Genomic DNA, 72,089 nt, shown 5'->3' with positions numbered 1-72,089 from the left:
TTGGGGAGCATGGTCACTTAGGCCGTAGGCCTGTGAGGTGTTCAAGCTCTTCAGGATCAGTCAGAGTAGTTCTCAGTTTTTTACATATCAGGGTCACTATGCTGTACCAGCTCGCCGTCATGGCACTTGTTAAAATGTTTACCATCCTGCTTTTAAGCACAACTGCTTCCCAATCAGGGATGCTTGCAATGTTGCTGTGCCATCGTTGCTGTGCTGATCCTGAGGCGGCAATGCCGGCCCTGCGCAGCAGTGGGCGTCAGCATCACAACTTAAGCACCTAACACAGCGCTTGGTCCTACCTCTGGCCGCGTTGGGGACGGCCAGCTTTGGACCGCCACCGTCGTCATAGGTTCTGTGCGTCAGGCACAGTAATGGTATGCACCACAGCCACAGGCTGTTGTCTGTAGCCTGGCGGCTACATAACACTTGTGAGGTAGACATCATGGATACAAAAAGATCTCATGTGTATTTTTTGCAATAACTCGCGGCATGTCAGCACAACAGCTGCATCTTCAGGTTACACATTATATATATATATATATATATAATATATATATATATATATATATATATATATACATATAACCAGAAAATCTTTGCACTCAATAATTCTATGCCAGCCGGTGTCCGTATTCACTGTGTGCTCCATCCCAATTCTGCTGAAAAAGTTGGCGGCAACATGATCCGATCCCATGCCTGGACATTGTGGCACGTGCATGTGTCTACACCCTGCCTGATAGCTTAAAAAGTAGTGCCAGGACGCACACTTTTGATCCCGGAAATTTAAAGAGAATTGCTCTAGCTTTATTTCTATGCACTTTTTGTGCATATATACATTCCAGATTTGGAAAGCCGGGGCCAGAAGACGAGCATTTTAACACGGGAACCCTATGGCTAGTCGTAAAATGTGCGCCGTTGCCGCCATATTTTATACTAGACTTTGGACCCCCCCCCCCCGGCCCGACTAATCCGTTGACGAACGAGAATCAAGGGATTCGCGTGCATAATCTGGTCGTTGAAGCGCGCTGCTCATCTGACGGCGGACTCCCGATTCCCGGAGGAAATTTGCGCCGCATGCGGCATGTCGGCGAGGAAATGAACACGTGCGTTGTCGCTGCTGCGCGGTTGGCTTCGGGGACCTGGTTCTGTGCGAGCAAGCCGAGCCTGCGACGATGCATAATATTCCCTGATCCGCCCTCCACGTGAAGTGCGTCTCAGGCTGCCTCTCGGTTGATAACTTCAGCACTGGTGCGTTAGATAACTTCAACATCGTTGCGTTGGATAACTTCAGCACTGGTGCGTTGGATGACTTCAGCACTGGTGCATTGGATAACTTCAGCACTGGTGCGGTGCACAATGTGAGCACTGATGCGGTGGACAGTTTCAGCACTGATGCGGTGGATAACTTCAGCACTGGTGCATTGGATAACTTCAGCACTGGTGCGGTGGACAATTGAGCACTGATGCGGTGGACAATTGCAGCACTGATGCGGTGGATAACTTCAGCACTGGTGCATTGGATAACTTCAGCACTGGTGCGGTGGACAATGTGAGCACTGATGCGGTGGACAATGTGAGCACTGATGCGGTGGACAATTTCAGCACTGATGCGGTGGATAACTTGAGCACTGGTGCGGTGGATAATTTGAGCACTGGTGCAGTGGATGACTTGAACACTGGTGCGGTGGATAATGTCCGCACTGACGCGGTGGATGACTTAGGCATTGGGGCGGGATGTGCTCTGTTGCTCGAGACATTCACATAACCCTCGCTGGGCCACACTGCATTTTCCAGCCCGCTTATCATGGGCCACGAGGCGACGAAAAGCAGTCGACAAGAGCGCTGCCACCGGCCGGTGACTGGAAGATGGAGGGTACGTAAGGTCTGTGCTTTCCATGCATGACCGCAGCCATAATGTTACCTTTCAGACGCGGCTTTGCCACCCCCGACAATAGGATGCTTCACATTTGATGGTATTGAGGCAAGCATCAGATACCATGAAACAAGTTCACTCACAACCATTGGTATACTGATGCGTGGAAAAGGCTGTTTTACGCAACGCAAATTCTGTGCTCAGTAAATGTGCTCCCCAATGCGTCATTGCTTGACTACGTCATTGTCCCTCGCACAACATTCACTGAGAGCCATCCAAGGTGACTTGTACAGCCCATTGCGGGGAAAATATTTCAAGATCATCCAAGCATCCATGGCGCCATAATGTCATTTAAATCCTGACATTACATTGTCCATGCGGTGATCAAGGCCAACAAAAATAAAACGTTGAGTTGCTCATATTTGATATTTGTGAGTACGATTTCTTGATGTACCTGCCGTTAATTGGTTTTTAACCAATGTTGCGTAAGGTATGGTGGTGAAGTCAAACCATAATGTATTGAGAAATACATTTACGAAAAAGAGAACCAGTGTTGTCCAGAGCAGTCTTTTCCACATAAAAGCATATCAAGGTTATAAGTGAACTTATCCCACCATACCTGATGTTTCAATATCTTCAAATGGGAAACATTCCTCCTAAAGGGAGTGTTCCACATTGATAAGCGGTTTGGAACTGAGTCACCCTGAAGACCTTTCGGTGCTGTTCACATTCCTGTCCTGAAGACCTAAGCCCTTCTAGTTTGAGCCACACGTCCGCTGAAGCGGAGAAAGGTATATCGGAGAAGGTATTTGAAAGTCACCTTGGCATCCATGACGCCATAATAACGTCATTCAAATCCTGTCATTCCATAAGCCATGCGACGATCAGTGTCAAGAAAGATATAAATGTCGAGGCGTTCACTTCGGGCGTTCGTGAGCGTGATTTCAAGATATAACGGCCATCAACTGGCTCTCAGTGACTGTTGTGCAAGGTACAATGATGCGATCAAACAATGACGTATCGAGGAGCATATTTAATAAACAGAGCAGTTGCGTTGTCTAGAGCAGTCTCGTTCCACCTTTAAGTATACCGATAGTCACAAGTGAGCTGGTTTCACCACGTCTGGTGCCCGCTTCAATATCTTAAAATGTGAAACATTTACTTAAAGAAAGCAAAGCAGACTATGGGTCGCTTGTCCCTTGGATCGGCCGGTCACACGGCCGGAAATGTCCGAGTGTGCCGCAGCGATCTTCATGGGTAGAAGAGCCGCCGCAGTTTGGCGGGCGGTTCCGCGGGTCGCCGGGACTGTCCGGGTGTTCGGCCTCGACGACAGTCCGTCGAGCACCGACGCCGCCCCTGCGCCCCTCGGGCGGGGCTGACGTCGCGGCGACCATCGGGGCAGCGCTGTCACGTCGATATTGCGTCTGGGTACCGGCCGCCGTGCCGACAGTGACCGACGTGGGCTGGCCGCGCGCAGAGCCGCTGGTCATGTCGCTCAGACGATTGGGATGTGCGATGGTCTCATCGGCAGCGTCCGATCTGGTGGGGTCCAGGAATGGACGTCTGGGTGGAGGTCCAGGGATGTAGGTCAGAAAGATCTGGTCGGAGTTGGGAAACGGCTGATGGCTGTGGCTCGTATGGCTCACACGGTTGTGGCCCCCACTGCCAGGCGAGTGGCTGCATCAGGTGTGGTAGCTTGCTGGGTTATTAGAGGACGTGACGCCTCTGCCTACCGCCCAACAGTGACCAAAGCCAGGAACATTTGTCAGAGCAGAGTAGTGTCGAAACAAAATAGGGGCGACTGCCGAATAAGCAGGCATCTTATTCAGGTCGCACGTTCCCGGTACGTAAAAATGAATTAAATTATTTTGGCACAGGGACTGGTCGATATCGGATGTCGGAGCCTTTGGGGGGGGGGGGGGGGACGAATGGTTTATCTATGACGTAGCCGACTCTGGGGAGCAGCTCGAATGGCGCAATAAAATGCGCGTCGAGCGCTGGCACAGGTGGTGCGCACATGGTGCTGTTTTCGTCAAACCGCTGAGCCGCTCTGACCGGCTATGCTAGCAGGGCCAGATGAGATGTTCCCTTGTATGGTGCACCTCACGCACCGCTTGGCTTCGAACAACCGCTTCCCTCGTCCAGACGTCGGACGTATCGCAACTGGTGCGCTTTCCGGCCTTTGCAGGCAGCAGAGCGCACATCGCTTCAAGAGCACTCGACTGAGAATACAACGGGTGAGGTGCGCGGCAGGGGCGTAGAGGCGGGCGCTCCAAACCCCGGTCTTCGTATCTCTCCCCACCCGCATGCCTATTCAAGAGGTATCGCTTAACCAACCTGGGGTGTGCGGACCCTTCTGCAGAGGTGCTCCACTGAGAGAGCCATCTCCCTGGGTTTCTCGTGGCCTTTGGACCAGTTATTGGCGCTCTGGGACCGTGCATTATCTTCCTGAGCCCCTCGGCTGTCCGCGGGCGCCCACGCCACGCGGCACCACACCCGGCCAACTCTGCCTGCCATCTGTTGGCGTCCACGGGAAGGTCCTATCGGCCGTGAGGGCCTGGTCCCATGGTGGCATGGTCCCCAGCGGCATGGGAGATCAGGCGTCAGCCCTCGGATCCGCAGCTGCAAAATTCGATCCTCTCCGTAGAAGGAAATTACATTTTGGATGCAACAACGAGCTTTCACTGGTCCCGGTGCGCAGTGGGGATGGCTGCCGACGACCCGACGAGGCGCCCATGAATAGATACCCAACATAGTAGAAAAATTACTGTCAAGGCCCAAGCGCCCAGGATATTACAGCATATATGTATGCTGTAAACTGGAGATATCATAAAGAAAGGTAAGTGGGAAACGGTGGCGTCCATGCAGGCATCAGTAACAGAACCTCTCTTAGCCAAGCCACTACAGTCCCATTCATGACCTTCGTGGCCTATTCATCCCGACCTACGCAGTATGCGTGACGGCGTCTGGCTATCCCAGGGCCGACACCAACATTTCTCGCGACACTATTCGTGACATTGGTCTACCGTACACAAAGAGTGATTAGTAGCCAGAAATGTCAAGGATAGCATGATCTCGACCATGACGTCAGGAGGTATAAGTGATATGGGTGCTATCACATCGAGTCCGTCCGTCCATCCTTCAGAACATTGTAGGCTGCGTACCCCGTAAGGCTTGACATTACGAATACTGCTTAGCTCTCAATAGTCTTCATGTGAGTATTTTGGTGCCCCCATTAGCCTCTCTAGACATGATTACCTATGATCACGACAACCTATCATTTTGAAGTTGCTATGCGGGGCACCTAAGCTCATGAGTCACCTTCGGACACCGTGCTCGTGTCGCGCCGCTTGCTCCACGACGGCAGCCTCCTCACAACCGAGGCCCATATCTACGGTCGTGCTCCGGGCGTGTTGATGCGCTGCGGAGCGCGACCGCCAGTGAAACAGCGGCGGCGCGGGCTGATGCGCCGCCGCCGCCGCCGCCGCCGCAGGCCGTCGGACCGCCCCGCGCCGCGTCAACACGGGCGCCGCTGGGGCGCTGTGCCGCCGGCGCGCCTCGGTCTCCCAAACTTATTAGATCAGGCCGTCTCACTAACGACCAGGCACGCGCGTGGACTCCCCCTGTGGGCGGCCTGAGCCGCACCGGCTCGCCCGTGGCTCGAGCCACTGCAGTCGAGCCGGCGCGACAGCGACACCGCCACCATAACAGGTGCGCCAACGACTTCAAAGGCGGCGGCGAGCTGAATGCGTGGACTGCGTGGCGAAAGTACGTTCCACTGGTTTCTTAAGTGGCACCTTCGTATTGAGCGTGATGGGCGATGGCAAAATGGTCAGCTGCGATAATAATTGTTTTACTCCGTTCGCACATTGAATCCAGCGCGAAATGAGTCAGCACCATCAGGGTGGTCGATTCTTCTGGAAAACGTCGGCGAATCAGAATCGCACTTAAGGTGCACAATTTGGCGGCTGCGTACCGATGTGAAACTGTGCTGAAAAAGATGTGTCTGGCTCATAACAAACTCCGTCTGTTCTCCGACATCTCACTCGCGACCTCCATTTCCACTGATCCCCTATGCTCAATGAGGGGACCCGTCACCACTCTGACCGTGATGACAGCGCGGGACGCACGAAGCTGCCGTGCGGGCACGCTCTCAATGGTGAGGCACCCAGCAGCGGGCCGGCCCCGGCCACCGGGCCAGCCGACTGGGCGTGCGGCACCCCCAGATCAATGTGCTCGGTGGCGGCGGTCGACTCGTCATGCGCCTCCGCCAGCTAGTCGTTCGCGGGGCATGGCGGGGCGCACGCTCGCGTGCCACTTGATGGAGGGCGTCCGAGGCTGTTCCCCGGCCCGGGGGGGGGGGGGGCGGGGCGGGGAATCAGACCAGGCAAGGTCAGATTTCGGACGATGTTTGTGTAGGCCTATCGTTCCTGTTCGAGTCGCGTTGCCCAGGCTGTTTGTTATAATCCACACTGCCAACAACGGAGCTGCTCGCGCAAAGGTCCTCGCATACAGATACACCCGGGATTTTTATATAGGAGGCCTCGATACTTAAATGGCACCAGGTTTTGAAGGAATAACATTTTATTACCAATCCACCGTTCAGAGTATTCAGACTGATCTTGATGACCCAGTGACAGTGGGAAAGTGGGAGGGAGGGGACCGTACAGCTCCCTCTGTGACAATCAGTGTCACATCAAGACTGCTACTACAAAAGCCAAAAAAACCTGTACCGAGAAATTGGTTCGACAGTTCTACAGACCGTAACTTGCGTGATAAAAAATTTCAAACACCTTCTGCGTGGCCAAACACAGAAAAAAACGCAAAAAAGGAAAAACGGCATTCAGCGGTGCCTATTTGTTGGCAAAAATGCTGTCTTGACTAGTTTGCTTGTATAAACTTAAACCAGCTTTTGAAGAAAATGTAGTTTGGTCAAAATTCTAATGTCATCAAATGTCAAAAAATTATTTGGATTTTGTATTATTGGATCATTGGATACTATATATATACATATATATATATATATATATATATATATATATATATATATATATATATGTGTGTGTGTGTGTGTGTGTGTGTGTGTGTGTGTGTGTGTGTGTGTGTGTGTGTGTGTGTGTGTGTGTGTGTGTGTGGTGTGTGTGTGTGTGTGTGTGTGTGTGTGTGTGTGTTTGTGTGTAATATCCAAGATCGAGTCCACTTCTAGCGATTTCAAAAACGTTGAACCAAGTGGTGCCGATTTGCTCGGTGTGGCTGAAAAAATGAATTTGTTTGCAGGGTAAAGCCTGTACCAGTTCCTAGAACGCTGAATGGAGCGTCACCATTGCTTTTTAAGCATTCTTATTACGACATCCTTTGGCATTCAATTGTGGAGGAGCATCCTTATGTCACGCACCAGGGCCGGTCAAAGGCGAGCACAGTGTGCCACACAGTGTCGCTGACCGGCCGCGGTGTGCCAGACAGTGAGGAAGGCCTGCCCCGATGTACCGAACAGTGTCGATAACCGGTTCCGATTTACTGGACAGTGCTGCTGACCGGCCCCGGTATGCCAGTGCCGGACAGTGCTGCTGACCGGCCCCTGTATGCCATGTGCCGGACAGTGCTGCTGACCGGCCCCGGTACCGGTATGCCATGTGCCGGACAGTGCTGCTGACCGGCCTCGGTGTGCCGGACAGTGCTGCTGACCAGCCCCGGTGTGCCGGACAGTGCTGCAGACCGGCCCCGGTGTGCCGGACAGTGCCGCTGACCAGCCCCGGTGTGCCGGACAGTGCTGCAGACCGGCCCCGGTGTGCCGGACAGTGCCGCTGACCAGCCCCGGTGTGCCGGACAGTGCCGCTGACCAGCCCCGGTACCGGTATGCCATGTGCCGGACAGTGCTGCTGACCGGCCCCGGTGTGCCGGACAGTGCCGCTGACCAGCCCCGGTGTGCCATGTGCCGGACAGTGCTGCAGACCGGCCCCGGTGTGCCGGACAGCGCCGCTGACCAGCCCCGGTACCGGTATGCCATGTGCCGGACAGTGCTGCTGACCGGCCCGGTGTGCCGGACAGTGCCGCTGACCAGCCCCGGTGTGCCATGTGCCGGACAGTGCTGCAGACCGGCCCCGGTGTGCCGGACAGTGCCGCTGACCAGCCCCGGTGTGCCATGTGCCGGACAGTGCTGCTGACCGGCCCCGGTGTGCCGGACAGTGCCGCTGACCAGCCCCGGTGTGCCGGACAGTGCCGCTGACCGGCCCCGGTATGCCATGTGCCGGACAGCGCCGCCGACCGGCCCCGGTGTGCCGGACAGCGCCGCTGACCGGCCCCGGTGTGCCGGACAGTGCCGCTGACCGGCCCCGGTGTGCCGGACAGTGCCGCTGACCAGCCCCGGTGTGCTGGACAGCGCCGCTGACCAGCCCCGGTGTGCCGGACACAGCGCCGCTGACCAGCCCCGGTGTGCCGGACAGTGCCGCTGACCAGCCCCGGTGTGCCGGACAGTGCCGCTGACCAGCCCCGGTGTGCCGGACAGCGCCGCTGACCAGCCCCGGTGTGCCGGACAGCGCCGCTGACCAGCCCCGGTGTGCCGGACAGTGCCGCTGACCAGCCCCGGTGTGCCGGACAGCGCCGCTGACCAGCCCCGGTGTGCCGGACAGCGCCGCTGACCAGCCCCGGTGTGTCCGACACGCGACATCTGTCCCCGGGGCCCGTCAGATGTTCCGACACGACATAGTCAGTTGCACAGAGGCCGTAACGCTTCGTCTCTCATTACAGTAATGACGGCGAACTGGCCACGGACGGCCGCCCCGACGGCGCACCCGCGTACACAGCGTGACGTTCGGGCCGTCATTTGGGGGCCGTTCATGCCTGGGGTTGCGCTCCTGGGCGGTCGTTGAGCGCCGTTAGCGGCGGCGCAAACACCAGCGAGACGACGGGCGACGCACGCGATTGGCGCGGAGCGGTGCCGCGACGAGTCAGGCGTGGGGCGAGGCCAAGGATTCTGGAATCCAAGTCATATCCAAGACAAGGACATGAAACCGAAGTCGAAACCAGAGCATGGGTTTCAGGTTTCGCAACCGCGCAGCCGCAGCAGAAGCCAATGGCTGTGTGTTTTAAAAACATGAAGCCGAAGCCAATGGATCTGTGTTCCAAAACGCGGAGCCGAGGCCGAAGCCATTGGCTTCGTATTTAAAAGACGGGCCAAAGCAGAGGCCAATGGCTTTAATCTTCGTACTGGCAAAGTCGAAGCCCAAGTCAGCGGCTTCGAACTAGGGAAGTATTGCATGCACCGAGCGCCGCCGGACATAAACGTGCAGCGCGAGCACCCAGCTGTCCCCAGTCATCGAGCACGAATTATGGGACGTTGACCCCACATACCTCTGACAGCGACCGTAAGTCCGAAAACAATCATGACCTTGACCGCAATTGGTAACTGGTAGCCACCTTAGCTTCACTGTCAACTATCCCGTTTTGGCCGAAGTTATAGCAGGTTGTTGTTACATCGTGCTCGTACATCAGGTTATTGTTACATCGTAGGTATGTGCCTTAACGCGCCTTCCAGGCGAGAGGCCAAAGCCAAAACGCGTCAAAATTATTTCAGTGTAAGGTGAAAATTTCCACGGCAGCATCCCTTTTGTCGCGGAAAAAAAATGAATGCACGAAAATAATCCGGACAGCATACCACAATCTCTATGCAGCTATTCAATTTGTGTTCGGTGTGGCCCAATCCATTAAGAAACGTGTATGCGACACGCGCAAGCTGCCCATACCCCCGCTTCTTACAGTTGGGAATCGTTTTGCGCAAAAGCATCTTTGGACCCGGGAGACTCAAGCCCAGCCGGAATAATGATCGTTTTGATGAGTCCCTCTTCCCACATCAGCCAAGATTTATGTTTGTAATCTGCCTCTCACCATCGCAAGCTTCCCTCCGTGCCGCTTTTAACTGCCACTCATGCAGCAAGAGGGGCGAGCTCCCATTCCACTTTCCGACGTATATGTCCTAACCCCAGTGAACGAGCAGTGCCATTTTGGAGGAGTTGAATCTCACTTTGGTATGAGAGTTGGCCAAAGAACACACGCGATACCCGTACAACACAAGTGCAGGCCCATTTGCTGAGCCCGTGATCTCGTTCTTGAAGGTAATCTCGCGTAGGGCCGGGTGTAGCAATGGTGAGCCCTCCCACGCGGCCAGTCATGTTGATATTGCCACTTCACTGCCGTGCCGCGCGCTGCCGTTCTGTGACCACCGCGCTTACACATTGCATCGCTCCGCATTTCCGCTGCCTTAACATGACGCTACGCTGCGTTAATACCACAAGGACAGCTCATTGTGGCTCAGCTGCATTTGCGCTTTGGCTGCGATGCCGTTGTCATGTCCCTGCCTTGCCTCCGCGCTACCTTTCGCGCTTCTGCCCAGACGCCGCCGTCGGCGTGGGGCGCGCTCCGTGCTGGTGACCATTAAGCTGAACTGCTGTAGCCGTCGTCGCTCCGTCATGGCGCTTATCGATGGCGTGTCACGCGGCGTGCGGCCATCCAGTTTTTACGCCCGCGACGGGACCGGCGGCCGTGTTGGCTGCGGTCGACGGCGGCCATCGGTCGCGCTCGCAGCGGAGTGTGTCCTGATCAGACCAGCACCGCGCCGTCGGGCGACGCGGGAACGCAGTCCCGCAGCGGAGTGTGTCCTGATCAGACCAGCACTGCGCCGTCGGGCGACGCGGGAACGCAGCCTCGCAGCGGAGTGTGTCCTGATCAGACCAGCACCGCGCCGTCGGGCGACGCGGGAACGCAGTGACCACGATGTTGCAGCACGACTGTAGCTGCCGTTGATGCCGATGATGGTGTCGTTCTGGGTGTCATATTTCGTGCGACATGCCCGCCGGGTTCTACGGTGAACATTTGGGCTGTTCGGTATCAGTTCACGAGGAGGCGTTAGATCAGCACACACGTTGGCAAACGTAGCCATCGACTGGCTCTCCTATCTCACTCGCTGTTTTCACATTTATAGCCTCTGTGTGCTCTGTCTAGAACGTCATCACCGCCATGCCTGTTTGGCTTCTGTCACCACATTGGGGCTGGTTGTCTCAAAAACGGAACCGGTTCCCTCGATCGGGAGGATATATCGGCCTTTTTGGCTCTTCTGAGCCATTTACTGATTAAAAAACATCCGTTGTGTTGTCGCCATCGTTTCAGGACGCGGGGGAGTTGTATAGACGCGTGATAAGCAGATTGAGGCCGCACCACCGCCTCCCAAAAGCCACCGACTCATTTCGCGATTAGAAGCCAGTCGCGACTTATCTGCTGTGATACGGCCAGTGCAGTCCATTACTCTGCTGAAGTTCGACGCTTTCCCCACGTATTTTGGCCCCCCAGTTAACCCAATCATAGTTGGGGCCAGTCACAAAGAGCAAGTCATTAGCCATTCGCTAGAGTTACCCGTCTGGAGGTATCTCCAGCTCACCAGTCTGTATATCTCCTCGTCAGGCGAAGCTGTCCGCCATGGCTCGTGCTTCCCTCCTACCATTACACCGAGCTCAACGATGTGTTACCGTCTCACGCTCCCCCACACGCCCTCCACAAATAGCATGTATTGACTGAGGAGGGCGAGGGCAGGATTTCCACCGCCACTGACTGGGGACGGGGTTCCCAGGATGACGCCTACCCCTTTCGCTCATTATGTAGGTAGTGCTCCACATTTTAAGATACTGAGGCAAGCATCCGACATGATGAAAAAAGTCTACCATAATACTGCGCAGTGTGAGCACACCACCATCAAGATAAACTTAGGATAGGAATTTTGCTTATTTCCGAGTCCAAATCACCCTGTCGATGCTTTGTAACAGCGATTCTTGGAACCCCTTTTTTGAAAAGCCCCCTTTTGAAAGGGGCTTTTTGAAGCCCCGTTTTCTTGGAAGATCCATTGGGTCCAGAGTCCGCATGAAATGCGAATGAGGACGGCCGTCGTCATGACGACGGCAGAATTTGCTGAGGGCCGCAGTCAGCGGTTACGTGCTCGAGGCACCACTTTTGAGCTTTTAAGCCGCACATTGCGGGCCAATGGGCTTAAAGGTGGCACCTCTTCGGGTATGAATGACAACGGTACAGATGAACATTTGTGATTGACATAGCGGGCGACAACGGCAAGTTCCCGAGAATCACGCTTCGTCCTACAATGTAAGAAGTTGGACAAAGTTTCCTCACTCGCTAATTATCATGATAATAAGACTTGTAATTGAAGAGCTTAAGTAGAAGGCCATAACTGAGCGTGGAAATGCAGTTAAACACCTTAAACTCACGGATAAATATCCAAGGACACCACGTCTTTGACGCGAAACGCTCAAAATAGAGGAACGTAACGATATTTGAGGACGCTCCCAAAAGGTTGGCCCTCTGGAACGCTTCCACCTTTAAGCTATGCTATTCTAGGTAAAATCTGCGCACTTAAAACTGCATGGACTGTATTATGATATGCCAAAACGAGCGCAGAAACCATTTGAGTCGAAGCCATGAGCCGGATTACCTTTTTTCTGGACGTTTGACTGTCGATGAAATCACATGCCTTACAAAATGGAATACTGCTTTTTCATAGCACAGCTGATGCATGTGCCCCCTCCCCAGTAGCAGCCAATGGATATGATCAGGAAATCAGCCTGTTGCGGCGTCTGCAAACAGAAGCTAAGCAAGCAATATAACCTTAAGATTGATTTAATGTTTGTTGTTTGAGTGCATTGGCATTGTATTGAATGTCTGAATGATTTCATTGTTTTTTATACTAACGTGCACAAAAACTAAGAATTAGGGGGTGGGGCAGACTGCATGAACAACATGGAGTTTTGACAATTCAGTTAACTGCCAACCATGTAGAACATTGTGACTAGCCACTTGTGAAGATGCGAATGGTGCTTAACATCATCACTGATGAATGAAATGCAAGAAATGTGTGGCATCACTACTGAGAAGTGCATACCAACTGGACCAAATGTATGTATATAAGCCGATCTAGTCTTCAGGGCTGGCTGTGTGTTGTTGCACAACAATCTCTGTAGCCAGTTATTGAATGCATTAGCACTGAAGATGGCCTATGGCAAAACAAATGACATGATCCTTATTCGATTCCCTACCCTTTTAAGACCTGCCAAAACTCTATGCAGCATACATGGCAACAAGCATCGAAACTTAAAGACATGCCATGCTTTCGATCTATTCTGTACTGGGAACCGATGAACATGCGGTAATTTAATTGTAATGTTCACTGATTTCAGTAATGGACAGTGATGAAACGTTTTTACATGTTATGCCAGTTTTAAAGATATGGTGCTAGACTGTAATGTTCTATGCTAATTGTAAAAATCTGATGCCTGACTGCAATGTTCTGAGTGATTTCTCACCCATGTACACAGACGCTTGCGGTGGACAGCCATGAAACATCACAGTATTACAAAACGAATTCAAACTAGTATTGACACAAACGGGCCATAACAGTTATCGCGCAGTGTCCCACATATTGCAATTTACAGATTTGAAACTGGGCAAGGGCGTCCTATACCATAAGCTGGCGAAATCGAATGAACAACTTTGGCGACAAATGAGAACCTACAATGGATGGGACCTTCCTGAGCCTGGCTCCTTCCCTCCCAACCAGTGGTCTTCAACAACTGAAATACATCTGTAAAATGGAAATGAAATTAACCTAAACTTGGTTTTAATTTTAAGGCAGCAATCTTTGCCATTGATCGCAATTGTGCTTGACATAACTTGATGGTTTACCGGCTTGCCAACTTGTTTCTTGACTTACTTGGCTGCATTATGTTCCTACTGCCAGGCATAAATAATGATAAGGAGTACATTATTTCGATTTCTTTCCAAGTCATTCACATACACAAAGTGAATAACCAAATAGGTAACTGGCCTTACCGTCCACGGCGTTACCAGTAGCCTGTAGAAGCATGATAGGAAATGCAGTTTGTGACGCAAAGAGCATCAATACCGTACCTTTGATGAGATCTGCCAACCGCCAAAATCGTGAAAACATCTTTCGCAGATTACAGGTCTGCACCATTGCCATCGTTATAACTGTATGTTCTCTTCTTCTGTGTAACTGTGGGTATCATATTAAAAATTTCAGCGGTCAGATCAGCTTACTTTCACAAAAAAGTATGGTAACCTGTTTAATGTAAGTCGCAGCATGGGGCCACGCTATCACACTTGCACCTGCGCAACGCACTCCACGCCCTTAATACCCATTACAACGGCCAATTTTGAGCCTTTTTCGGCAACGGGGTTTTGTCGAAACGAATAGTAGAAACTATTTGTTTCGATGAAGACATGTCGCCGAAATATCAACGCATCTCTTTCTCAATTCTGCTGGTTTTACTCCGGGAAATAAGGCTATTACTACTGTCATAGCTCTGTACATGGCGTTCTTCGCATATCCACTTAGAAACCTACGGAATTATCTACCAGGTGATTTGAACATGAATCCAGAACTGATATGACCATGTTCAAATCATTGAAAGGGACATTTCAAACCTGACATCAGTTTTATTTGAAATCCTCAATGCACAGTTCAAGTACTCCAAAAATAGTTTAAAAAGCTTTAAAAACATCAAATTCTCAAGGGTTTAAATAGGTCAAATGATCAAAGTATTTAAACACATTTTTTTAAAAAACACGAAGACATCAGGATCAAGCAAGCACTGTCGAAATGGCAAATGGGGGAAACGCGCTATCCGTTCTCAATATTTTGGCTTCAACCATAGACACAAAAATAATGTATCACACTGCGTACTGGGATGTGGCGGGCTCGTCTTGACAATGCATAAGAGAGCTATCTTAGTGGGCTGTGTAAAGTGCATAATGCTAGCCTACCCAAGTGGCAAAAGGTGGAACTGCGGGTAAATAGTTCAAACTAAATACGGCCTCCTTTCAGCCGTATGGGTCAGTTTTTGTTTCTGGGAATGATCAGTGCCCTGTAGACCAGATTTCACCCCGCAATGATAGTTCTCCGGGTTCTGCCACAGACATGCCATTAAGTACAAAAAAACAGCGCAAAATATTCACGTTTCAAACCCTAATAAACAGATAGTCGCAGTCCATAACCTTTTGGAAAGCACGCATGGCCAGAATTTCGGTGCAGTGGCAAAAATTTGTTAACAAAATGCACAACAGCCAATACTACTGCAGCAATGATCGTGCAGTAGCAAACACGCCGTGCTTACATTAAGTAAAGAAAAACACAAGGCAATACCGGAATTGCAACACAATGTTGAACGCCCAGTATGTAAGACTAAGCGGCAGGAAATCAAAATGATGCGACTTGCCACTTTAAGAAGTACACCATCTACGAACCAGGCTGGAAGCCATTGCAACAAAGCTCACAATATCCATAATGCACAACCATGAAACGGTGCCCAGCTGGTGAAGCTAAATGCAAGAAGTCAGACAGCTCAGCTAATAAGTTGAAAGAGGCCACCAAAATTTTTAAAAAACCTCGGAGGGCTGAGCCCAATCAGGCCATAAATATTCCCTTGCAAGGGAACCATGCGGTCTGATTGAACCTCCCACTGGCGCTGTCACCACCATCTTCCATCCCAAGCCCGCATTACAGCATTCTGGGTAGCGATGCTGTGACGTCATCATGGGACTGAGTCATATGACACCAACGCTACGGCGGCGTGAACACACTGTTTTGTGCGGGCTGGTTTAAACAGATATGTCCAAAAACCGATTTTTTCGACCCGCACATTCAATGAAACATTTATAGCTGAGATATGGCGCTGGTTTGCAACAGGGCCACGAAATTAATGCTGAAATGCGCTTCCAGCCTGCTCCCGGCAGACAGATGAGGTTACCCATTCGCCAGTGATTTATCCCGAAGAACTCTAGCCGGAAGTGCTTAGAAACCATTTGTGTAAAATAGTACAACATGCAACAACAACATAGGATAGAAATGAGATACAGCGGGCCAGAAAGGGCTCACAACACCCTGGGACGCGCATTGAGAAGTTGGAATGCACATTCTGTAGCCTTAGGGTGAGCATTGTCAGGGTGGATGCAGGGTTGGCCTGCTCTTATGAGGTTAGCGAGAGGTGAACCCCGGGGGTTAAATATAGCGCGTGCCATTTCAGTTCAAGGTAGCAGAATTTCCTGTAAAATGGGCCGATTTCTGGCCAGTTTTGCCATTTCTCCCAGTCAAAGATTCAAGCCCCATATCTGAGCTCGGAAATAGTTTAAAGGGAATGTTCCACATTTGTATGGCGTTTTGAACTGAAACAGCCATCGTGATCACATTTTGATGCAGTTCACGGATATGCCCTTTTTAAGACTCGAAACGCTCTGGTTCCTGAGTTACACGCCCGCACAGTACGAAAAGGCTTATTTACAGCCAACTTCAAAATTGCCTTCTGATAAATGACGCCATAGAAACGTCATAAGATCCTCGTGATATTACAGGCTGTTTTTTTCTTGTTAATGGTCAAAACAGCATGGCCGCTTATACATTCGCAAAGGCGATGATGCTGCGCATGTCGTACAGTCCGCGGAATATGATTGGCTGTTAGAAAGATTTTGCTGCTGCATGCGTGTCGCAAACAGAAGCGTGAGCAATCTCAGGTTGTGCGGCACTCGTCGATGGGGCATTTTTCCCCACTCCCTCCTAGGAAGTGTTCTGTTTGCGTCGGTGCGAGATGCCCAACAGAAAGTGTTCTGTGTGTGGTGATCGCAGGACAAACGAGAATCATTTGACTGTGTTCGCGTAAGTACCTCGCTCCCAATCTGTTAAAAACACTTCACGCCGAATATCTCTGGCGTATCACCGACATCGCAGCAATAAGTTCAGGGTATGCACGTCTCAATATCGCATGCAGTTTCGAGTATGGTGTGTGGTCGCGTTAAATTTTTGTCACAGTTGGAGGAATGGGTATGGAATCATAGCAATGTCCAGCAAAAATGCCTTTAAAAAAACAAACTCAGTGAAAAGCAGATGCGCGCAGCAGCTGAATATCGGGTGCGAGTGCAAGGAAATGAGCTTACGGTTGCCACCAATTTGAGAAATGGTTCTGTTGATGTAGTTTACTGTTACAACCAAAAATATACAACATGTTAATTTTGAGAGTAACTGACTAGGCCCAAGTATGGCACATGAGCGCAGGTTTGGCACACAAAGTTGATGTTAGGTGGGTGTGGCAGAGTTGATGGGTTTTTCAGGGTGAGTAGAGAGGGATAACAATACTGCCACTACACAGCCCAATGTGAGTGATGACAAGCACCTGCACATGGGATATTTCCTACCCATGTTGTGTGTGAAATATGGGAGTAACTTTGTTCCGACATTTTTAAGGAAGTGAAAATACTTCTGCCTGTCCCATCTCCTACCTTTCTCGCTAAGTTCATGGAGGCATCATGGAGGCCGTATATACCTTGGCTACTCGATGTAACCACTTGCATAAACAGATAAGCAATTCAATATGAATGTTGCCGGTCAGGTCAGAACCAGGGATATCAGTCTCAACAATTAATCCATTGTTCCACATCGCAGATATCATCAGAGCGCTCAACCTACCACTGAACTCTATGGGCTGTAACTAGACTTGCACTGAACTGGGCACCCAGTTGTCATATTCTGGCAATGGCATTGCTGTTGGGATGTTCTGCCACCATTTCAAAACCTACATTTGCTCACCATTCACTGAAGTTGGTGCCAATCATGCACCACGCTCACAGCTCGCAGGCTTCATGGGTGCATGGCCTCAGCTTGTATTGCCTATTTTTTGGGATGACGAGCATTTCGGCATGTGTCAGGCATGTTAGGCAACCAAGATGTCATCTGCAGTCTGTACTCCTGATGAATCGCCACTTAACACAATTACTAAAGCACACCCTGTGGGCAGATATTTTCAGTTTGCATCACTTATTTGAAGTAGAAGATGTCCATTGTATTGTACAGTAATCCAGTTTCCTAATTACAGTGATCTTTTTAGATTGCCAGCTCAGCAAGGCCACCTACAGGAGTGACTTGATGCATGATGCATCAGTGTTCTCGCGCGTGGGCACGGAGTGTGCGAGGCATAATTTTCATTGGAAGCTTTTTCTAGCCTAGCAGCCAAAAGGAAAAAGCTGAGGGCCAATGCTGTGCCATCTCTGCAGGTCTGTGAATGCCAGGGTTTTCTTTATTTCTTTTCTGCCAGACCTTTCTTATTTAGCCTTGGCATTCAAGCTTGAGCTTAGTTAACATTAGAACACATGTGAAATTTCTGTGACCATCTTTTGTCTCATTTATTTTCATGTCTTTCATTATTCATTCATGCATTTTAGTGTGGTGCCTGTAAGTAAATGTCTACCAGTTAGTATACTGTGAAATGCATGGCAAGGCATCCAGTCGTTGGCAGGGTGTAGTATTGCTTTTGGTGTGGAATTGGGGTAGATTTATGAAATGTTGGTCTTAAATGGTGTAATACCAATGGTTCTTGTTAGCTTAGTTGACTGAGGTCTTCATTTCTGACATCAACAGTCGTATGATGTAAGTAAAACATTGTTCTGTGTTATACTTGGAGCACATGTAACATTGCTGTCCTATAACCTGTACATGGTGTGACAGTTTTGTGCACGGTTCATCTTACTGACGATGATGATTGATGTGCTTAATTGTTTTCAGCACAGGGAAGGCGTTCCAGGCACCCCAGTGCTTCCAGCGTGTGCACCACCTCCAAGACCAGAATCTAGATCAGTGTCTTCTTTTGGGGTTGGATTTTGAGTTTTAGTTCAAGTGTGAGTCAGTTTTCGTCAGTTCGTCAGTTTGAGCGTACTGCGAACATTACGAGCAACGCCGACTACCTCCTTTCCCATCCTGGTCAGACGGGTGGGCCGCGTGAAACAACGACGCCATTCCGGCGGCTGAGTCATCCGCTTTTATTTTTTGGGTCAGTCGTCATGCATAGAGATCCCAGGCGACGACTTATTTTCATACGTCGGCCATGAATATGCCTGCCACTGTATCCACATGGACCTTCAGCCTCAGTTATGCCTGCCACTGCATCCACATGGACCTCAGTTTGTGCACGCTGTCGCTGTTTCTAACGTACTGCCACCGTAGCCCCTCACGGAAAAAATGGACACATGCGCGGAAGTTGTAAAATTCGGACCTCGGTCGTACTCACGAGGTGTCCTCTTAAAGACCTATAACCTAAGTTTCTGGACGCTGTCGCTGTTTCTAAAGTACTGCCACCGTAATCCCTCACAGAAAAAAATATGGACACATGCGCGGAAGTTGTAAAATTCGGACCTTGGTCGTATTCACGAGGAGGTGTCCTGTTTAAGACTATGCCGTAGTACCCGCACTAATACGAAAGTAGCAGTATGTGGAGGCTACCATAAGCCAGGTCACCAACATAGCCCATACCTCTAAGTCCGGTTGTCTAGTTCAATAGCCACGGGCAGGTTAGGGAAATTCATTTCGAACCTGCTGTGTAAATAGCTACCACTCTGCTCATGTCTCGTTTGAAATGCAGATTTCAGAACTTTCAAATGGGTAGAAGTTTCAATTTGCAAGCAATAGAAGAGAGCAATTTTTTTGTAACAACTAGACAATGCCCAGTGCACAGATTACCTTTATTTATGCATGAATAACATACTCTAGCATGATTTCCTCAATACCAGGAGCAGCCATGCAATGCTCTTATTCTAAACATCAACAATGGGGCATAAGTAAAATACCTTGTCACAGCATCTCTTTTCTGTACAGGATGCACAGTTCTCACTATTGGTGACTTGGGGCACAGACGCTTGTCCTATATCTATTCACAGCAACACAGTTTTCTGACAGTTCTTCTCACTGTGAGGACTGCAGACGTCCCTCTTTCCATGCCTCCCTCTTAGGCATCCGCCTCTGACAATTTCATTGCGGGTTCCTGGCATGTCTGAGCAAAACAAGTTGAGTGCTGTAGTTATCGTCAGCTTTCAAGAGAAGAACTAGCCTTGATATAATTGTATACCTTTATATTTATATATAGCCTTTATATCATTTTACACCCATACCCTTATACCTTTGATACAATTGGACTCATACAACCAGTTATTAAGCCTGGACTTCAACGCACGTAATGAAACAGCTGCAAGAGTTCCATATCCGATCTCCTTCATGGAAATTATTTATCCATCACATAATGCTGCTTATGTGCACTTGCATACCTAAGGAAGATGACGTAATGATGAAAAATTGATGTGACATGAGATTCAGTTCGTAACAGCCATAATATGTAATCCGATGGGATTGCAACCCAGCCCTATCCATAAATATTCACAACATAGTAAGGTTTGCTAGCTGTCACTAATGTCACGCTAATAGGTCATGCCTCAAAGCGCTTTCAAATAAAAAAGTCAAGAATAGAGGCTAGCTATGTGAGCAGTGTCAGGATTAATTGAAGAGATGCATCAGCTAATAATATGGTGATATTATTCAGCTCAGCTCATGATAATCATCAGCTCAGCTCATGTATCAGCATCACCACCTCAGTATCATCAGCTCATGATAATAAGATGGTGTATTGTGCCACCAGGCTCATACATGTCTTCGCAAATGCAGCTATGGAAACACACAACATACACACAAGTAAAGTGCAAGACAGAAGGCAAAGCACTCACAACTCGCTGCCACTAGCGACCCAATGCCACCTTATACTAAAGTCATCAAAAGGGAAAAACCTGTGCCTTTAACATTACCAACAGGTTTCGATATGGCTATCGTACACCAAAAACAGCATCGTGCACAACACTCTTCTCTAGCTTTCGTACATAATGCACAAAAGCTTTAAACACATCATAATTAAATCCAACAAGCACTGCCCCAATCACCCACAAAACATCAGTAAAATGAACTGAGCAAAAACAAACGGCAAGCAGCGACGCGAGTCAGATTGATGAAACTATTTTGTCTCCTCCGTGTCACGCATTTGGCGCTTAGAAAAAATGAACCTATGGCGACGCACAAGGATGACAGGGGGTTGGGCGGGGCCCCTCAAAACAGGATGTTTTTTATGTTGGCGGTCGTGTGGCAGCGTGTCCGTACAGCACTACATGTACGTCTTGTTCTGCGGCCCCCCGCAACGTCTGCGCTATATTTGTCGCATGGGTCTGCGGCTGCCAGTAGATGTCCATCCCTGTAACACAAGGAGAAGACTGATAAGTGAAGCGTTCGGTGCCTTAGTTGCAGGCGAAAAATTTAGGCAGGATGGGATGCAGGGGCGCAGCAAGGATTCCTTTAAGGGCGGGGTCCCGAGCTCTGTGGGTATACATCACGGCGGTTTTTCTACCTTCTGCTTGGAAACCCATCACATGGACTTAACAGGCGCCGGCCTTCATTCGTGGCGTAAGGGCGGACACGTAGTGGGATGGGAGGGGCAGGTGACCATTTGCCATGCCTTAGATTACCCAGCTTTCAAAGGTCTGACAGTTGTTTTAACATGCGTTGGACCATAGTCCTGAAAACGTCGGAGGGCTCAGCCCAAATGCTTGTGTTGCGCAGTGGTTGCACGATAGCAGAACCTAGTCTTAACGATTGTCCTTTTCTGAGGCATGCAATGGCGTCATCCATGGTGTGCAAATGAACGCTCAGACGGAAGTGATTTTCTGGAGCAGGTTGCCCAATATCGGTCAAATTATCCCTGTCAAATAAGAATCAGATCGCTATTCGGACCCAGGTGGCAAAAAAACGTCGATAAATAGGAACTTTTTTGTTTCATCTGCAATTATCTGCTCCTCACAGCGTTCTTAGTTCGACGTGTGACATTACTTGCCAACATTCATGTGCAGCCGGGATATACAGGCTCCTATCATCTGAAGATTATGGGTGCGACAGCTTTGTATCAGCCCAAACCCAAAATTGTTGTCTAGAGCTTCTTTTCATCTGCCTCGGCTCTTTCCATGGTCGCTGGTTCTTCGCCGGTGCAGGAAGACATGACAGAGGCTCAGGTAGGGTGAGGGAGCGTTGGGGGCTATGTGCGCCCTTTTATTAGGCCGGAGGGCTCTTTGCGGATCTTGCCAATGGGCTCTTTCCAGAGGGTTCTTTGCGCCCATGGGGGTCCATAACACGGTAAAGGCCTCCAAGTTATTGAGGTACTACCTGTACCAAACAGGTGACCTTATGTCGGTGTGGGCCCGGGGGTCTGTTTACTAGAAAGGGACAGGGTGGGGGTCCCGCAATTTACACTGGTTGAGGCCCCAGTGTCCGCCAGGGGCACGCAGTGACAACATAGAACATCGTTTCATGGCATGTATACAAAGCCGCATCTAAATCATGTTTCGGGATGGCGGGCGTTGCGTCAGCGCGATGTTGCTATGTGCGTAACAAGCCATGGCGCCCCTGGAGGTAATCTACCGAGGCTAGAATGTTGCGTCAGCGCGATGTTGCTATGTGCGTAACAAGCCATGGCGTCCCTGGAGATAATCTGCCGAGGCAAGGCATGTTTCGCATGTCCTGACCATCATGCTTCAGCCTATGTTTTAGAAATATGCCGCATGCAAACCTTATTTCCGGCTCGCAGGCGGTTATACCTACGTTGCTTTGGTCTGAGCGCACGCCGCGGTGATGTATCCAAGAAGACGCTTAGGCTTTGTTCGCTTATGCCTACCACCAGTGGGCCTTTCGGCGACTTTCAGTGGACTCACCTGGATGTTTTTTGTTTGTTCATAACTCAATTGGGCCTCCCTGCAGTGGTTTCTAAATGCAGCAAAACCAGATCATGCAGTTAAATTCGAGGCTCCATCGCGGGCGCCCGCAAGATAAATGGACTGGTTGTAAAAGGTGCTTTGTCGACTGGCGCCCTCATCCGCAAGTAAAATTTTGGTTTATTTCCCCATGCCTTCTCTTCTCTGTTTCGTCTTGCATGACCACTATCGTTGAATTTGTCAAATAAACACATTTCATGGTAAATACGTAAAAGGAAAACAAGCTAGGTTTCAGGCTAGTAGGCGGTTGGTGATTGCGTGGACCTAAACACTTGCTTTGCGCCCAGTAGGCCGTGGTAGCCGTTGTAATAATCTTCAAAGGTTATTTTTCCATTTCCCTCCAAATAAGTTTAAAACGGTGCGCAGTGGTGATTGTGCGGATGGAAAAAATGCCGATAAGTCTGAAATAGACGGACTGGCGGCCGGATCGTATAAAGTCGGCTTATGCCGGCTGCCGGCCCTATTGGTAGCTCACGAGTTGACTTACCTGGATGCCACTTTGTTCATAAATCATTTGGACCTCTTTACAGTAGTTTCTAACTGCAGCAAAGTTCGGTCATTCAGTTCAATTCGAGACTTCGTGGCAAGCGACCGCAAGGTAAAAATAGGTTGGCAATGGTGGCTCGTCGGCCGGCGCTGCCAGCGGAAAGTAGAATATGGGTTCATTCCCCCGTTCCGATGTGTTGTTTTTGGTCACCCTCTTAACCAGTGCCTCTGAGTATGCCAAAGGTTGATAACTCGGCAACGGAACTTTAATTTTGGCTTTTGGGCACATGCATCTAGTCAGCAAAGCAAATCTTACACCCACGCTCCCCAGTCATAAACCTCAATTTTCCCTCAGCACAGCGCAACAAGCCCACAGACGGCTGCCAGCTTCAAACTAATTAGCTTTGGACAAGTTAATTAATCTGTCCGGAGCGGCTCACGCAACACGTGCGAGTCTCGTGCGTGCAGTGCCAGCGGCGACACAACGCGACGTTTCCCGGGACGGAGCTTCGCCACCTGCTGCAGGCAGGTGGTGCGCGCTAAACACCACGTTACGACCGACTGCGTTTTTCTAGCTGTCACCTTGTCGATGTTCATGTCAGCTTTTGATCATGTTCATGTCATCCTCGGGCGCTCATCTGGTAGTACACCGGTCTGCGCGCGGCTCGCATGTGGCTCATGACGTCATGGATTCTGGGCGCGGTTCCGGATGTATGTACGGTGTGGGTATACGAGTGGTCCTACTTTATTTGTCACTCGGCTTGTTAAGGGCGAACGTTGGAAAAAATGATTGCAGATGAATATCAACTCCCACCCTCTCCACCGAACAAGGGATTAGTAATCCCCACGACACACCTGCCTGCGGCGCAGGACCCGCTACTAACGACCAGGCAATGGGCTCCATTAAATAGTGATCACCTCGCGGTGGTTAGCACTGCTGGCTCTAAAACTATGTTTGATTAGGCCAATGCATGTGAACTTACGCCTTCTATCGCTATAACCTGGCCATTTTGCTTTGTTGGTCATAACACTCAGGGACAAATGGAGGTTTGTGCCTTAGAACACTGGCAGCAACGGTTTATATTACCAACACGCATCTTGCATTTATGATGCAAGACGCATGCTGGTAATATAATCTTGATCTCGGGCCTTGAGTTTAATACGACACGACACGACACGACACGAATACGAAGGGGCGGATGGGGATGTCAGATATGACATTCGGTTTCGGCAGATTTCAGTCAGATCACGGCTTGGACCATCTTAGGTCATCAATCCGGCTAATTTTAGCCAATTTATCAGTCGGACGATATAGGCAGCGTCAGCCTTTTTGTCGCTAACTCTTAAAGGGAGTGAGACCATTTTCAAAATATTTTAGCGCAATTCACTGTAATGCCTTCATGCAAGACGTAAAGCCATCTCGTTTCTGAGCTAGACTTCCGTGAACTGTGCAGACATTTTCGTGCAGACTTTTCATCAAGATCGCTAAGGCATGCATGGCACCGAACAAGCATCACACTCACGAAAACTGCCATCTCATTGACCATGTAGCGCTGAAGGTCAAGGGAAATATCACAGCCGGTCGTGAGTCAACACCATTGCTGGCATCAACGGGCTTTACTTGGCCCTCAGTCGGTCTAATGTGTTAAATGCAAGTTATGAACCCGGATCACGTTTTGTGCTACATAATACGGGAAGGTGAGCATTGAAACCATTTATGACGGCAAGGAGACTGAGAATCGACAAACTTAAAGGAAGTGGTCCACATCTGCATGGCATTTTGAACTCAAATAGCGATCTTGAAGACCTTTTGATGCAGTTCACGATCATACACTTTTTAAAACCAGAAGCGCTCTGGTTCCTGAGTTATACGCCCGCAGAAGTGCAAAAAAGTTCATTTGGAGCCTATTTCAAAGTCACCTTGGCATCAATGACGTCATAGAAATGTGATGCGATCTCGGTCATACTACAGGCCGTTTTCAGCTTGTAGTCAAAACAGCATGGCCGCTGATAAATTCCAAAAAGCGATCATGCGGCAAATATGATTCAATGCGCGGAAGATGATTGGCTGTTACCAAGATTTCGCTGCTGAATGCGTGTCGCGAACGTGAGCGTGAACACTTTTGGGTTATTCGGCACTGTCGTGAACGGCACATCTTCCTTATTTCCTGGCCATAGGTCAATGTTACAAAAAAACGCCACTGTTTGCAAAAAAGTACGGCGCCCAAAAAACAGGCACGTTCCCGAAAGGTATGAATAAAGAAAACGCAACGTCAAATCTATCTTTTTTCCCCTACTGGCGTTTTTTTTTCTTCTGCTGCTTACAGACAGCTCGGTTGGCGTCCTGTGTACCGGAGCACAGAACCTTGCACGGGTTTATTGGTTGGCAAGGCATTGTAAAGTTAGTGAAACATTACAGTAACTTGGGTATGTATTTTACTAAATATTTCACACATATTGTACGAGAAATTAAAATCTTGAACAAAAATGTGTTCTACAAGTACAGCCTCTTGAGCCGCATCACCAGGACTACCGTTGGTACTTTGTTTCCCAGGAAGGTCACGGTAAAATGCAGTGTTGTAACCGAAAACTTGCGCGGAAATTGCGAGAAAACCCGCAATTTGATAGTCCCGCGAACTGTGCAAGTGTGGGATCACACTTATTTGGCAAAAGAGTGTGAATCGCGGTATTGAAATGTGTGTGATCACTGGCGATGCGTGCCAGTGGCTTGTTCTGATCTTGATGTGATGGGGAGTGTGCGTGCGAGGTTTGTTCTTCTGAGAGAGAACAATGTTTTGGTATTCTTTAAGTCTACTGACCCTCAATAAAATGTGACATACCAATACCTGCCTATACCTTTATGTTTGTGATTGAACATGGCAAAGGAGTGCCAGCAAACTAAAAGAAACACTGTCAACTATGTTGCAAGGGCGTACAAAGGCAATTTGGTACTTCATTGTGATTTTTACAACATTTTGAACCTCTTAAGGTATTACAGCATGTAATTAATCCTTTGCATGACATTATATCAGCGATTCATGTTGGCAGTAGGGGTTGGTGCGTGCAGTTCATTAACGGACATGCTCAGAATACGCCACATGATATGGCTTTGCAAAATTGTCTTTCCCTAAACAATTCTGAAAATATAGAGCAGTATTATTACTAATGCATATCCTACTGTCTTGCAAATTTTGCATGCAGGAGAGCATTGCTTTTGAGGTATCAATGACATGGTCACTGTAACTTGCGTGAGATGCTGGGTGCTGAGAAAGGTGGAAAATTATTGCTGTTGGTGCCTTGGATAGCACTCAATAATATTTTTATCATGGGCCTTGTGTGCAATGGCAGCTTCATCGCTCCCTTGCATTTTGCCCATCCAACCAGAACTACATGCACTTGTCATGTACTCAGCCTTGTCCAAGGTCGGCATGTTTGCGGTGTCATTTTACCACATGCAAAATCTCCCTGCTATTTTTTAGTAAAACAGCCTGATGGCTGCAACATGTTGCGTGACCATGAAAGTGGAAGGTGTGTTTGTATCTTCCTGGCCTACGCTTATAGACTCCCAAAACAGGCTGAGGAAGTGATGCCATCTGCTGGTTGCTTGGCTGAAAGTGATTTGTATATTGTATCGTGCGTTTTTGGTCAGTGGTATGTCAGATGGGGAGTCAATACAAAAGTGCATGCTTGACCCATCTCTTCATGACGGCATTTATTATGAAAGCAGCATGGACTGCAGTACAAAAACTATATCGTTGTTCATTATGGCATGCCACGGTACCGCACTGAGGTAGTGTCACAATGACGCTGTTGACCCGTGCCATTACACAATGTACCACATCGGTTGACCACTCTATGTTAAGCATATGATACAGCAGGTTATAAATTATGAATGACTGGTAACAACTGATATAACAATGGCAAAGGACTTCAACAGCAAGAATGCCATTGCACCACACAGGTTATATCAGTGTTAACTATAAAATGCATAAATAATCCTAAGCAATAAAAATTTTATTGATGGTCCAACCTTACCATCTTTACCATAGCAACAGGAACGTTCCGGCAATCAGGTCATAGCAATGATACAAATCTACTCATTGTCGCATGACACCGCATTTCCAGCTACAAGCAATAAGGAAAGCAACTACTGTGTACATCACGTGATATCATTGTCAGGGCTACAGCAATGCAGGCAAGGATGGGTCGACGATGCAGCATTGACAAAATAATTATCAACAGCATAGCAGCAACAGCAACAGCGCAGTATATCGTGCTTTGATATTAATAATCTGCCGTAAAAGCTGGGGATCATTACGTTGCGTATGTGAAACAGTCCGCCAAAGCTTTTCTTACGGCCAGCACCCAGACAAAAAAAATGCACAAACCACCCACTAATCGACCTCCCGACACAACCCCCGCGACAGGCATGGCTGGATAGCCTCAGCTTTCGTGCGTTTCGAGACATTCTTTTGGCCTTGCTGACCGGCATTGCTGTCGTCACAAAACTATTTCATGACGTCATGAAACAATGACGTTGTGGGGCGCATTGCTACAAACTTTGAAATTGTGCTACTTAGCGTCGTTTTTGAACCTTGAAAGCTTACCAACAGTTACAAGAATGCTTTTCCCATCATGTATGATGCCTACCTCAATATCTTTAGGTATGAAGCATTCCCTTTAAAGGGAAATTTCCACATTTGAAGGTTTGAGCCAAGCATGAGATAAGATGCAATACATTCATCCGTAAGTTTTGGTTTTGCTTTTGGAATAAAAGACTACTCTAGACAACGCAGTTTCACCATGCAGTAAATATGACCTTCGAAATGTCATAGTCTGATTACGTCATGGAACGTCCATGAAACTCGAGTCACTGGCAAACTACCCATTAGGGTGTGCCATCAGTAGCAGAAGCAAGTGAGACAAATATTTGCCTTGGCGCCGGACCCCAAAAGCGCAGGGAATAGCAAAAGTTATTCCCGAAAACCTAAATTCGTGACGCGCGAGCAAATCGAAATATCGCTTTAAGCCGCCACCTTCTACCATGCGCGGTGCAGTGTCAGAATCCGTTATCTATTTAACCGTTATCGCCCACACATCAAACCTTACCCCGGCCTGCTGGACCATTTTCATAACTGCAGTTTTCGTTTTTACCAAAATTTAATGTTTTTAGAAAAATAAAAATAGACTCAGTAGCTGTTTGGTAATCTTTTTGCAATTGTTCTTCGTGGTACATGTTGCATACTCCATCCACCATGTACCAGCAGGGTAGACAGTGGCAAGATTGAGACTTGGAGGTTGGGCCAGTGGTTCATGCGGGTGTCGCTAGTATCGAATACGATTTGCTTGGCCTATTGAAGAAAGATTGCTCTCGCTTCACGAATATCAATACTGGTGCGGTGCGACAGACCTGCACGTTTATTATTAATTCATGTGCCAAGGAAAAAGTTTGTTTAAGTTGATCTTGAGAAATTCACCCCCTCGATGACACACCCTGCTGGCCATGCCAGAATTGCCAATGGCAAACGGGCCGCGTATTTATTCCTGTAGACTTAAAAGCGCCACTTCTGACAGAAACGTGCTGCAAAGCTAGCAACATAAAAGGTTTCCTTGCTGTGCCCCGAGGCAACTATTGCTGTAAACACAACATTAGCAAGCATAATGAATACGTATTACACAGAACTGACGTGCATGAAGAACACGGAACGGGGCAAGAACAGCTCAGGAAACCGCAAAAAATCAACATGCGTTGCGCAACGTGTTGACAGACAATGTAATCCCGTATCCGAGATCGCGGGGACAAACAGAATTGGAGGCGTGGGACTGGAGGCTAGGGACGACAACCTGACAGAAGCTATAGAGTACACATCTAAGGGGGGGAGGGGGTAAAAAATTCACATTTTCCGTCCCCCCCCCCCATCCTCATAGAGGTTTCTCCGTCACTGGGCATGGCATGACAGCCAGAAGACAAGAGGTGGGGGATAGGTAGCAAGTATTTGCAGGACAGAAAGACAGGGTAACACCTGGGGCAGGATGAGGGAGGACAAGGTAGGACAACATAGAGAAAGAATGTAATAACACGTGGCAGAACAGGAAACAAGATAAGGGAGGACAAGAAGAGATAGCACGCCAGGATAGGACAGAAAAGAACAGAGCGGTAGAACAGCACAGCACATAATGAGGATGGACGAAAGGAAATTCGCCGAAATAAGTCGGGAAGAGATGCATCATCCTTCCATAAATAACAACACGAACTTCGACTCTTATACTTTCCCCATGCCTCCTCTTCCATCCAGCACTGACCAGTGTCGTTATCGCTCCGCATATAACGCCGCTGCGTTTCTCTGACCGTGGAACTCTCCACGGCGATCTAAGCCCGGTGCGGAGGGTGGGCGGCAATCGATATCTTCGGGGATCGCGCGACGGTCGACAATGTTACGTTAACCGAGCCATACCTCATAAATGTATGCCACAACGCATACAATCACACAACATTATACTGAGAACTGAACAAGGAACACGCCTGTTTTAGTGTCTTGTCGCTACAGGACATGGCCTAGTAGCATGTAGAGATGAACAAGTTAGATGTTGAGGAAGATTCGATTTTTGGCTTAGCATAATGGGATAAAGTATCGACCTTATAGCTAAAAAGGTATATATCAATTGCGAAATCTCATTGGAGACCAATCCATTGCTATTTTCCGCTAGTCTTTGTCCTTCTTAGTTGGAAACTTGGCTATCTTCGCTTAACCTATCTTAGCAAATCAGAGCGAGGTTTTGTACGGCTTGCGCTCTACCTTTCAAGTCGCTAGCCGTCTTCATGTGCGGTGAGTACGCGCGCAATAAAACAACTACCTCAGTCTGCAGAGGTGTAGTTTCCCATTCAGTAGAGGTCTCCCAGACTTAAACCTTAGTCTCCCCAACTTTGCGAAGAACGTGGGTTAAACCCCCGGAGACAACTGTTTGGTGGCATACTTTGGAGGCTGTTCGCGTGCAATGCCCTTCAACAGAAGATATAACCAAGTCCCCGCATTACTGCATTCTGGGTAGCGATGCTGTGACGTCACCATGGGACTAAATCCCATGTCACTAATGCTACGGCCGCGTGAAAACGCTGCTTTTTTGCGAGCTGCTTCAAACGTAAATCTTTTCATAAACCGAATTTATTTCTCACCCAGCACGTTGAATGAAGCATTTTTAGCTGGGAAATGGCGTTGGTTTGCACTAGAGCTACAAAATTATTGCTGAAATGCGCTACCAGTCCGCCCCCCCCCCCCCCGACATAAAGATGGGGTAACCCATTCACCAGAGATTTATCCCGGAGAACCCTACCCGAAAGTGCCTAGATGTTCAGCGAATACATGCTTTGTAAATTTTGCATTAAACCCTTCCAAAGGCAAATCAAAGCCAAGGATCTGTTTCCAATTTTTTTTGCCATGTTTTCTAGGTCCCGTAACCGCGCCACAATCGTCGTAGTCAACGCGCCTAAATATGTATATGTAATACATTATTTGTAATAATGTAAAATGAATATATCTGTGATAAATAAATGGATATTGTGTATAATATTCATTTCAGATTTGTAACTGGGCAATGGTTGCCCATTTGTCGCCGTACCGCAGTATATATATATGCAGTGAAATGTGAAATTAGGGTCAGGTCATCATGGCGGGTTCCAGAAATTTCGCTGTTACTGTTCTATGCCTTCCTAAACGTTGGTTAACGTGCAGATTCTGCCGGATGGGTTAGGTGAAAGGTGCACAGGGAATGGTACCCAACTTCCCCAACATGTCCCCAAGACTATTTCCGAGCTGAGACATATGCTTTGACTCTATGACTGGCAGAAATATTTGTTTGTTTGTTGTATATATACCATTTGTCCGACCCATTTGTCGCCGTACCGCAGTATATATATGCAGTGAAATGTGAAATTAGGGTCAGGTCATCATGGCGGGTTCCAGAAATTTCGCTGTTACTGTTCTATGCCTTCCTAAACGTTGGTTAACGTGCAGATTCTGCCGGATGGGTTAGGTGAAAGGTGCACAGGGAATGGTACCCAACTTCCCCAACATGTCCCCAAGACTATTTCCGAGCTGAGACATATGCTTTGACTCTATGACTGGCAGAAATAGCAGAACTTCCCAGAAATCGTCGCATTTTACAGGAAGATCTACTACGTCGAACTGAGGTGGTGCGCTCTGCACTTATCCCCCCCCCCCGATTTTCACCACTCCCACCCCCATTTTAAGGCAGCCCAACCCTGCATCCACCCTTTACAACGCTCCTGCTCAAGCCACAGGACGGGTATTCAAACCTCTCAACGCGCGTCCCAAGGTGCTGCGAGACCGTCTGTCCCGCTGTTTCTCATCCCCTCCTTTTGTTGCATTCCTGCATAGATTGTTTGTACCCAAGTCTATTTCCAAGCTGGAAGTGCTTCATTGAATGTGATAGGTCGAACAAAAATTCGGATTATGGAAATGTGTATGTTCAAACCAGTCCGTAAAGAACAGCGTTTTTACGCCACCGCAGCGTTGGTGCCACATGAGTTAGTCCCATTATGAAGCCACAGCGTCGCTTCCCCAGAATGCAGTAATGCAATGCTTTGAGAAACCTACTTGCCATCGTAATTTGGTTGTAATTGGAGTTATTTCTCACTGTGCTACTGTTCTCACATAAGACTAATTTTGTGAAGCTTCACCCACGTAAAATGCACAGGTTTGTTTTTGAGGAGTCATGTAAAAGTCACTGTGTACTATACTCTCAACACTGTTCCTCACCATTATTGACCGTGATGGACGAGAAATACGCATCTCATGTCAAATTCCAAGCACTCAGTTGAGGGGCGCTCAGCGGTGGTAATCTGACACAGGCCGTACCGTGAAGGCACTTGAACTTATAAAGGTAATTCGCTCACCTCGCTCAACAGCGTCGCCGTCTGGTCTCCAAGATGACTTCAAGAACTCATGCGACTACGCTGCCATCGCGATGGGTGCTGGCTGCCACCCCGCCGCGCACCCGCAGAGGCGCATGTTGTAGTTCCTCCAACACCCCTAATAATCCACCTGGAAGTAGCGTTTTCATCACACCAGCACGGTTCTGCATTTTGCCGTCCATGCAAAATCAACATGTAATATATTGCGCGCGTCTGTGCTCCTTTATCCGTTGCAGTGCGAACATTACCTGGGATAACTGATTAGACTCAATGCACTTGTTTACCTTCTGCTGGTTTTTTCTTGGCATGGTTTACGGTTTTAACCGCACCGGTTTCTATGACAGACGATCTAGTGACGTCGCGTTAGGCCCCCAGATGTAGCACGGCGTAGAACCGTGGCGCCAGAATTCGCATATCGCCTTTTAAGCATTTTTTGGAATAGAGTTTTCGGGGCGAAGTTACTCCCGCAAGAAACGTTGCGCTGGGCGACACCATGGGTTCAGTCCAACATAGAACAAGATAAATGAACGTGCGCTCGCGTGGTCGTCAGCACCTCTGACTGCGGACAGCCTGGTGTCGACGCAGTCACATCCGCCCGTCTCACGGCTCTGCCGCACCCTTGGCTGGGCGCGCTGCCACCTCCGCAGATGGCCGTACCCCGCCCCCAGCACGACAGGGTGGGCGGGCGTCTGTTCCGCGACTCCGACCGCTCTCAGAATCAGACACGTCAGCTGGCAGAGCCTAGATTAAATGTCCCGAGCCATTTGTGCCGACTAATTGCCGGACAAAAGCTGAACTAATTGCCGGACAAAAGCTGACCGGCGAGATAATTAGTTGCGACGCCGGGAGCCGGAGACATTCCGGGGCCTCGACGCGAGCCTCCTCGCGCACGCGCCCTCTCGAACGGAAACCAGACAAAAAGTCAAAAGCCAAGAAGTCCGAGGACAAAGAGTGTCAAATGTGCGAAACTCAACTGTTAAAGTCACAAGGCATTTAAGTCAAAAGAACAAAAGGTCAAGTGGCAGAGGGTTGAAGAGAAAAGTGAATAGGGACAAAGGCCAATTGGGTCGAAAGTAAATTAAGCCATAAGTCAAAAGGGGTAAAAGTCAAATGCATCATACAAGTTAGAAGCCAGCAAGTAAAAAATAATAATTGGTGCAACTCACGGATTCGGAAGTCGACCGCGGGCCCCTGCCGGCAAAGGAACCCACAATATGTATTTGCCACCTTCATCTTTGGAGCCCGCTTCCACCCAAGCCTCGTGGTTACAGAGTGTCTCGCCTTAAGGGCCTTTTCAAACATTTTCCCACCTTTCAAAAGCACGATATGGTGAAACCTCAGGACTAGTTTGTCTAACAACAGCACTGAGTAGTGCCCCTGCAGCATCGACAAGAGATAATAAGCTTGTCAACTTTTTTAATTTCCTAGTCCGATCACGCTGTCGACAGCGCTATGTTTCATCCCTGCTATCGCGACAGCTGTCAAGACAACTACCGTGCGCACCGCTACTGGTGCGAATAAAAGATCGCCTGTGATCGGCCCGGACCTGTCAACGAGAAGCGCATTCTTTGAGGTTTCAACCAGTGCGTCGCATGGATCATGTGATGCTTCCAAAATCAGTGTGCGCATCGAGAAGAGGCTGGTGAACGCCTTAGGGGAGAAATCAAAGCCATTGTACAACGATTTGTTGGATGCGCGAGATAATAGCTTATGCTCAGTCCAATTCGGCTAGTCCAGACCCAATGCGCCTTTTTCCAGATTTCTCAATCCAATACGGTCCGGTTCGCCTTAACAGTCCATTTTTGTCTTCAAACGAATCCATGCCAGTCCATTTTACACGAACTTTTTGAAAATTTTAGTAACTTTGGTGCATTCAAGTGCGTCAAATTTGATGAATTTGTTGACGTGCACTGGAAGAAATGTACACCAAATTGCCAGTGGTCAGTGGGTGTCAAAATATATAATTAATTTTGCCTGTTAGAAGTGTAATTCGAGGCAGAATTTGAATGCAGTTAAAGCAGCAAACGTAGTTTGAAGCTGGCGTTTAACTCAAATTAGGCCGACCGACTGTATTGGATCAATACATAATTTCATTAATTTGGAGGGAATGGGAGCTCCTGCTTTCCATAGCAGCATATCTGGGTGGTACTTATTCATCTCGAGCTGTCAATTTGATGTTTTCATAAAAACCTGTCTATAGGATATATGTGATATATGGCCTGTTTGTGTATTGCCTGGAATTGAAAATGCTGCACTTTATTAGTTCAGATGTTCTTTTCTAGGGTGATGTTTTCATTGAATTCCCAAAGGACTGACATGATTATTTCTAAGTGATTGATTTTCAAGCCGTGTGAGCTGGCAAATTTGAAAATCCGGACCAGTTCTAAGCCATGGTTTTGTGGAAACTTCTCCTGCGGTTAAATCCAGTCCGCGGATTGATCCACAATCCGTGGGCTTAACCGATTCGTGAACAGCTCTACTGCGTGACGAGCACGAACGCGTGCGGCATTACTCGGCATGCAGTTCCCCCACATCCACCGGCAGCGGCCATTGACTTCCAATAGCCGATCCGCTCCTCGCGCAGCATCGGGATGGCCTGTGGAGATGTCCGGACGCATGGGCTGACGCGGGCCGCGAAGCAGCGTAGGCGGGCTGCCCGCGTGACGTCCCCGATGGCTTATTATTTGGCTGCCAGGGGTGACGGCGCGCAGTGACGGATCGCCGTCATTTGCCAGGCGCGCCATTGTCGCCCTGCCGGTCACGCCGGCAAGCGAGTGCGCTTGGCAGCGCCGATTGGACGTGTTCATTTCCGTCCGCATACCAGCGGAAGGCGAGGTAAAAATCGCACCGGAACAGCCGACTGGGAGGTGCCGGGGCTGCTGTTGATTGTCAGACCGCTCCCACTGAAGCTGGTGAGAGAAAGACAGAAAGAAGCTCTTGGGCTTTGTGAGAGTAACTTGACTGATCGGCTACTAAATGAAAATCCCATCATCCTCTCGGCCTTTGGATTGACGTAGCAATCCAAAACAAACAAGGCACTGCACTACATCACTCTTGGCCTGGTGGATGGAGGGACGAGTGATGAGCGGGCTCACTGATCATCACAGCTACAAGTCACACTGGCGCTGGACTGCCCGGGTCTTCAGCTGGCCCCTCTGAGTTCGGACCTCCGCTGACCTAGCGACCTCGTCCCTGCCTGGGTACAGCTTAGTGACTGCCCCGATCACCCACTTCGTTCTGGGTGCTTGGTCCTCCTTGATCAGGGAAGACCCGCACAGAGAAAACGAGGCAAATCTGTTTCCCGGCACATCCGTCGTAATGCGTGCGCCGGCATCCTTTGCATATTCCGAAGGCGTTCAGCGCTGTTTTGCGGCATCCGCGTGCAATATTATCATGCTGACCCGAGAGCACGAGAGATTGTGCTTACCAGGCACCGCTTTGTTTCCCCTATCCATAGATATGGGATTTCGACGCGAACGCAAGGGCAGCCAAACGTTCGTTCAAGGAACCAAACAAAACTGCCGAACCCACTGCCTTTAACAGGAAATGTGATGCCGCACAGCTAGCCGCTCTATCCACTAACTCGGCCGACGCGCGCGCGTTGTAGGCGGGGGTCCCCCCGGCCCATCAGCACCAGCATCGAGTTGTTTACGTCTCTGCGCGCCGAACGGACGCCTGTTCGGCGAACGGCCGCGAAGCACGCGGCGCATTTCAACAAAGTTCGCCCGCTCCACCCCGCGGCCAGCTTCACTGGTATCAGGCTTTTTCGGCCAAGGGGGTCAAGGGCAGAGGTTACGCGCAAGCTGACCTTTTGCTGTGATGTGACGCGGCGACGGAGGCAGCCATTTGCCGACGCCACCCTTCGAGAGCATATTGCGGTGGCTGTGGGTGGGTGAGGGCACTTATCACACGATGTGAATTATGTATGCGCTACCCACGCGCTCCCAAGACCGGCGACATTGCACTGCATCGTACAAGGGATTATAATTGTCTTGGTAGCACAACCGCGCTACGAAGTGCTTCCCTTCTTGGCCCATACAGTTTGTGTATTAAAGTCTTGCTTTTCTCGGGGCTGAAAACAAAATTGCTCGGCACCAATTTCAATGAACACTGCGGCGCGAAAAGGATCGTTTAAGTCATACGCTGATCCATTGATCCCAGTGGCAAATGCAAGTTAACCGCCGAGGCACCGCGGCGGCCCGCAGCGTTCCAGCGGCGCCGCTGGGTCGAGCGCCGCACAGAACTCCGCAGGCCTGGCCTGAATGTTCGTCACCATTGTATGCAACACACGAGAAGGGTAAACCGTTTGTAACTTGTCTAAAAAAGCCAGTCTCAAGGCGTGCCGCGTTATGTTTGTGTGCTCGGTACCTAACCGAGAGGGCAAATGCAAGGAACAGCATCCCATAATAGATAAACATACATGAAAAACAGCACGAGAGAGGGTCAAAATACGCGCACATAAATATACCTTTTCTGGTTCATACACACAAATAGACAAAATACCCTTAGGCGAGAGTACTACAAGCCAGCCCGTCCCCTGCAATGGCCGTTCGGGGACGGCCAGTCTGGCAGCGACTCGGGCGTCATAACAAAGTCCCATGACAACATCACCCAATGACGTGTTGAAAAATATTTATCAGTAAAGTTTTGGTGTCCAGAGCAGACTTCTGCACGCAGACATACCAATGATCCAGATGAGCTTTCTGATAGTCAGGTCAAAAGCATCGCTCGTAACAGTATGTACCTGAACACGTACATAGGAAAAGACATGCGCAAGGTTATGGTGCACCGCCAGTCGGCCCTGGCCGTGTCAAAAGCTACCCAACCCAACCCAATTGTCCAAAGAAATGGAACAACGTTACGAATTCTCGTCGAAGGGAATAACCACCTTTGGGAGATATAAAAAACTAGTGCGACCTATTGACGACTTATGCTTAGAAATAACACTGAGTAGCGCCAGCGCAGCACCATCAAGGTATTATAAGGAGATAAATTGTATTCGTCTTCGAGTCCAAATTGCGTTGCCAACGCTTTGAGGCAAACCTTCACCTCTTCCTTTCTTGGCAACCCCAGAATGCATCCAGAGGTCACAACCACTGCAATTGTTGCGACCGTGGTCGTCATGACAACTGCCACCGTCATAACGACCGAATCTGCTCGGGACCGTTGTCGTCTGTTACAGGTTCATGGTACCACTTTTGAGCTGTCAAAATCCGCAAATTGTGGACCTGCGGGATCGAAATGAGCGTTTCAGATTCGAAGACATTGAAGTGAGCTTTAGATGTGATGAAATAGACTTGCTTGTAACGATTGGTATACCTTTAAGCAGAAAAGACCGCCCTAGACAGCGTAATCTCTCTGCTAAGTACATATGCCCTTCGATAAGCCATCGTTGTATATGGTGAAAAACGAGTACGCCTTAAATGACTTCAAGCCCTCTCGTTCGGCAGCTAATTACCCATTAAAACGTGACTAGCAGATACGAGATCGGCCGCATTGCTCGATATCAGCTGTAAGCCTGCAGATGAGGTTTGTGCTGCAAAGACTGCAACGATGGCACATTGTACATTGCACATTGATGGCACATTGGGAGTTGATTTGGCGGGCTATTTTCGAATTCCAATGCAGAGCCGTGCTTTCTATTCAATGCTGGCCTTGGGTGGCGTTGTTAGAACATGTCCTATGTTGTTGCATCCATGAGATGCAGCCAGTGCCCACCAGCAGCCAGTTTCTCAAACCCGAAGTACAATTTCACGCCAAGCATTAACATGTACTTTCGATTTTTCAAACTGCACATTGAGCTAGTTTCTCAAAGCTGTCACTTGACGTCTGCCGTAGCCTGTAAGTTGTTCACTGGCGTAGTTTTCCTCCCTTCATCTCAACGTTCGTTGCCTTGGCTATGCCGGTGCCAAGCGATGAATTAAGTGCCTAGTGTTCTACGACTACACATCTTTTCAACATATACAGCTTCGTCACATATTTATCGTGTTTTAAAGGGAATGTTAAATAATATTTAAAGACATTAAGTTAGGCATCAAATATAATGGGAAATCCTCCCCTGTAAGTATTGATAAGCATTCAAAGTTCAAAAACCACGCTAGGTAGCACAATTTCAAAGTTTATAAAAATGGGCCCATTAAGTCATTGTTTGATGGCGTCATGAAGTGGGTTTGTGACGACAACAAAACCTGGCAGCATCTAACAGCCAGACCTAAAGAATACCTCGAAGCACACGGAAGCTGACACCAACCGGCCATTCTCGTCGCGGGAGGGAGGGGGGGGGGGGGGGCATATATTTTTTCGTACATGCGTTTCTGGGCAACCCATGCAAACAACGTGGGGAATAGTGCTGGCCGATTCCGGTTGATTCGTCATATTTCACCACATTTCCGGCGCACAAGCGAAGTATTGAAAACACGTTTCTATGGACTGGACTTTGGCATCACAGCATTACTATGGGGCACGGGGGATGTCTGCACGTTGTGGGGTCTTTCTTTGGTTTTAGTTGTGCTGCTATTGGCTGATCATCCCCGCGTGGGGCAGGCCTTGCACTCTGATCATGCTCACAGAGGTAAGTTTTGGGTGCAATCGGCTACATTGGGTCTCGTTTTAAAGTTATTGTGTGTCATAACATTTGTATTGGCCATGTGTATAACGGTACGGAACTCTAAGTGCATACCCAGTAATTTTCCTCACACTATATGGCACATTATATTGTAATATACAGTAGCGTTACTTTTTCTTGAAATACTGCTGTTTTGATGGAAATTGACTATTTTTATCAATCTGCTAGTGAATTTAGGAAAGGAGTGTACAAAGACCAGTGATGGGAAGTGATACGTAGGTTTACTAACCAAAGCCATCATAACACAAAATGTCTGCATTCAGTCAGAACAAATTATGTTTCGCTGGACACCTACAGGACATCTGTGCCTGGATCTTCACATTGCAATGTGCAACGCTGGCCAGGCCAAATCACACTGAATTTTCAAATTGTTGGTGTGTAGAGAGATTTTTCGGCGTATGTCTACCTGAAACTACCTTGGTGATATCATGATTCCTCGAAACATTGGCTCTCTTACCATTGGAGTTGGTGGCACCTGTGTGCTTAACTATGAGCTCTTGGATTTAGAGGGCGTGTACTGAAATTATTCCCATGTCACTGCTTTGCTGTACATAATCTACCCTTACCTCAGACATCTCAAATGTTATGTTTGTTTTGTGCAATCTGGGTTTATATTGCTGTTATCATCTGTTAAATTTAAGTAATTTTCTCTCACGAATAACTGGTTGAACGCATGTGCAATAAGATAGAACATAACAGACTTTCTCCAACATCCATTTTTTCAAGAAGCATAGTGCACTGAGTTTCTGCTGAACATTTTAAATGAGCACAAGCAGTGATGACACCTATATTTCATAATTTTGACTTGTGTGCTTGAATAATCAAATATCACTGACTGCTATGGAACAGTGTTCTAGCACCGGTTCGCAAAAAAAAAAACTCAAGTTCAGCAAGCTCATGGCTCCAGCATGCTTTTAACATACTTTCAAAGGAATACTTGTGGTCTCACGCGCCTATTTACAACTTAGACTTTATTACCTACAGACCTTATTAGACCTTATTTACAACTTATACTTCTTATTTACAACTTGTTAACAATAAAATAGGAAACTTTCCAAATCTGTGCAGACCCCGACAGCACATATTTTTTCGTACATGCGTTTCTAGACAACCGACGTAAGCAACGTAAGCAATAGTGCTGACGGATTCCGGTTGGTTCGTCATATTCGACTACATTTCCGGCGCACAAGCGACGTATTGAAAAACGCATTTCCCTCGCATCCGGTATCGCAGCATAACCATGAGGCCTCGGCTGCGGGCATTTGCCGCGTGATCTTCACTTGTGTGTTCTTGTGGTTAGCACTGAGTCATCTCCCCTGCGTGGGGATTTCAACCTGATCATGCTCGAAGAGGAAAGTTTTGATTGTTATTCGCTAGAGTTGATCTGTTTTGATGTGCTCACTGCGTTTGACAACACAATACGTGAACAATGTGCATTACAGCACGTAAAGGCTAAGCTCACACGCAGTCCTGTTCTTGACATTTGAAAAGGTTGGGGAAATGGTGAGTGGCTTTCCCTCACGCTGGTATCTGTTTTCTAATGTCAAGTGTCATTGAATGGTATGATGGAATATGCGAGCATGAAGGGTAGTTGATTGCTTTGACTGATCTGATAGTGAATTTAGCCAAGTAGTGCGCAAAAGCCAGTGATTGAAAGTGATGCATAGGTTGATTGGTCAGGGTATACATTGCTACCCCATGTTAAAAAAGAGCATTGTACGTCATTCGTCGTTTTTAAGGCAGAACATATCGTTATTAATCGTAAAACAGGTCATCTAAACTCTTACCTTGGAACTTAAATAACTACGATAGCGAACATCCGAGCGCCGTACACACGCAGCAACCGCGACCCCGGCGCCACTACTACGCGTAATCACATTACTGCGTGATCGCAACATTACTGCGCATCAAGAACCATAAAAATGTACGAGGCCAAGGTAACAAGAATCCAATGAAATATATTTCTTGCGTATCCAAGCAGTCTTGCGTATTGTTTGTAGATTGGTCGACATGGTGGGGAAGTTTGACGTTTTTGGGTGGGAATAGAAAGCAAAATGAGAATATGGCTGCTAAACAAAACTTCTCAATACGGTACATATATATGGCATGGAACATGGATGCCAATGGGACACTGGGTTGAAGGGGATAGGGCGGGGCGTTAGGTTAGGTTAGGTTAGGTTAGGTTAGGTTAGGTTAGGTTAGGTTAGGCTAGGCTAGGCTAGGCTAGGCTAGGCTAGGCTAGGCTAGGCTAGGCTAGGCTAGGCTAGGCTAGGCTAGGCTAGTTTAGGCTATGTTCTGGACTATTCTGGCCTGTCCGTTTCATAAACGTGCCTAGACGCGATAAAAAAACGTTTTTCATTCCATTATTATTGTTAGCTTGGCCCCGTACACTTTTTAAGGTTCTCGATAAGCAGAAATATTGAAATTACACAACGATAACGCAGAAACGGCGCTGGGGAGTCGAGGCGGCGGGGTGCGAGCGTGGGAGCTCGCTGTCGTAGTTAATAAAATTCGAAGGTAGGAGCCTGAATCCACCTGTTTTATGGTTATTGACGATATGTTCCGCCTGAAACACGACGAATGATGTACAATGATTTTTTCTAACATTAAGTACCAATGTATACCCACACCGGTTGATTTATTGAGGCCAAACTGTCTGCATCCAGTCTCCAAACAAATTTTCCACTGCGCTGGATACCTTCAAGACATCTATACACTGATCCTCATAGTCGTAGGTACGAAACCCAGGCCAGAAAAATTGCACTGAGGTTTTAATTATTTCTGTTTAAAGAAATGTTTTGTGGCATATTTGCCCTTGGCCATACCATAATTGTTTGAAGCCATGGCTCACTAAACACTGAAGTTGATGGCATCTATGTGCCAAACTGAACTCTTGGATCTAGAACAGGTGCTAAAATTGCTACCATGATGTCGTTGCTATGCCATACATGCTCTGACCATATGTCAGGCATGAAGAGCATAATACACTGTATTTGCAATGGGGCCTACATTGTGCATTGTTTGTTCCATTGAATATTATTTGCTATCACGAGCAACAGGTTGAATACGTGTGTAAGAAGATAGAACATGTCTGGAGCACTCCTCAACATTCATATTTTTCAGGGAACATGGTACATTGAATGTCTGTCGGCTATTTGAGATAAGCACACATAGTGATAGCATTTATGCTTCATAAGAATGGCTTGTGTGGTCACAGCCAAACATCTTTAAATGCTAGGAAATAATTTTATGTGCGTTGCTTTAGGAAAGCTCAGTCTTTTAACATGTTTTTTTTTCTGCATGCTTTTTGTGAGCGTGTAATTACCCAGTTCTTATTCAGCTATGTATGTTTATGTTTTTGCAGAATGAGCTGGTCCGGATCAAAGGCTTTGTGCTGTGCCTAAGGCTAGAGCTGTTTGGAAACATCCATGAGGTAAGAGTGACTTGTTTGTACCTACATGTATTCATGCTCATACATACAAGATAAATGGCTGCCACGGGAACATGACATTTGTGTTCTATACATCTGGTCGTAACCTTGGCTTCTCTGTTTGAAACATACCATTGTTTCTCATCCACAATGCATGTTGATTACCTCCAATCGTTGATTGTATGCACTGCTGCATTGCATTGATTGCAGTGCATGCATTTATTCCAAAACTTTTATTTCTAGTGTTTCTATCCTTGGTAGAAATGCGTCAAAATGTAATATTTTGATGTGCAGTTCTAATAACTTTGACAAGATAACAAATAAAAACCTGTGAACTTCCCATCCAGGTGCAAGTGGATGTCCCATGCAAAACAGGGTGACAATCATAAACACACGTGACATTAATTTTGGTGTTCCAGGTGCTTCGGAGTGGCTCTGCCGTGGGCTTCATATGCCATCCTACCAATGATAACGCAGCACGATTCCTGAGGCCCTACCAAGAGTAAACTAAAACAAATATAACCATCCGGGACAGTGTGCAAAACAAAAACTGCTAGGTGTACCAGGTAGGTATTCTTAATTTCCTGTAGGCGTGTAAGACGTGGGATACTGACCTACATTCCAATGAAAAGAGTTCAGGATCATTGTTTTGTTTTTGCCTTGAAATAGTTGTTTTTTATGTTCATGGTGCTTTCATTTATGTACTGAAGTAGGTTTGTCCTGACTGTGATGCTGTAACTGCCATGTATATCATCTTTGGATGCGTCAATGCCAGGAGCATTGAGGTCTTAATATTACCGTCAGCATCAAACGCTATGTTTTTTTAGATTATGGTACAGACAGGCCGCATTAGTATATAACAGCATGCGAACCGCTAACCAAGAATATGCCAGCATTTTGCACGGTTCTTCCATATGTTCCATTCCAGATATTCTAGAATATTTCATTTTGTTCTGTTTATTCTTCTAGGCATTTCGGAGGTGACTGGGGGTAGACAAGTTAAGTAACCATATATATACATATATATATATATATATATATATATATATATATATATATATCACATAAATCAATAAATTTGCATATATATAGAACCAGCTAGTAGTGGTATGGAACAAATATTGATCAGCTGATATGACTGCGTTTTTCCCAAGATAAAGCTCCGTTGGCGTGGCTTCCATGGCAATGTGTAGCGGCGATGCATTGCTGGTGTGCGGTCTCTGTGAGGTGTGGAATCTGCGGTATGGGGGAGGTGAGATGAACTTGCGTCCGATTTTATAGGTTAATATACATTGTGTTAATAGCTCTGCCAATTACCACCATATTCTGCAGGAACGTTTCTGGCAAATTAACTTAAGGCACTAATGGTGCGGAGATTTGGCAAACAAAGGAGTCGTAACTGCTCTCCCTGTAAAACCCGCGACAACCGGGAACCGGGCTGGATGTTACCGGGGTCTGTGGTTGTGCCAAAAGTTATTGGAACCAGGGCCTGGCATTAGCGGGCAAAGGAGCTGAGGAATGTATGTCAGCTCTGGCTCAGCTATATGTACTTATAGCATGGATGACCAAGAAACAAGCAAGTTGCTTGGTTGCTTGAAATGACTATATATAATACCAGAAAACCTCCCAATATCACAGGTTATCATCAAAGCTCAGCAATAATTCTTTACACCTGCCCAGCCCCCCTGCAGACCAAAGTTAGTCCAACAATGATACTGCTTCGTCATGCACATAATGAATCTATATCTGCTTGAGCCTTGTGCTGCTCAGGCTTCTGGTAAAGCCGTACTGTTGTTACAGAGTGAGGACATGCCGTTTATATTGACTTGTCTGTGATGTACTGATCTGCTTTTTTAAAGCAAGGTATTTGGTTTATGCAGGATGACCTTTTCAGGCCAATATTTCCAAGGTCCCAAGACTGTCAGAGTATTCTATACTCTGACCTCAGGAGTCTAGTGTTGGTAAAATACTAGTGTGAACTGTGAGACATGGTGTTTGGTATTCATGGCATGTTGGTATTTCTGTTGCTTGCCAGAGCTTATGGGAACCTGGGGCTGGTATCGACAGAAAAACAAGGGAAACTGGGAGCTGAAGCCAGTGCTTACAAAATAACTAATGGGAACCAAGATACAGGTCTTGTGTTGTTGAAAGAAACAGTGGGAACCAAGATCCAGGGTATTGTCTTGTAGAAGAACCAATGGGAACCCGGATGCAGCATAATGCTTTGTCAAAAGATCCGTTGGGAACCAGGATCTAGTTTTGTTTTGTCGAAATAACCAGTGAGAACCAGAATCCAGGGTCTTGTTTTGTTGAAAGGACTAGTGAGAACCAAGACCCAGGGTCTTGTTTTGTCGAAAGAACCAATGGGAACAAATATCCAGGGTTTTACTTTGTTGAAAGATCCAGTGGGAATTGCATGCATGGACGCCCGCGGCTTTTGGCACCGGCTCTATGCGAACCAGCTGTGGTCTACGCGAGGTAAGACGCGCACAAACTGCTTGTCGTGTACATCCAAAATCCAACGTGAGATACGTATGCACCACTAGTGCCTTCACTAGCGCATACAATTAACGATTGCATCAGGTCATTGTCACAACTGGGCCCTGATTGCTGTCACAATCACCGAAATAAAGATTTCGTGTCCGAGCGCAGGGTGGCTCCTCAGGCAGAATGACACGCATCACTCGCTGTTGGGGCGTGTGTTTCGTCACCTTGCCCGCTGCACTGCCTTCCCCGGCGAACGTCGTCTGCTCACAGCGGCGCGGTCACCCAGCAGCTCGCGAGAGCACGTACGTCGGCTGCGGGCTGGAATTGTTGCGATCGGCGCGCCATCCTGATCCATTTCATTTGCATGGTCATACATACTGTGCTTATGGTACCGCACAACACCCACGAATTTGCTATCATCCTTAGTTTATTGCTAGTTACGCCAAATGAAGCGCACCGCCAACCACACCTTGGCAGGGAGCAGCTGGATAGAACCTACGCCGCCATAAAAAACAAGGATTTTAAAGTGTTTCTGATAAACCCTGTTTGCAGGTAGTGCTCGGTTCTAGTATACCAGTGAATATGTTTGCATTGTTAACTCTGGATTTAATTGGTAACGACGCAACAAATTGGACAAGTGCATGACACGGCGATGGAAAAAATTAGCGTCCGGGACGCCCATGTTTGATTCTTAAGCAATGACAGCCTAGCGAGCGGAGGGGGAAATATATACAGGCTTTGCGTTCGTTGACTTGAAACAAACTACGAAATGTAGGCTATCAGGTCCCTATCCCAACTGATCAGGGGAAGCACGGGGGGGGGGGGGGGGGGGGGTATCTTATCGCCTCTGCACATGGCGATGGCCTGGAATATTGCGGAAGCACTTGGTCACCTTGTTAGAGCAGGGCTTCCGCACAACTTCGGAAAAACATGCTTTCATTAGCTCCTATAGCCGATTACCGAGTTGATAGCCGGGAAAAAATCATACACATTTTGCGAAACCGCAGCCCTAATTCGGCGCACGGGACCTATCGACTATCATGCATATCATCTTTGTGCATTGATTCTTGATTGATTCTGGTGGTAAATGATTTACTGCATAATGATAATTTTAAACAGATTGCATCCAATCGATAAGCGGCAGCTAAATCGGAACCATCAGCATAAACGGCATTATGCTGCGATGAGCAATCACCATGGTCACTGACAGCCTGGTAACTGAATCCATTGAAAAGGACATCCTGACCCCAAGGAAGCTGTCAGGACGGCGAGGGGAACTGCACTAGGCGTTATACGGTAATACTTCACTGCATCGGTTTGTTCTCTGAAGAGCGTGATCTTTTGAGACGGAGCGGCGCCGGTGGCGATGACCAGCTAGATGAGCTGGATAATATCGCACTCAACGGAACTGGTGGGTACTATACGTTTACGCATAACGGTATTAGACGCACACCACCTTCATGTGGGCAACATGCGTTTATGATTTCTATTTATGAGGATCGCAGCTATCGATCGCAGATAGCCTCTGACCGTTGAGCTGATTAAATATTGTTCCAACGTGAATTCCATCGCAGTTCCAGACAGAGGCTGGCGAGGACCCCACGGCCGTGCCGGGAGCTTTTATCCCCATACAAGGCTACAGCGGCGATCACCCCTTGCTGGAGGCGCTACAGCAATACGCATCGGCACCAATGACAGCGCCCACTGACGCTGCGAAACTTCCAAATTTTGACAAAAATTGCTGCCCGGTGCCAGCCACGTATGCCGAGTCGCTCCACGCCACGCCTTACCGCAACGGCAGACCTGTGATGGGCAATCGCTCCATTCCTCGTGGTGCCCTCTCTCCCTGTGATACGTGATACGCGAGATACGTGCGTGTGACTGCGTGTTGTGTAAATGTATATGCATTACACATGTACACATAGCCTCAACAGCTCAGTTCATCGTAAACCCCCACAGACCATAACAAACAATGGAATAGTGCGGTCAATAGCATTCAAGAAGAGAATATTGGGCATAGCATGCCGTTCGGAAGGAACTGGTATCACACCATCGTCTATCGACTCGCTCATGGTGGCGCCCAAACACGGCTCCGCGACACCATCGACCTGAGCCGACCGTTACGCGTTTTTGTCATCGACGCGCCGTGTTCAGAAGTCTGCGTAAGAAACGGAGCAAGACTTGCAGATGTGTGTGACTACCGAGATTAATACAGAACGAGAGCCCAATTATCAGGGATGGGATTTATGCTGTCCATAATTTATCAAATTGGTGAGGGCAGTTATCTCCCATTCATCAGCTTTTCCAGTGCTCGGTTGCTTCTTAAAATCCTCCACCTGTGGACAGGTTTCATTTTTGCATTACACGATTTACCACAGTAGTCGAGTACTCTTTGTCAAGCTTATGAGATCACAGGTTATGATTTACGAATGGCTGATAACTGATCGAACACTATCAAAGGACTACCGCCAGCGAGAATACCGTAGCACCGCGAAGGTGCAACGGTATGACTAGTCAGGGCTAACTAGTGATTGGATATATAATCTTGAGCAAAAACAACATTCTTGGTACCTTAACGTTACCAACTTTACCATAGAACAGTGCTTTGGCAGTCAGTTCATAGTAATGTTACAGATTCATTGTTGGCTTTTGCATGTGACTGCATTTACAGTTACATTTAATAACGACAGTATTTACTGCGCACATCCCAAGATATCAATGTCAGGACTACAGCGCTGCAAGCAAGGATAGGTCTACAGTACAGTACTGACGCATTTTTATGGACTTCGAATTTTGCTGCTTACGGTCGACTTTGAACCTCGCATGCTTGCCATTGATTACGAGTAAGCTTTTCCCATCGTACCTGAATACTAACCTCAGTAATTTCAAATGTGGATACTTATTTTTAATACTTTTAAGGATACTTTCGGAAACAACCAACGTAGTCAGCAATACTCGCTCAAGGCCTTGGGGACGAACCTTGTCCGCAAGCAAACGAACCTGCGGCGTATTGCGAACCTGCGGGGCCGCAAGTGGCAGCTCTGTACATGCGGGCATAAAGACCGAAACAATGCTATGACAGCGTTTCTGTATGGGTGTCATCAAAAGATAGTATCCGAGCACATGACAAGTCTAAGGGGATTTTGGCCTAACCTGGGCTGTCTCGCTGGGCCCTGGAGCGTGACCTCATCCGAGGCTGTGACTCGGATTCACGCAAGATCGCGCTATCCAGATCCCATGCAAGACTGGGCAAAGATGTGCACACCGGCAGGTCAGCATTGTGTGGGTGTTGTGGCCGCCGGTGTCTGCTTCATTCTGCTCCGGCGAAATCAACGCGGGCAGGCGGGCGGGCGGGCTTGGCATTCCATTTGCCAGAGAGCTGATTTCGGCGTCAAAACCGAAAATCCAGTATCGATTCCGCTGAAAGTACTCTTATTTCATGCCGTATTTCGTGATTCGGCTCATTTCCATGTGTTTCTGTCTAACTCCCGTTCATTTCCGTGTCTTTCTGCCTAAACCAAACGCCCATCCAAATGTCCGCCGACCACGATCAGCTGGCCGGAGCAATGCCCTTCCCACTTTTCCGTGAAGCCCATTCCAGCGACATCGTTGTAGCCCTACAGGCCACCCAAAACCCCGCGCGAGGCAAGCTTGATAATAACGAAACAATATATCTGTACTGTGCAAAATGTGCTGCCAAGCTTAATAATGGATCTTTCTCTGGTAGGTATGTATAGCACATCCGATCTCTGGTGCTTAACCCTCCGGCAACCGTGGGCCAGTGAATTTGGGGCCCGACAATGGCCGTGACGTAGCATTGTTGTATCACTCAATGACGCCCAAAATTGCTGCTTTGTTTAAACATGACTGCTCATTGGAAAGTATTGATCAATCATTGATTCCAAATGAAGAACACAGGTCAAAAATCATTGCAGCCTCGCACTGAAACGAGCTGAGAATATGTGCTGGCCCGTGGTAAAAATGTTTCTTGTCGTGTGTACATGTCCGGATTTTGCTATCCGCCCAGATTCAAAGACACGTCGGCACGCACAGTGTGCTCCTCGAACAACGGGCAGCGACGAAGGCGAAGAGAACTACGGCTGCGGGAAGCCATTTTTTTTGTAATCGGACGGATCGAGCAAATGAATGGGCGGCGCGTGACAGTCGATGATTGCTATTGATTCGCTGGTCTGCGCTGCACCACAATGGGCGAACTAAGGCGGTAAACTTCCGCTGCTGGCCGGACCGGGGGATCACCGCTAATCCAATCACTTCGGTACTGCTCATTACGGGTCGGCCCCACGTGCTAAACGAACCGAACAATTGGCTGTCGACAGCAGTCTAATCGCGATGTTCTGAAGTGGCACGCACTGTTGTTCTGCTAAAACTCCCGAAATAGGCTGCTACAGTGGACGGAGGCTATTGTCATGTAGCTAAAAAAAAAAGATGTGCGGTCCTAGTACGAAGTAAGTTCGGGGAGGAATGCAATGACGTGCAGTTGAGTAACCCAACTACGCGCAGTTGTTCAGCAGTTGAGCTAGAATACAGTGAATCCGGTCACTGACCAACAACATAACAATTGCGTGCAACGATCTCTTGATCAGTTTATATATCTATATATATATATATATATATATATATACACACATATATATATAAATATATATATATATACACATATATGTATATATATATACACATATGTGCATACACACGCTTACATATACATAGTTGCAACCTTTACTCGCCATACATGTCGCCTCCTTGGAAATCTCAACGGCTTTACCCGCAATGTTTTAAGAAATCAAAACCAATAAATCAGCTGCTGCCTTCATCTAACTTATTTTGCTAGATGTGCGTGCCTGCACCCAATCGTGAGTCTGTTTTGGGCGGTCCCACAATGTTAGAGGTTGAGGTTAGATTCGCGCTACGTCAACCCCATTACAAGTTTGCACTAGCTCTACAGGACAGAATGTTACGGCTGAGGCAGGCCCGTTCGTCGTCACTTAGGTAACTACTGTTTTCCACACCAAATGTTCGGAACATTTTCCACCGCAGCCGGCCAGGCCAAACGGCAAAACCAGCGGGCAGAGATGCTCGCGCTTGCCCAAAGGCTCGGGCTGCTGCGCTGTACCGGAAGTCATTGACCTCTTATGGCAATGGTACAGTGGTCCTCGTAAATAACGCCGGCTAAACACTCGAAGACCCGCAAATCATGGATGGTAATATGAACGAGATCATTAGCTTCAACATGCCATGCACGTGTATTCAGATCGACAGAACACACCTTAGCAGGCACGAAACGACGACGGTTTAGACGTATTCCGCCTAAACCAGACGTAACACATTCCCTCCAAAGGACTTCTCATAGACACAATAAAACAACAATCACTGCACCAAGCGCAGCGTACCGTTTTCCGTCCGCAGGCGAACACATCGTCATCGTAAAACCATGAAATACAACACACCATCGTCGCACATCATCGTATCAAGCCACCTCCGCTTCCATAGTCACAACGAAGACGTCACGACGTTAAATCGGACTCCTTTCCAGCCCTACACACAGCAGCAGCTAGAGCCGGGCCGGCATCCGGTACAGGCATGCAGGGAGCGGCTGGGTGCCCCATACAAACATTCAAAGCTCCTGCGCGCGCCACCTCTTTTCCTCAATACATGTACACACCAGATATCTTGCACACACCCCCAAGCACATCTAGACTTAAATGTTATATATTACAACATAACGTACTACATAGTGTGCAGAAAATACTGTGTATGCAGTTACAATTTCCGTGCGGTTATACACATGGCCAATACAAATGTCATGTCACACATCAACTGTCTAAAACCAGACCCAATCCAGCATGTTACACCAATACACCAATACAAATGTCATGTCACACATTAACTGTTTAAAACCAGGCCCAATCTAGCATGTTGCACCCAAAACTTACCTCTAAGAGCATGATCAGACTGCATGGCTTGCCCCACGCGGGGATGATTAGTCACTAGCAACACAGCTAAAACCAAAGAAAGACCCACAAAAAATGCAGACATTCCCGACGCCCCATGGTAATGCTGTCATGCTCAAGTCCAACCTAGGTTATAGAAACGCGTTTTCAGTAAGTCACTTGTGCGCCGGAAATGTAGCCAATCGTTTAGCACTATTCCTCACGCTGTTTACATGGGTTGCCTAGAAACGCATGTACGCAAAAATATGTGCATGGCGATACACAGGGATGATCAAGTACAGGGAAATCCTGCTCGGATGGCGCGCTTCCGCTGCCAAGATCACTGATAGCGATGGATAGTTCGCCCCAAGATACGCCAGTTGCAGGAGGCGGATTATTGTGGGCTAAACCCAGCACACAGACTGGGCAGGTCTTCGTCCAATTCCGTTCAACGCAAATTCTCGAAGCCCTTAAGTTTGTAAAACTATCAGCGACCCGCTTCCCCGATGTCATCCGTGGCAATGAGCATTGCCAGCCGAGACCGCCACAAATTTTTCCGTGCCACATTTGCGCACAGCAGCATTTGGCAGGACAGTAGGGGCGGATCCAGGAAGTCAACGGCGGCGGGGGGAGGGGGGGGGGGAGGGGCGGAGCAACACCGATTTAAGAGCAAGTTACGAAAAGTGCCTTTCAATTTTTTTCTTTTTTCAAATTTTCCAAACCGCTTCATTTAAAAAACGACGGCCCTCTTTAACCAGAACCCCTCAGGGCCTCTATCAGAAAATATTGAACCCTGTCTTAGAAAGAAGTGTTCCAGTGCAAGTGTTCCATAAACAATGCAATGTAACAACATAACAATGCGAACATAGTCAAGACTCTTCTTGGTTAAGGAGCACCGTGGGCGGAACCATATGGGCACATCACCTTTCCCGGTCATGATTGAAGAATCATTCTGTCTCGGGCAGCGGTGGATGCTGGGTATAATTTCCTCTGAATAATGTAAAAATGCACCTGTTGGCACTGACTGCATCTAGATGTTCGAAAATTGACACTTGACTCACCAGCATAGCGGTCCTTTCGAAAATCCAGCATGCGAGTGCATGCGTTATTTCACTACTTCCCGAATTTTTGGTTACATGTGCTGTGAAGACTCCTTCCCCACTGTCATGATCGAAATGGGACTGAGTCACTGGTACTAAGTACTTCAACATACTACGTCCTCAGAAAAATGAAATCGGCCGCGGCGTTCTGAAGAGGACGGTGAGGACGGCCTCGACGAGCTGGACCATGTCGCCCTCGACACCATCGGTGCAAAAAGCTCTTTTTGCGTACATATTGTGTTGTCTGTACTCGGTCATTATGTTTGTCCAACAAGCCCTAGCGCTCCGTCGTGCAGCCGAAAATAGTGGTTGAAAATTATGACAAAATAGTGGCCCATTTCGAGTACAGGGACCGCGCAGCAGGGGGTGGGTGATGGGAGTAATGGTATGTTTTCGCCCCTGCAAATGTTTTGGGAGGCCACTTGTTCCCCAAACTAAATGCATTGCAGCCGCCCGCAGATGGCGGAAACTGAGATTAAAGAGGCCCCCATAACTATTAAAACTATTAACGTATCGTATTAAAACGGGCTCTGAATCCACTTTTATACGTCCAAAGATCACTTCATTCTCATTATGGATGACATTGTGGTATGATGCATGTAATTATTTGATGAGGGGATTTTAGGTTAGGTTAGGTTTGGTTTGGTTTGGTTTGGTTAGGTTAGGTTAGGTTAGGTTAGGTTAGGTTAGGTTAGGTTAGGTTAGGTTAGGTTAGGTTAGGTTAGGTTAGCTTGGTTCTGGCCTATTCTGATCTTTCTGGTCTGCCTGTTTCATAAACTTACCTACACGCGATACTGGCGTTGGACAGCGTGAAGAAAGTCTGCCCACAGCCGCGTCTTGTGGCGTTCCCTCCACATGGACTCATCGAGATAACCTGGGATTAATTCCAGGCTCGTGGCATGTCGCTTGCGAAGGAAGCGCTTTACTCGGCCGAAGTAGGCTTCGACGTGGTTGGTGTGTGTGCCGTCGTCCGCTACAAATGTTTGGGTATGGTTTACTGTGCGGTGAATGTAGCCGAGGCTTTCGAGCGAGCCGTAGCTTCGGTGCTCATCGGTGTTTACCCTGCTACCTTGCTCTACATGTTTTTGAATTTTCGGTATCATCTCTCCCATTGACCTATTTTGAATGAACTCGAGAACTCCAACTTTGTTTTCCGGGTCGTAAATGCCCATTATCCAACATGTTTCCCCAGGGACCCGTCGCCCACGATTATATTTTCGCCTTGATAGGGCTGTTTCGTCGACAATTATGGTTTTTCCCGGTCCCCCCAACTTTGACACGTTTGGGCCGCGCATTAGATCCTTAGACATCACGTCTCGATAGAACTGAAGCCAGTCCACTACCATCTTTTTACTGGGAGTGGTGCCGATTAAGTCCTTCATGGCACTTTCATTTACGCCGACCACAACGTACGCGTAGGCCATCTCCAGTATGACAAACGGTCTGAGGTGTGAACCGGCGAAAAAGCTGCCGTCTACAACACGCTTGATTTTTCGGCACTTGGTACAGCGCCAAGCCTTGCCAAACACTATGTCTTGACCAAACGCTCCTTCCACCATGCGCCTTCTTGCACAGCACATTTTTCCTACTTATCTTATGAGACCGTTTTCGCGGAGAAGTCTCAAAAGGTCATCTGGGTCCTCGGTCTCGAAATCCAGTTTTAACAAGTCTCTAAACGATTTCACTTCGTGCAACTCCATCTTCAGCTCTCGTGCAATACCGCTCGACTGCTTGGATACGCAGTAAATATATTTCGTTGCATTATTATTGTTACCTTGGTCCCCGCACATTTCTATGGTTCTTGATAAGCAGAAATGTCGTCATCACGCACCAATAGTGTGGCAGTCACGCTGGGGTCGAGGTTGCCGCGTGTTTGCGGCGCTCGGGGGCTCGCCATCGAGGTCATCAAAATTCGAAGGTAGGAGCATGATTCTACCTGTTTTGAGATTATTTACAATATGTATTGCGGTAAACACGACGAATGGTGTACAATGATTTTTTCCAACGTTAGGTAGGAAAGTACACCTACACCCTATCGATCTATATCTAAATTCTCCTGGTTTTTCTCTGAGGAATAAGGCTATTGACACTGTGTTATCTATGTGAATAATGCTATTTCCTAACGCACTCAACAGCTCCGCGTCGTGGCATTGTCCGAACTTCCCTTTGGCGGGTACGTATTTGTTGCGAACACCGTTCCCCAATCAGAAGCCATAAAAGTCCACCGCAAGGACGATACCACGCCGTCAGTTCTTACGTCAATGCATGTTTCAGGGAGAGGAGCTGACTTGGAGATGACCAGTATTCCGGGGTGTTACTCATCGTGCATGACAAGTAGAGATATAGAAGAGGACATTATTAACCCGCTGCCTGAAAGCGATGTACCCGTAGAAAAACCAGCCTCTTCGCCGGCCGACTGTACACCGTGTATGCCTGTAGAGGTAGCCAGAAACGATGCGGTAAACGGCACTCCACAAGCAGTCGTGGCACCAAAAGTGACTCCCTCTGCCACTGTCACGTGCTCAGAGGGAGAGGCTGCGCGCCGAGCACGACGCCCTTGTGGCCGTACCTCCTGCCGAGATGGCAAGGGACGAATGGGACATGGTCGAAAAGTGCATGCGTTGCAGCATAGCGGAACTTGTAGTGCAGCATCCCGACGCGGGCCAGCCAGTACCGCTGACTTCGCTTATCAGCATCGCCTCGCAGTGTGACGTGAAACGTTAGTTAGTGGCATCTCCAAGGACAGGTTTGGCTGACGCCATGGATTTCAATGTTTTTTATGTAAACTCCGTCCGCCATCCGCTGTGATGCGTTATCCATTCTGTTATCTGTTATCCGCTGTTCTACGTTATCCGCTCGTTGAACGCTATGTTGTTACTTAAGGGCGTTTCAGTCTGCAGAGATGTATGCAACGAATACTTTTTGAATGAATACTACGAATACGAGTTTGGGTGTGTAAAAGACGTGCCACATATGTGTGAAAAGTCAGGAGCATACGAGGAATCCTGCCCCCCGCGAATCTTCTATTTTACGAGGGTCGAGGAATATGCATTGCGTATGATCAGATACCCTAGAAGTGTATAATACAACTGAGAGTAATGTTTCATCAGACGGCCACGACCAGAAGTGCCGTTCCGATAGATTTCACTCTCGTGATACCACAAAGCCATGCACCGGCTGTTGCACGGTTGTTGCATGCAGCCTGCATGACTGATTATTTGGTCAACGTAGAACAGCCTCGGCATACCGCAGCAGAGGTGGGAAATGCACCATAGTTAAGCACACTGATTTCGTTGTGCACAACATTAAGTAAGAAATTCGAACGCGACGGGCTGTTTGAACGACTGAAATCTTGAACGAACGTTAACACAAAGCAAAAGTGATCCCAGCCCACAAACCGCCGTATATGCAAAGCTATTCCGCCCGACATCACAGGATCCGCCCCAGAGCGGCTACGGTCCGGAATGCCCTGATGGCCAAATAACAATCATGGACGCCGTCTGGCGGCCACAAGTCTATGCCGCAGCCCACCGCTGCCTGGCGGCCACACCGACCACGGCCCTTGTTACCACCTGGCAGCAGCACCTCGGACCTATTTGTCCCGTTTAATGGCACCGCCCATGGTCCCGTGGCCTAAACATCCTCACAACAGCGAAATGACACATATATGGTTTGACGACACGGAGAAAAGAGATATCCCAGCCCTGTCTGCCAGAACCGACCTCGGTTTCCTTTCGCTACCGCTTTTTTGCGCACACGTTTAACGCGCACGAAACTTGCACTCACTTGAGTCTACTACAATTATTGATTTGAAGGTGTTTGTGAGAGTTAATAATGATCGTGTACAAATCTAAGCTATGTGAAGTACAAAATAAATCCCTTGGACCATCCATAATCTCATATCGTTCACTCGAATTTCCGCAATGGCTGACGTTTGACTCAAAAATATTGGCGTATTTTGTTCCGCTTAAAAATCTTGGCGTTGGAGCGTCCGATATCTCACCCTAGCAGAAAGGGCGGGTACAGCGCGGAATCGAACCCTGTGCCTTTGGTTTCCCAGACATGAAGCAGCTGACCCAGGCGCGTTCACAACCACACTTCCGGCACCCTACGGCTACGAAGTGACCTAGAACCGGAGGTTGACATGAAAATTATATAATCTAGACGCATCGTTTTCAGGTGTGACCACGAACAGCGCGGAGTCGACTTGGGCGGCCATGAAAGCCAAGCTGAAGTCGATGCGAGGGACGTCTAGGGCCTCCTGGCCAGCCGCCTGGACGCGTTCATGTAGATGAGGCGCCGTCGTGGACAGGTAGAGTAGCTGTGGTGCCTGCACTGACTGCAGTGTAGGAAAGCTGATGCTACTAAGGCGTAAAACTGTGCAGTGTGCTGCCGTCAATATCGCTGGTTTCAAAGGTTTCATGCATTATGTCATTATGCACGATGCCATCCGACACTTTGGAAGCCGCATGTTGGGCCTGTTCCGCCTCATGCTTAGTCGAATATCAGTGACGTCATGTCGTCAGGTGATGCTTGATGTCCTTCAGTCAGCCCAAATAAAACCGTGGAAACTCATGACCAGTTACACCACATGCCCAGGCGATTTGGCAGAGCCTTCACGTAGCGCGCGAATACTTGCAGTAGAGAGGTGCGAAAGGTGAAGATGAAGCATGGCTGATCGCACCTGGCGTTCACTTGAACACCAGCGACGTCATATTGTTACTTGATGCGTACTGGCCTTACGTCGGCCCAAAAGGGCCCGTAAAAACTTATGACCAGTGACGTCATATCGTTAGCCGATGCCTTATGGCTTTCACTCAGCCAAAAGTAACATGTAAAAACTTACGACCAGTGACGTCACACACTCAGGTGACTCGGCAGAGCCATCATTCAACTCGCCAATATTTCTACAGGTGCGAAAGGCAAAGACGGAATATGACCCAGGGTGGGAAATTTAGTTTTTTTTTTGCTGGTGGCGGAGTACAAAAATTTTTGTGGTCGGAGTACAAACTTGCCTGCAAGCAAAGGTCTGTCTAATGTGGAAAGAGTGTCTGCACAATGGGCCTTGCTTGAAGTACATCACATACTGCCTTTAATGGGTCAACATTCTCCCAATGTTTTTCTGGCAAAAATTAGTGTCAGCATGCAATTTTGCATTTCCGTGGAACAGAGCACTTCTTGTGAGTGAGGGCGCCACACTGATCCCATCCATATCCCTGTAGTGCTACTTGCTCACCTACACATGCAAAGATTGATTAATGGTACATGTTAATAAGAAATACAGTTAGAGAGGTTAACAACAAAACTTTATACATATGCATTCACAGGTGCACCATACAAAGCTCAGTTACTTATCATTACCTATCTACATGCAAACTTACACAATATCAAAATGATAAATCAGGTGCATCCTCTGCTTACTGACAAACCGAATTGCAGACAATCACTGTGCATCACACCTTGGTTTTTTAATGAGTCTTAGGCAGATGCAACTGTTTATGAAAGCCTTATGTATGTGACATCACTAACATGTTGTCCTTTTGGCCTTTACATAATTAATATAAACGTACCAAAACTGTTCCTCTTCCTATCCTTCTCTTTCTGCTCTTCTCCTCTTTCAGCTCTTCACCTTCTCTTTCTGTCACTTTTCTCCTTCCACTCCCCCTCCGCTTCTGCTCCTCCTCTCTTCCTGCACCTCCTGTTATCCCTCTCCCCTTCTCCAAGTTCCCTATGATCTTATGTAGGGACAATTTTAATACTGTCACTGCAAGACCTTATGCCTGACAGCAAGGAACATGGCAGCATTGCCACCTGTCAGGTTACAGCAATTATAACCACAGACTGAAAAGAGGCCAGCCTCATATTTGATCCCACATGGGAAACCCAAGCCTGGCATTAATATTGTATATAGATACCTTAGTACCTACATACCTACCCACCATGCTGTAGGTAGAGCAGGTTATACCAAGGTGATTCTGCACCAGCCTGCAGTGGTAAACATTTATAGATCAGTCCCCTGGTATTTATTTACCTTTTTTGGAATGACTTAATAGCGGTCCAAAACTAAATCCCCAGTAACTTTAGAGGTGTGGATACATGCTGTGTGAAAATTGAAGACAACCAATTCCACTTTGCCTCACTGAATACCTCAAACTCGCAGCTACGATGCACATAATCCCAAGCAACTTCACTCACCCTCCGCCCTCCTCACTCCCACCACATCAAGACAAACAACTAAACCATGCACAGGAGTTCTGGCGCATTCACAGACATTGTGATGGCATTCTAGCACTCGTCAATGGGCAACCAAGTACAAGTACCACGGGTCGGTCCTGAAATGACAGGCTGTGATGAATAGTCTAAGAAAAACCATTTATGCAGTTGCGGCAACACAAATTGTCAAGTTTGTGGTAGAAAAATCATAGAGCTTTACAGTCATGCATTTATAGTTGCTATTTTCCACCTACAAATATATATTATCTTCTGGTGGCGCAAGACAACGCCGAGATAATGCAGTACCTGTTCTACAAATCTATAGATATTTCTCATTCTAAGGCATATCATGCCATTTCAACACCCTCTGAGGAAGGCCCGTATCTGGGCAATACCAAAACACGTAAATTTTTCAATTAAATTTGGCTAACTTTGCTAAAAACTTGCTGTTCTCCGGCTTGTACTCCGGCTTGTTCTACCCGGGTCTCCCCCTAGGCCCCATTGTGAGAAGGGCAACCAAGTACTGCGATTTTTTCCCACCGGGTTATGGACCATCTCTATCTTTCAAGTATAGGTACTGGTTGAGCCTGGAGACGTGATACCGTTGTTAAATAAGTAAGATATCCTCGAATCTTCAAAGACCGGCGTTTGCCGATTTCTGAAAAAAGTGGTTGACGTACTATCATTTATACAATAGTAATAAGTTCTGGAATGCTGCATGCCACAAACTCCCATTTTGGGAACGTAATTCCCGATGACATTTAAGAACCCAAAAGAAGCCGTTACCACCAAAAGTGCCGCCCACAAACGTGATATTTGGGTGCCGTTTAATGTCATGATTCTATCTCAAAAGTGCCGATATGCGGTGTGTTTGAATGCTATGATTTTGAGTTTAATTACAAGTTGGATGGTGATTGGTGGCTGGTATGGCAGGAGCAGGAATGAAACAAGCGCTTTGAAAAGGATGTGCAATGCTGCAATCTTTGGAATTTTCCCACCAAACTGTTTGCAAGATGCACGTCCTTTGGTAAAATCGCTGACATGTTATCGTAATATGAGGTAAGTTTAGAGCATAGTTGGCATGCTGGACTTCTTGCTCGGCGAGTCTTTGAATGGCCTAGTTGAAAAATATGTGCCAGCGGTGATTTTGGTGCTGCTAGGGGTTTCTGGTCGAACGAATATTGTTGTAGGTGTCTGTTGCGACGCGGACCCTCACTGCTCGAAAATGCACTCGTCAGTTGCAGGAGGCTGGGCTGCCGCTGGTTTCGGGTACGGGAGGCGATGGGTTCGTCGCGTGGTTGGAGCCAGGGCCGTGATGTTTGTCCGTTTCTTGAAAGGCACCGGTGGGTGTGTGCGTCGTGGAGAATGCGGTCTTCTTACTTACTCAGGTGCGCCATATATTTTCCCCACAGGTAATGGCATGCGAGGTATGTGGCAACGGTAGGTACTTAAAACAAGCACATTTCATATTTCAGTTTATTTCATTCCCACAGAAGTAACTCACATGAGTTGTCATCACCATTCAGGAGTTGCATAGGCTTGTACAAGTGCATCTGACCCATGTAATACAATGATGAAGGACATTGACATGAACGCCCTGGATTGGCCTGCAGGATTGCAAATGCTTGTCTCCATTTCTTGGTGCTCCATATGTTTGGTCCCTGGAAATCAAATAAAAGTTATAACTCACTTTATGAAAGCAAAGTTCATGCACCCTCCTGGCTATCAAGAAGGCAAAACTGCCTGCCTTGGTACTTATACTCGGGCTCATACATTTGCAATGGTGTCTGCTTTGTGGGGCGACTGCGTTTGTCTGGAGTACAACAATTGTCATTCTTACCAGTCAAGAGCCTGGAGTACAAAATTTCCTGGTGTGACATCCACCAGAAAATGGAGGTTTTCCCACACTGATATGACCTGTTGCACCTGATGTCGGGTCGGACATTAGTGACGTCATATCGTCAGTTGATGCATTACGCCGTATAGGGGGTTGAAAAGAGCCCATACAAACTCTTGACCAGTGACCTTACACACTCAGGAGGCCCGACAGAGCCTTCACGCAGCGCGCCAATACTTGTAACAGACAGGTACGAAAGGTAAAGATGGAACATGGCCTGTTGCGCTTGATGCGAAGTCGAATACCAGTAACGTCATATCGTCCCGTGATGCTTCACGGGATATGATCCTTTGTGGTATTGGGCGGCCAAAGTGAACCTTTATAAACTCATGACCAGTGACGTCACACTCAGGTCGTCCAGCATCGCCTTGATATAGCACGCGAGTGCCTGCAGTAGACGGGCACGAAAGGTACAGGTAGAGCATGGCCTGTCGCGCATGACTAGTCGAAAACCAGTAACGTCATATGGCCAGCTGGTATGGTACAGCCTATACAGCCTATACATATGGTACAGCCTATACATTCAAACCAGTCTGCAAAAATTCATATCAATGACGTCACACACTCAGGTAATTCGGCAGAGCCTTCTTTCAGCACGCCAGTGCTTGCAATGGACAGGTACCAAAGACGAAGGCGGAGCATGGCCTGTCACGCCTGAAGTTTATTGAAATACCGGGTGACGTCAAGTTCTCAGCTGATACCGTGCGACCTTTCGTCGGCCCAAGAGGCCGTAAGATCTCGTGACCGGTGACATCGCACAGAGTCGAATGCCAGTGACGTCACATCGTTACGATATGCTTCATGGCCCTCAGCTGGCCCCCAAAAATCCACAAAAACTCATAACCAGTGACGTCACACATACACAGATCACTCGGCAGAGCCTCTCTTCAGTACGCCAAAGCGAGCAGTAAACAGGTACGAAAGGTATAGATGGAACATAGTCTGATGTTCAACCAAATATCCATGACGTCATATCGTCAGCTGATGCCTCACAGCATCCAGCCGGTCCAAAACAGCCCGTGAAAACCCACGACCATTGACGTCACACAATCAGTCGTATAGCGGTGACGTCCTTAGTTGATACCATATGACCTCCAGTGGGCCCAACAACACCGATGGAACTCATGACCAGTGACGTCACACTCAGGGGATTCGGCAGCTTTCATGCAGCACGCCAATGCTTGCAGTAGACGGGCGCGAATGTAAAGATGAAGCATGGCCTGTTGCCACCAATATTTAGTCGAATACCAGTGACGGCACGCTACCTTGTGATACTCACGGAACATGATACGCTGTAGTCGTGGGGCCTAAGTGCACTCTTATCAAGTGATGATATCAAGTGATGATGCATTCAGGTGATTCGGTCAAACCTTTATTCGGCATCCAAATGCTATCAGCAGACAGGTACGAAGGGTAAAGATGGAATAATGCCTGTTGCGCCTGATGTTTAATCAAATACCAGTGACGCCATATCGTCAGGTGATGTCTTACGGCATTCATTTGGCCCAAGAGCCCAAAAGCGCACAACCCGTGACGCCACATACCCAGTCGAATACGTGACATCATATCGCTAGCCAATGCCTTATGGCCTTCAAACGGCCCAAAAGAACCCCGATCGATGCCAAACCCTTTTCAGCAACGTAACTATGTCAGCTGATGCGTAACAGCATTTCCCCCATCACGATACCACAGGAACCCTGCAGCCAGCGTAGCCCTCCCCCCCCCCCCGTCGGCAATACAGGCACCGAATGATAAAAAGCCAACAATGTTCCAATTAGCACATATTATACACACCTATTATGTATAGCCCGAAAATGCAGCTGCTGTGCTGCGAAACGTGCTGCGTTATTACAGGAAATACACATAAAATATCCTTAATATCTAAAAGATATGCCTGGCAGGTATTATGCAGCCGTCGGGCCACACGCAACAGCCTGTGGCTGGGGGGCATATCATTACTGTGCCTGAAGCATGGAACCTATCGCGACGGCAGCGGTCAAAACCTGGCCGTCCCCAACGCGGCCAGAGGTAGGGCCAAGCATTGTCAGGTGCTTGCAATGCTGGCGGCCGCTGCTGCGCACGGGCGGTAATTCCGCCCCAACCAGTGCAGTAACGATGGACAGTAACATTGGAAGCACATACGACTGGGAAGCAGTTGTGCCTAAAAGCAGGATGGTAAACATTGGAACGGTGTGATGACAGCAAGCTGGTACCGCAGGACGGCCCTGATGACAGTATATATAAAACTTCTTTGACCTTGAAGAGCTTTAACACCTGGCAGACCTATGACATAAGTACCCATGCTCCTAAAAACAGTCTGCAGTAAGGGTTTTTCGGCACAAGGAGCATACGAACCTTTTATCACTGGCTACACTGAATAAATGAACCTGAAAAACTAGCTTTCACATCACAAAACATGCCCGATAAAAATTTGGGACTTCAATACAATGACGGATTTTCCTTTTCCTCGCCAAGCCTTGAACTTCTTCCAAGCAGCTGGAGTGGAATAGGCGGCTTAGACAGATTTAGAAGATGCATCGGTGTTTGAAGCATATGCAGTGTCGCCTCAAGGCAATAACAGGGCTCAATGGACCCTACATTTACCCAAACCATGCCTCAGCTACGCACATTCCTGTATGAATGCAACAGGTTGCACTGATATATTTCTGTGCCCTCTTGCTCTCAACATTTGCTCCTATTGTCACAAGGAAACTGTGTTGATGTAAATCATAACTCATAAATGACGTCGCGTAGCAGATAAAATGCTGAAGATTGGATTACACCTGATCATTCAGAATACGGAAGTATCTCGCATTAAAAAATGGTCAAACATCCAACAAAACATTTCATAACAAACATAAAACATCAGCTTTTATAAATGCCACAAACCTGAAATCTTTCTTCGCGTAAGTAGCCATTCTACAACTAAGCTATCAAAATGAATTTAATAGCCCTGTGTCCTACATGCTCTCGCTAATTTAACATAAGACAGCATAAATCATCGAGCTGATCCATCGCGATGACGAACTGTAAACTTCACGTACAGCACAAACCATTGCACCCAGTACCTACATGAACTACACTTGCTGCCTTCACTTAGCACATTTATCAAGTTACTGTTCAATGCCAGGCTGATGCCGCATGTAGCTGCGTTGAGGAATTGCATTTTGCGATGGTGGGCTCCTCCAACAATTACGAAATGCACCAGCGAATGTTGGTTTGCCACCTCATGTTGTTGCAAGAATTACAAAAAAAAACTGAAGTGACTACCACACCACGATTGGGCATCTCCTTTGGGCAATATCTGATGACATTAGGTGGACTTTTGAATGAAAGACAAAACTACAACGTGAAAATGGCTCTTGATTAAAATGAAGTGTCCAGACACCATGGGAAACACACCTTACGTGGAAATCAGATGGGATCGCCCTCAGCACAGCCAAACAGTATAACGCACAGTTATTCTTTTCTGAACAACTTGCAATTTCACAAAGCTTACTTAGGACAGAAAACAGAAAACCCACTTTTGACATCAGATAATCCACAGTGCAGGCTGATCACTCCTTGGTTGAGTCAAGATGTGCACAACATTCAAAAATACAAAACATTTCCATTGAATTAAAGCACCTTTCATTTCTGAATATAATAATGCGATCGCCCAGCTGTGCTGAATTACCAATTACTGGTTGGCCCATTTTATGGGTGGTAACAACTCAATGGATAGCGGTTGCCATTACATGTGTTGAGTATTCCGATGTCAATCACAGTGATCATATCGAAAAATAGAAATATCCTTGGCTCCAATATAAGTCTACCTGAGCACACCTTGACCAATCGCTTCGCATGCAGCACTCAACAAGCACCCAACAGCCAGTAGCCAAGGCCACACCATTCACGCTCGCTGTGCAGTAACTGGACGATTACACGATCAGTTTTCACACAATGTTTAAATGAGTCATATGTGAACTGAGACATAACTTAGACTTCGCACATCTGATTAGCCTGCAGGTACCTGAAATTGCTCAAACACTCTGACCCTCCAACCACTATCCCCACTGTCTCACCGCACTGCAAGCGCTCTGCGACTGAGAAACCCGACTACACTTAATCGCCAAGATGCCCGTAGCTCATCAGGGCCAACTGGTGGTACCACGTACTACGTGCGCCTAGCGATAAGCCCGATTCTCGTACTCATAGCATATGTCGATACATACCTATCACAAAACCTCGGATTAACTGGTGTCCTGTTGCCCTCCCTGTAATAACCATATCCTCGCCGCTCAGGTACAGAGCGTGTCAACAGGCCGTGCTCCAGGTTGCCGAGTGAGCATCACTCTGCCGTCTTTCCCATTGCCCCAAACCAGTCTTCCGATCTTCTCGCGGGCACGCAACAAAGGGGATATGAGGAAAGCCAAGCGAATTTCTAGTTCATCTGGGAATCCAGTTAACCTGAGCAAGGCCAGCACCGGCTTGTCAATAAGTTCCTGAGGCCTTGGAAGACTGCCCTAGGGCTGCGAAACGTCGGTGGCATGAGCTTCAGGGCGCCGCTTGAAGGTTAAGCGATTCAATGTAGCACAATCCACTGAAGACGCGAACTGTCTCCGCAGTGAATATCTTGGTCTGGCGCGCCGGTGGAATTGGGTGCAACTCAGTGTCCTAAAATTGCTGACTGGGTGTAAAGCAGCACCCAATGAGGAATTCTTCTCTCCCTTTCCCAGTCAACGTGCATTTTTCACCCCTGCCTGACATTGTCTAATCACACATGTCAGACCCCTATTACCTTTCTGAGATTTTCAGATGTCATCCAAAACCGAGCTCACTTTAAATCACCACGCATAAACGAGGCTCCACAGAACCTGGACACCTATGGCTATGTCCTGCCTCGCCTGCATCTGAATTACGTCCATGCATGCACAGAGCAAGGGCGCCACGTACCTTTAAGCCCAAGATCCCCAGCGACTCCAGCTGCTCGCACGCATTGAGTTTGGTTTGTTCACAAAATGCATCACAATCGGCAGCTGTGTACCAAATGCAGGATTTTCACGCATCCCCTATTTATTTTTTCTTACCACTGCGCCACGAAAGCAGAGCCTGACGCAAACTCCAGCAAGGCGTGGCAGAGAACTTTACTCCACGTGTCTTTTCAAGGAAACTTGACCACTAAATTGCATCACTCTCGAAATGCGGGAGTGCAAAATTCAAGAAGTTCCTTCTAAATTAAATTTACAAGATTAATGTCACCATTTTAGCACTCATGTTAACAGATTCTAAGTCAAATCAGCAGATAATACAATTTTGCCAGGAAGTATCTACCTTGATCTGTATTTAACTTTTTTGTTTTTCCTGGTATCCTACGATTGTGATACCACTCTATTCTTCCGTCCTTTTCGATTGCCTTTCGAGGTACCATCTGTTGCTTAAAATGTTGACTAATTTCTATTCAAGATGCTGCAACTGCACCATTGAACGTGTTTAATACATAAATCGAATTAATTCGCCAGCCGCCCAAACATGTTAGATATGCACCCAAGAGTGAACAATTCATAGGGAATGAAGGAGACAATTTAAAGCACGGAACCGATTTTTACCGCCATTTTTGCCCTCGGTTAACCGATTTCTTGGTCCATGGCGGTGCTCAATAATTATCAATGTAAGCCTTTCGAGTGTCCCACCAGGTTACCTGACAAGGCTTTCCTAATGCTGCCATATAGAGCTTTGGGACAGACCTGACTCAGCTAATACAGAAATGTTTGATGTCGAAATTCTGCCCTCTGGAGATGTGTATTACGCACACCTCTTACTTGTTTCACATTTTAATCTCCTAGGTTGGTGGGCATGACTGATATTCATGTTTGGAGGGTGAGTGGGGTGACTGTCAGCGGACCATGCAAAATGTACTGACTTTGTTTTGGGAGCAGGAAAATGCTAGTAAGTCTCCTGTGGACCAAGTAACTGCTTACCTTACCTGCTTTCAACGCATGATTGGCAGCCAGAGTAAGCCATTTTCTGTTTTAATCCATCGATTTTTGTCATAGGATAAATTATGATGCCACAATGCATGTAATGGTCTCATTTTGTTTCATCTTCTTGATAATTTGCCCCAAATTTCTGGAGGTGGTCCCTCATGGCTGCTTTAACCAATGTTTCCTATAGCTGTCACGGTTTGCTGACCGGTAAATGACTACTGTATATATGCACTATATTTTTAACGCGGGGATACTTCATAGCATAGCACTCCTTACTTGCATAGCAATTATAATTTGAGTTAAATATTAGTATGTAACAGTCAGACCACTCCATTTAAAATGTGAAGCCATGACATCAAACTTTGTTGTTAAATCCGAAAAAGCCTAAATAGATGCCTTTGCTGCAGCTGAAAAGGCGAACAGCAATACTGGCATGGCCGTTTAAAAGTTATGTTACTTTCGGACAAGAGGAATGGTTTTGTGCAGCATACCCATTATTGCCCTTGAAATGGGTTAGCCATGGCAGTCAGAATAAGTTGTTCAAAGTGACTTCAAGTGTTTTGATTTGTGTGTTGTCACTTTTGTATGATGTCAACAAGCAATAAAAATAGAAGTTGAGCAATAAAAACGCTACAAGCAATAAACCAATAGAAGCAATAAAAATGAGTAATAAAGATACAAGTTGAAACCAGTCAAAAATTATCTTTATCATGCTTTTTATCACAAGTGCTGCTGTCAACAGATAGGTTAGTTGAGGTGACGTTCAACATATGGGCTACTCTTACGTAGGTTAACGTGGCTAAGCGCGTGTCAAGTGGCAACAGGAACTGTGCAAGTAACAGTAACTCACAACTGCTGCTTTGATACGAACAGGTTAGACAGGATGAGATGAAGTAAGGCCTCTTTACGTTAGGCATAGTTGGGACACTTACATGGAATAAGCATTGGTAATTTGTGATAAACAGTGAAAAAATGTTTGTTTCCTCTGACCCCATCTTAACAAAAGCCAAAGGTATGTCTATTGTGTTTGACTTGGTGATGGGCTGATGTGTAGAAGTCCTAGGTTTTTTGTTTGTGTTTTAGGCTTGTTGAATTTTCTGTTATTTTGTTATTCATTTCCTTTGCTTTCCTTTGAGTTAAAAGTGCTGTGAAAGGAACGTGCAAAGTGCAGTATCCAATTATTGGTGTTGCCTTTTATGCTCATTACACTGTCATGTGCTATGTACTAAGTGCTATGTGCATGTGTTATGTGCTAAGTGCTATGTTTTAATGTATTCTGTTTCACTTAAATGGCCTAAGATGTAAAAAACAAAGGAGTTTTGTCAGGTTTCTGAATGATGTCCACGCCAACTTGAAACAGATGTTTTTGCTTGCTGAAGCATTAGTCACGAGCTTAAAAGTTCCATCTTTTGTGAATTTATTTTCTCACTCCCGTACTGTCTTTTTGCGATGGAATTTTTCACCCCCACCCTAGTTCAAAACCGATTCTAGGTCCCTGGCGCAGCTTATGCCCCTAACGTGCGTGTGAATCTGCTAAACCAGCCCCCTGTCATCCCTGTTTCGCCATAGGTTCATTTTTGCGAAGTGCCACATGCATGGCGCGGAAGACAAAATAATTTCACCAACCTCGCCTCGCGTCGCTGCGTGTCGTGCGCTTTTGCTCAGCTCAGCAGTGCTGATGTTTGGCGGGGGGATCGGGCGGCGCTTGTTGGATTTTACTATGGTGTTGAAATGTTTTGCATAGTATGCACGAAAGCTAAGAAGTGTATTTGTACACGATACTGTTTGTGTGTACGGTAGCCATAGGTAAACCTGTTGGTAATGTTAAAGGTCCAGGTTTTTCTGTTTTCATGATCCTAGTGTGGGGTGGCATTGGGCCGCCAGTTGCATCGAGCTGCGAGTGCTTTGGCTGCCGTCTTGCACTTTTATTGTGCGTGTGTGGTGTTCTAAAGCTGCATTTGCGAAGACGTGTACGAACCTGGTGGCGCAAAATATACCATATTGTTAGTATATTGTAAATCTGATGCATCTCTTCAACTAAACGTGACACTGCTCAGATAACAAGCCTCTATTTTTGAATTTTGTTTGAAAGCATTTAGAGGCATGAAATATTAGCATGACATTAATAGCAGCTAGCAAACCTTATAATTATGTAAATGTTTATGGATAGGGTTGGGTTTCAATCCCCTCTGATGACATATTATGCTTCCTAGGGACTGAATCCCAAGTCACATCAATTTTTTTATAACATCATCTTCCTTAGGTATGGGAGTTCACGTAAGCAACATGATGTGGTGAAGGAGGTACTGTACCAATACCAATAGCGAGAACTGTACATGCTGTATAGAAAAGGGATACTGTGACCAGGTCTTTTACTTATGCCCCATTGTTGATGATTAGAATAATGGCTGGTATTGAGGAAATCATGCTAGTGTGTTATTCATGCATAAATAAAGGTGATCTGTGCATTGGGCATTGTCTCGTTGTCACGAAGGTTTGCGGTCCTCCATTCCCAGCAAACTGAAACTTCCACCACTTTGAAAATTATGAAATCCAGTGTTATTCATGCATAAATAAAGGTGATCTGCGCACTGGGCATTGCCTCGTTGTCACGAAGGTTTGCTGCCCTCCATTTCCGGCAAATTGAACCTTCTACCACTTCGAAAGTTATGAAATCCACATTTCAAACAAGACATGAACAAATGGCAGCTATTTACGCAGCAGGTTCAAAATCAGTTTCCCTAACCTGCCCACGGCTATTGAATGTCTTTCAAAAGTCAGGGCAGGTTGCGACAAACAACAGGTCTTGATGTCTTCAGGCACTGAGATGACATGAAACAAAACAAAAAATGATTGTATTGGATTCCTGTGGGATAAGCAATCCGGAAACATGTATGACATGACTGTTACTGTACGTCATGTTGACATCGTATGACCCCTACCTACGTCTACGTGCTGACCAGTGCAAAATTGTAGTGGACGTTTAAGCTGCATAGCGCGAATAAAAAGAATGTGAAGATGTTTTGGATCATTGGTCGCATGAATACATCAAATTATCACGCTAACCTATGAAACGGCCTTCGCCTGACCCCGTTGTGGCATCGACAAGTTCGTAACACAGCATCCCCAATTAGCCAAAGAACATATACTTTTTAAGAAATGAAACGCCTCAGTTGACCCAGTCCCTGCAAATGTGCAAAGGGGGTGTGCAGGCCTTTGCCCTGACCTTGACTTTGTCATGTCAGTGTGATTTCTAATTGTTGCTTCTTTAAGATGCCCCCATTAACCTTTCCTGTTTACATGTATATTCCCAACTTAGGCAGGAAATTCCTGAAAAAACTTTATGAGTTTTGTATCCCGGCTTTCCAACCCGAGGCGTTCGGTTGGGACACGTCATTTAATGATTAATAAACCTTGCAGCTGATATTTTGGCCTGTTCGGAAGATAGTCTTGTGATGATCCAACGAAAAATATTTAATGGATTTCAGTATTAGGACCGTTTTAAAAAGCCAGGCAAGCTGCGGTAGGCACGCCGTTGACCGTATCCGCCGTTGACCACCACGTGCCGATTACACTTGTGACGTCATCAGTCGAAGCAGCGAAATTTGGTCGGACGGTTATACGCTCTGTTCTAGGGCCTTCCGCTGGACCGATCAATTTCGTCCGGGCAGACCACCCCGAAATTTGACTTGTGCCATGTGTGCCTTTATCACTCGCGGGGGCACATTGTCTGATATGGTTGTCTCCGAAGCGTCACATCTGTCCCAGACGCCGAAGTGGGTGTTGATGTTCCTGTTGTCCCATGCGAGGTGGTGGGAAATGACTGAAGAACTGGCAGCCGCTGGTGAGCCGGAAGCTTTGAGCGCAGGGTGGGTGCCGCCGATAGCTGCGCGCGATCGTGGTCCGTACTCTTAACTCATTGGCGTTACTTGCTCCGCTGTCGCCGTCCGTCCAGCTGGATGTGCGGACTCGGGAGACTGGGTTAGAACCAAGGCCGTGTAATAAGGTATGATCATCCGGGAATTTTTCCCGCACTTTTTCCTCACCATTACAGTGACGCCACAAAGTCGCAGCCTAGCATCGCCGCCCCGTCTGCATTACCTCCGCGTCTGTCACACCGGTGTACCTGCGACCAAATGCATCTGGTGATTGCCGTGGGGCACTTCAAGAAGTGCGATGAGGAAATATGGAAGAGGGATTTGTTGCCACGCTGGGTTTCTACCAGCGAACATAGGCCTAGGAACCGGGAGCCCATGTGTCATGCCACTCGCACTTGCTGGGGATACCTAACTTTGAGTCTATGGCGATGCATTGAAATTGGCCAGCCCATTGCTGCTCAAATCCGGGCTGACGAACCTGCTCAAGGTCCAGCCACTGCCAAAGGAGGAACTATGCGGCACCAGGATCATCATCCGAGCTGTCGCGTCGAACCTCAGCACTATACATAATGGCGCGCCAGGTTGCACTGCTGTGCGATGGAGGCAGTTTGAGACGACGGAAGTGGTGTGCTGCCTGGTAGAACATAGGACATTGTGGACATTGCATATCGCGTCAACTGTACTACGAAGCCTTGTACCTCCGAAGGTCGAGGCGCGTAGCGTTTATCAATATCACATCAGTCACGCCACCCTGCCAATGCATCGTACACCCGTATGACTTTATACTACGAAGCCTCGGAAGGTCGAGGCGCGTGGCATTTATCAATATCAGACCAGTCACGCCACTCTGCCAATCCGTCGTACACACGTATGACTCCTAATTAACCGTCCCTTATTTAAAGCAATTCTTGCGCATGCAATTCAAACATGCACTCCATTGTGCACACTTGGCGAATACATAAAGCAAATAGGGGAGCGGGTGGAGGGCGGAGAACACAACAATAGACTTTCACCTTAACTCTAGAAATACACAAGATAACCCGTCTAAAACAACCCAAATGGTCGTCTGTGAACGAGCCGCCTATGTCTCGGACACACAAGCATACGAACCAAAAAAAGAAGGTACAACGATGCTCATTCAAGCTCATCAACGTATGTTCACGTAAGCACAACGATGCTCACATCGTGCTGTCCATGTGCTGTCGCACTTGTTTGGCCGCGCGCCTGGCAGCAGCCCGCTCAGCCCTAGCTTGATTGAGCTATCTGGGGCGGAGATGGATGCGCGTCGTCACCAGCTTCCGCGCGACCCGCTTGTCCAGCGCAGAAAACTTTTACAGCAGAAGCTTGGTGAGTTGGTCGACAATACCAATGTCTCGGTCCATGCCTCGGCCCATCACTAGCTCGAAAACAACCTCGAAAGCCTCGACAACGTTCATCCAGGCCGGCGACGGTACCACCAGGCCACCCCGACTGATCGTGCGTATCCAGGTGTCTGGCACACAGCTTGGTGGTGCTTCTGGGTCGACAATCCCATGCTTGGATCGAGGTGCCTGCACTTGGCTGCCACGAAGCCGGCAACGAGGGCCAGCACCTCGTGCTCGATGTTGACCTCGTCCGTGTCGGCGCCGCAGCGGTGGCCATTTTCGGTTCTTTCCCCGTCACCGCCATGGAGCTTGTGTTCGCCCTACTCGTTGACCCCGTCGTCCTCTTCGAATTCTTCCAGGACGGGCACTGGGGGAATCGCAGCTGCTTGTTGGTAGGCGGCCTCCACGACGTCCGCATGCGCTGCCGCTTCCACCACAGCTGGATCTTGGATCTGCGACACAACGAAAAGCAGTCATTTCGAAGTACCTGACAGGTGCATTAATCAGACCCTATTACAAGTCAGTAGTGTTGTTTGCTATTGCGACAACAAAGCGCCTTGGACCCAGACATGGCCATTGTTTTGTTATCGCATCCTTGTTTTTATACACCAACATTTTTTGTGGTCCAGCGTGACGTAATCCGAGCGCAAGAGGGACGGTCAACGGCCGACGAGCGCTGCGCTGCGTGCAGCGTATCGATATCTACGGCTTATGTTTTGTACGTGGCATTTAAACGTGTGATCAAACCGGGCCAGTTGAGGGGTGAGGCACAAATAATCATACCGAAATATTGCATGCGGATCCACCCAGCGTTCCGACAGACTCTCCGTGTTCCATGTAGTGAGCTCCGTTCCTTTACAATAGTACTACTGGAATTCAGTGACATTTTTATCATTATCGGAAAACAGTGGTAATGCATCTAAACAATGGTCAGCAATGCTTCCTGGATCTGGAGACCCTGCAGAGTTTCGTTTGTCAGGTTGTCTGCTTGGTCCAGGCGCTAGCCTGTGCTAAGGAAAGCTGTGTCTGGCTCCAGTCGAACAGCGCGGCCTTGCTTGTTGGCAACTATCATTGGAGATGGCGCCATCAGCAGCACTCGTATCCTCCATCGCGCCTCCACCGCGTCAGGTGCCGTGTTGGTGCCGCCAAGAGCATGAATCTGTGAAAAGCAATCCTGATTGAGATGTGTCAGGATGTAC

This window comes from Pollicipes pollicipes, unplaced genomic scaffold (assembly GCF_011947565.3).
Source record: "Pollicipes pollicipes isolate AB1234 unplaced genomic scaffold, Ppol_2.1 Scaffold_6138;HRSCAF=7277_pilon_pilon_pilon, whole genome shotgun sequence".
Taxonomy (NCBI): Eukaryota; Metazoa; Arthropoda; class Thecostraca; order Pollicipedomorpha; family Pollicipedidae; genus Pollicipes; species Pollicipes pollicipes.
This window is presented reverse-complemented; position numbering follows the sequence as displayed.